At 42.7% G+C, this 69,795-nt stretch overlaps 2 protein-coding genes across 5 annotated transcripts; both read left to right on the forward strand.

The window, feature by feature from the left end:
• The first annotated feature begins 213 nt into the window (after positions 1-213).
• tgfi1 (Transforming growth factor beta-1-induced transcript 1 protein) lies at positions 214-29,385 on the forward strand. Of its 3 annotated transcripts, XM_014158489.2 has the most exons (13): positions 214-510; positions 2,995-3,045; positions 3,431-3,588; positions 4,024-4,088; positions 19,984-20,123; positions 20,323-20,422; positions 24,196-24,280; positions 24,998-25,090; positions 25,664-25,846; positions 26,183-26,356; positions 26,651-26,732; positions 27,863-28,011; positions 28,195-29,385. In XM_014158489.2, exons 1-13 carry the CDS (start codon positions 498-500, stop codon positions 28,459-28,461), a joined length of 1,560 nt encoding a protein of 519 aa, XP_014013964.1. In that variant the 5' UTR covers positions 214-497; the 3' UTR covers positions 28,462-29,385. The 3 variants fall into 3 exon arrangements, with proteins under 3 accessions (XP_014013964.1, XP_014013965.1, NP_001133443.1); XM_014158490.2 differs by lacking the exon at positions 24,998-25,090 and having other exon boundaries at positions 215-510; NM_001139971.1 differs by lacking the exon at positions 2,995-3,045 and having other exon boundaries at positions 339-510.
• A 237-nt stretch (positions 29,386-29,622) lies between these two features.
• On the forward strand, positions 29,623-49,878 carry patl2 (PAT1 homolog 2). 2 transcript variants are annotated; one of them, XM_045702591.2, is made up of 19 exons: positions 29,623-29,754; positions 29,984-30,140; positions 30,656-30,924; positions 31,100-31,165; positions 31,250-31,303; positions 31,456-31,611; positions 31,795-31,866; positions 32,021-32,163; positions 32,378-32,452; positions 34,375-34,498; positions 34,775-34,892; positions 35,028-35,125; positions 35,222-35,275; positions 43,932-44,068; positions 47,547-47,703; positions 47,957-48,103; positions 48,231-48,328; positions 48,485-48,625; positions 48,750-49,878. In XM_045702591.2, exons 1-19 carry the CDS (start codon positions 29,734-29,736, stop codon positions 48,781-48,783), a joined length of 2,121 nt encoding a protein of 706 aa, XP_045558547.1. In that variant the 5' UTR covers positions 29,623-29,733; the 3' UTR covers positions 48,784-49,878. The 2 variants fall into 2 exon arrangements, with proteins under 2 accessions (XP_045558547.1, XP_045558549.1); XM_045702593.2 differs by having other exon boundaries at positions 32,090-32,163.
• The last annotated feature ends 19,917 nt before the right edge of the window (positions 49,879-69,795 follow it).

Here is a 69,795-nt window from a genome sequence, read left to right on the forward strand (position 1 = left end):
GTATGCATTAAGGTGTCTATAATATAATAAACGTGTCAAAAACAAATGTTCACATTAATTAATGCATTTCTATTGCTTCCAAAATATGTTTAACGCCGTTAGGGGAGTGCCAAAATGGAGGCGCGGTGGCTTCAAAGCATCGCCCTCTTGTAGTCATCTAGTGTGTATATATAGCGTGTTGGTTGTAACCGCAGTAATTTAACTACGCCTTCTCCAGTCTGTGGTACCAGTAGGCATAATACAGGAAGAGAGTCGTGGAGGAAAAGAAACGGGACGCCCTTTTTTTTATACTCGCATAGTTAGTAGATAACGGAATCCAAAAAGTTATTCGGGGCCAACGCAGACAATAGCCCTGTTACAGAGATAATATATCCAGCCATACCATGGACGTTTGACGACCTAGGTTCAATAGAATAAACCATCCACTACAAGCCGATGCTGATCATATTAATCTTTTCTCACATCAAGAGGAAAAAAAGCTAATTTTAGAATTTACCATGGATGATTTGGGTATGTATTGCAAATTGACCCTCTTTGAAACATTGTAGCAACGTGCTTCGCTATCTAATGGAATTGAAGAACGATGGTTGTAGTACTGAGGCATTGAAAAAAGTAAATTTTTTGTTTTCTTGAAAGAGATCTATCTTTGCTGGAATTTGGAGCAAAAGTAAAAGGACATGGAAATGGAATAGTTTAGAAAACAATGTTTTCTCATAATCTATGATAATAGATAGGAACATGATTAGGCATAAGATATTACCTATAAATAGTACGATGTTTGAAAATGCATCTGGGGTCCTATTCCTATTAAAGAAGCAATATTTTACTTATAGCAGTTCATTTTAGACTTGAAAGAAACAGCCCTTATCCTCAAGTCTTTGTTATTGTGCCTATAGAGTTAGCTTTTGAACTTATCAGTATATCGACTACATTAGATGTAGGCCTAGCTAGTAGGTACTGTATGGGTGGTCTCTTATAATCCATGTTTATGAGAGATCGTTATCTAGTGAAAATCCGCTGGTCTCAATTGAATAACATTTTTAACCATAGAACAACTCAAACATTATCTTCCAACTCAAATCTTGCTTTCTCTACATTGTGCTCCTCTTTTGTAAGGGAGGGAATAAGATCCTGGAAAAGCTTCATTTTGTGACATTTTTGTTTTACCACTCCAGCAATGTAAAACATTATGCTCCCTTAACTCTAAGCCAGGAAAACAAGGAGTATACTAATGTAACTGTGTCCTATGTCAACATGCAGTGCTTCTAGCTCTAACCACAAATTCAATCAAAATTAGATCTTGGACATCCTCTGTAGGAGGATGTCTATAATGCTATCGATGAGTCAGAGATGGACTTTAGTGAGCTTCATAACATAATAAAGATCTCAATGTAATTCATTCAGCCATCAGGGGAAAAGAGTGTGACTATCATTAGTGTTAGTAAACTACTGGGTGGATTTAATAGTTAGAAGAGCCCCTTTCGAATGACTATTGATACAGAAGTTGAGGAATACATATATCCCTCTTTTCTTAAAAATGGTGGCAACTTTCAGAATGGAAAGCAATGTCCCAGCCCTCTACATCTAGCACTGAAATAGCCTAGGGCCTCGATGGCTCACCAAGACTCATGAAGTTCAGTGAAAATAGGAGGGTTGTGTGCTGCACCAGACCAGAGAACAAAGCATTTGCTCTTGTGGCCTACTCGCTCGAAGAGTAGTGTGTGCAACATATTTCAAAACGGAGGGATTTTATGCTTAGCAAGCACGAGGAAGAATGTCTGCATCTGGTTCAGCACATCTGGATAGGATTGCACTTCAAGGTTCAGTTGTTGCTGGGTGACTGGCGACGTGTTTCTCAAATAGGGGGACAGTGTTTATGTCAGTGTGTTTATGCTGTAGTGTTGTGTGTTATGTTGTAAGTTGATCTCTTTGGTTGGTGTGACTTGTGGGGTTTTTCAGCGAGATCACTTGTTAAGAGAGGCTATGGCCAAGTCAAACAGTCAGCAGGCAGAGCTCTAAATATGGTCATATTTCACATTGAGAGAATTTCAACTCCTTATATGAGCAGTCCAGTCTAAGTGTGTGTGTGTATAAGAGAGGGAGAGAGTGAGAAAGAATGTGTGTGTGTGTGTGTGTGTGTGTGTGTGTGTGTGTGTGTGTGTGTGTGTGTGTGTGTGTGTGTGTGTGTGTGTGTGTGTGTGTGTGTGTGCGCGAGTGAAGAACATTCTCTCCACATGTTTGTACCAGTGTGAATCATCAGTGGGAGAAATGACCACAGACAGTGATGATAAAAGGCAGTCTCACCAGTCTTATGTAGGTTTAATATGTCTAACTCTTACCAAGAAATTATGAATGTGGCGTACATATAAACACCAAATAAATACACTGACCTCAACTAAATATTACATTTTGAGAATGTAAAGCAGTCATTTTCCAAAATATCCTTATTTTGCTCTGAAATTGCTTCAAAGTTGCTCAAAAGTTGCATGAAGTGATGCTCTGTGCATCTTCCACAAATATTATTGTCAAAATAGATTTTCCTGGAAATATGGTTTGATAATTAATGTATTGTTTCAGATTCTGCATGGTTTGCAAAAGTAAACCAAGTTAGGAAAAAAGCTTGTCTAATAATCCAATAAGACACATTGTCCTGGTTTTGGCCATAAAAGGGATACATCCATTATGTCAATCATGTGTTGTTAAATGCAGAATGCCATGGAGGAATACTAAAATGGCATGTACTTCTCGTGAAAATGAGGTTTGAGTTCGATATCAGTTGACGAACACCCTTCCTCCACTGCTTCCTTATCACTTTGGCATGTCCAGAAAGGTCTACATGTGACTTTAGCTTTTTTGCACATTTGATGTCCCTTGCTTTGATTGGTCAATGTGTTATTCTCGCTCTAATTGGCCCGCCTCTCTGTGTCCTCTCTGCTGCCTGCGTCTGATTTGCATCTCTCTGATTGGTCACTGAGTCCGTCTGTCTACCCTCAGGAGATCCTGATTCACCTAACTACCCTCTCAGTCCTCGTATTGTTGTGTTTGGTACGTAACTGTCTGTATGTATGTTTGTTTGTGTGTTTCACCCTCTTTCTGTAGTGTCTCAGTGTGTCAAAATACTTTGCTTCTATGTCCTCACCTCCTCCATGTGTCCCTTTGTTATTCCATCTTTTTTTCGCTCCTATTTTCCTTCTATAATTTCCATTCCCATTCCCATTTCTCCAATTTCTTGTATTTAACCAGCATTAACCATCAACATAGGTATCAGCCAATACCTGTGTACTAACCACCCTCCGAGGCAAAATGAATGACTGCACAGTATGAATGACAACATCTTGAATTCCTCTACAAAGACTCCCATTGAAATAGAATCTCAAAAAATCGATAGATTATATTTCTATGCACACTCCCATCCTCTCTGACTCTGTAGACGCCCTCCTCGCTGACCTAGAGAGCACCAGCTCTCCCCTGGCCAGGTGCCCAGTCCTGCTTACCTCTGATCCCCCGGCGACATCTGACCCCACGCCTGCCAGCCCTCAGGACAACGCCCAGACCAGGCCACCGCCTCCAGCTTACACACCCCAGCAGGTAAGAGGTTTGAGATAGAAAACATTTTAAGAGTTTTGAGGTAGACTTAACAACTTGGATCAGATTACCTTAGCCCCAAACCTTAACCATTAGGAGGGTTGGAAATATATCCGAGCCTGAATCAGTGGTGAGGGCCAACTTCTACCTACTCTAGGTGAGGTAAAAGAAAGAAGTCAACATAGAACAGGCTGTTGGAAGTGTCTCATTCTGTAGATAATTATAAAATGCTAAAAGAGGATAGGTAGTAAGGCGGGATCAGACCCTGCTTAGAAACTCAACTTGTCAAAGTTAAATGTTTTTATAGAATAGTTATGAAGTACCATAACTCGTATTGTGTTGATGGGTGAGCATTGAGTTCAGAGCAAAAGTGAAGATTGACTTTCTGGTTGAAAAACAAGTTAATTATATTTATAATGTGCCAAACTTTTCTTTTAGACGGTGTCTGCTGCAATGAAGTCCAATGGTTCTCAGAACCCAAACCCAGACAAACAACTATACAGGTACTATTTTCCTTTATTATTAGTTACTTTACTACGTAAAACAGAGTGGTCAAAGCAGCAGCGATTAAGCTGGTTCCACCAGGCCATTATTTTACCTGCCCTATATGAAATAATGTTTATGGCCCTGGCTTTTTTTGTAAATTCTACATTCTTATGCAGTGGGGGGATATGGTCGAGGCTGGGGGGGGGGGGGGTCTCAGTTCTACATTCTTATGCAGTGGGGGGATATGGTCGAGGCTGGGGGGGGGGGGGTCTCAGTTCTACATTCTTATGCAGTGGGGGGATATGGTCGAGGCTGGGGGGGGGTCTCAGTTCCACATTCTTATGCAGTGGGGGGATATGGTCGAGGCTGGGGGGTCTCAGTTCTACATTCTTATGCAGTGGGGGGATATGGTCGAGGCTGGGGAGGGTCTCAGTTCTACATTCTTATGCAGTGGGGGGATATGGTCGAGGCTGGGGGGGGTCTCAGTTCTACATTCTTATGCAGTGGGGGGATATGGTCGAGGCTGGGGGGGGGGGTCTCAGTTCTACATTCTTATGTAGAAGGACTAAGGAGCTCAGTTCTGGACAAAAAGGACATTCTACTCCAAAATGAATGAAAATAAGTATGCTGACAGCATCTAAAATAGAATTTCCTCCTCCAGAAATTAGCCCAATAACACATTGGTAAAATCATTTGCTAAAATGATTTTAACATATTGGACCATGTACAGTATATAGCCTATGCATGGTCTATATTATCAGGTATGCTATTAGCAATAAACATGATCACCTTTAGCCCAACTGATGCAGCAAAGTGCAATTAAATAGGCTGAAGCATGGGGTTGCCTATCTGCATTTACCCTATTGGGCTAATCATTAGCCAGATCTCAAATGTGATCTTTTAATTAGATATTTTCATATCAATGAATTTTATGTCCCAAAAACACTTGCATAAACGCTGAATATAATGTAGGCCTACCTGTTAGGGTAACTTGGGGTAACTCGCCACCCGGGTTCTCACAGAAACCACTTTGTCACAATTTTTCCCCCAACACTTTCCCTGTTTATCTGTCTCATCACAATTTTTTAAGTCATTCCAAATAAACTATTTTGAGGTAGAAAGGCGTTGTACCCCAAGTCACCCTACAATTGACCGGTGTTACATTTAGTCCCACTCTCCCCTATACACTCACTGTAAATTGTGGAGCGGTAATGTGCTTTAAAACATGCTTCTGCTAAAATCCCGGGTTTAAAATGGTGCAGTTTGCGCATATTTAGGAGTTGAGAAATAAAGTAGGAATGGAAAGCTGGGATTCCCCTCTTTTCAACAAAAGCAATTAAAACTGCTGTTTTCGCGATTGCAAGAATTGTTGTGCATTGTCCTGCTCAGAATGCATGTTTCCCTCCCTATGGCACTTATAACATGAATGCGCCACGAGAGGAATACAGTGAGGGAAAAAAGTATTTGATCCCCTGGTGATTTTGTACGTTTTCCCACTGACAAAGAAATGATCAGTCTATAATTTTAATGGTAGGTTTATTTGAACAGTGAGAGACAGAATAACAACAACAAAAATCCAGAAAAACGCATGTCAAAAATGTTATAAATTGATTTGCATTTTAATGAGGGAAATAAGTATTTGACCCCCTCTCAATCATGAAGAGTTCTGGCTCCCAGGTGTCTTTTATACAGGTAACGAGCTGAGATTAGGAGCACACTCTTAAAGGGAGTGCTACTAACCGCAGCTTGTTACCTGTATAAAAGACACCTGTCCACAGAAGCAATCAATCAATCAGATTCCAAACTCTACACCATGGCCAAGACCAAAGAGCTCTCCAAGGATGTCAGGGACAAGATTGTAGACCTACACAAGGCTGGAATGGGCTACAAGACCATCGCCAAGCAGCTTGGTGAGAAGGTGACAACAGTTGATGCGATTATTCGCAAATGGAAGAAACACAAAATAACTGTCAATCTACCTCGGCCTGGGGCTCCATGCAAGATCTCACCTCGTGGAGTTGCAATGATCATGAGAACGGTGAGGAATCAGCCCAGAACTACACGGGAGGATCTTGTCAATGATCTCAAGGCAGCTGGGACCATAGTCACCAAGAAAACAATTGGTAACACACTACGCTGTGAAGGACTGAAATCCTGCAGCACCCGCAAGGTCCCCCTGCTCAAGAAAGCACATATACATGCCCGTCTGAAGTTTGCCAATGAACATCTGAATGATTCAGAGGACAACTGGGTGAAAGTGTTATGATCAGATGAGACCAAAATGGAGCTCTTTGGCATCAACTCAACTCGCCGTGTTTGGAGGAGGAGGAATGCAGCCTATGACCCCAAGAACACCATCCCCACCATCAAACATGGAGGTGGAAACATTATGCTTTGGGGGTGTTTTTCTGCTAAGGGGACAGGACAACTTCACCGCATCAAAGGGACGATGGACGGGGCATGTAGCGTCAAATCTTGGGTGAGAACCTCCTTCCCTCAGCCAGGGCATTGAAAATGGGTCGTGGATGGGTATTCCAGCATGACAATGACCCAAAACACACGGCCAAGGCAACAAAGGAGTGGCTCAAGAAGAAGCACATTAAGGTCCTGGAGTGGCCTAGTCAGTCTCCAGACCGTAATCTAATAGAAAATCTGTGGAGGGAGCTGAAGGTTCGAGTTGCCAAACGTCAGCCTCGAAACCTTAATTACTTGGAGAAGATCTGCAAAGAGGAGTGGGACAAAATCCCTCCTGAGATGTGTGCAAACCTGGTGGCCAACTACAAGAAACGTCTGACCTCTGATTGCCAACAAGGGTTTTGCCACCAAGTACTAAGTCATGTTTTGCAGAGGGGTCAAATACTTATTTCCTTCATTAAAATGCAAATCAATTTATAACATTTTTGACATGCGTTTTTAATTTTAATTTGTTTTTGTTATTCTGTCTCTCACTGTTCAAATAAACCTACCATTAAAATTATAGACTGATCATTTCTTTGTCAGTGGGCACACGTACAAAATCAGCAGGGGATCAAGTACTTTTTCCCCCCACTGTACATATGAGATGAGTATAGTAGGGTATGAAAACATATAGAGCGGCATTATTTAAGGTGGCTAGTGATACATTACATCAGGATGTTATGAAAACATTATATAAAGTGGCATTGTTTAAAGTGGCTAGTGATACATCTAATACATCAAGATGGCAAGATGCAGTAGATGGTATAGCGTACAGTATATACATATGAGATGAATAATGTAGGTTATGTAAACATTATCTAATATAAATAATATAAAGTGGCAAGTGATAAATTGATTACATCAATTTTCCAATTATTAAAGTGGCTTGAGTTGAGTCAGTATGTTGTCAGCAGCCACTCAATGTTAGTGATGGCTGTTTAACAGTCTGATGGCCTTGAGATAGAAGCTGTTTTTCAGTCTCTCGGTTCCAGCTTTGATGCACCTGTACTGACCTCGCCTTCTGGATGTTAGCGGGGTGAACAGGCAGTGGCTCGAGTGGTTGTTGTCCTTGATGATCTTTTTGGCCTTCCTGTGACATCGGGTGGTGTAGGTGTCCTGGAGGGCAGGTAGTTTGCACCCGGTGATGCGTTGTGCAGACCTCACTACCCTCTGGAGAGCCTTCCGGTTATGGGCGGAGCAGCTGCCGTACCAGGCGGTGATACAGCCCGACAGGATGCTCTCGATTGTGCATCTGTAAAAGTTTCTTCACCACGCTGTCTGTGTGGGTGGACCATTTCAGTTTGTCCGTGATGTGTACGCCGAGGAACTTAAAACTCTCCACCCTCTCCACTACTGTCCCGTCAATGTAGATAGGGGGCTGCTCCCTCTGCTGTTTCCTGAAGTCCACGATCATCTCTTTAGTTTTGTTGACATTGAGTGTGAGGTTATTTTCCTGACACCACACTCCGAGGGCCCTCACCTCCTCCCTGTAGGCCGTCTCGTCGTTGTTGGTAATCAAGCCTACCACTGTAGTGTCGTCTGCAAACTTGATGATTGAGTTGGATGCATGCATGGCCACGCAGTCGTGGGTGAACAGGGAGTACAGGAGAGGGCTGAGAACGCACCTTGTTGGCGACCCAGTGTTGAGGATCAGCGGGGTGGAGATGTTGTTACCTACCCTCACCACCTGGGGGCGGCCCGTCAGGAAGTCCAGGACCCAGTTGCACAGGGCGGGGTCGAGACCCAGGGTCTCGAGCTTAATGACGAGTTTGGAGGGTACTATGGTGTTAAATGCTGAGGTGTAATCGATGAACAGCATTCTTACATAGGTATTCCTCTTGTCCAGATGGGTTAGGGCAGTGTGCAGTGTGATGGCGATTGCGTCGTCTGTGGACCTATTGGGTCGGTAAGCAAATTGGAGTGGGTCTAGGGTGTCAGGTAGGGTGGAGGTGATATGGTCCTTGACTAGTCTCTCAAAGCACTTCATGATGACGGAAGTGAGTGCTACAGGGCGGTAGTCATTTAGCTCAGTTAGCTTTCTTGGGAATAGGAACAATGGTGGCCCTCTTGAAGCATGTGGGGACAACAGACTGGGATAAGGATTGATTGAATATGTCTGTAAACACACCAGCCAGCTGGTCTGCGCATGCTCTGAGGAAGCGGCCGGGGATGCCGTCTGGGCCTGCAGCCTTGCGAGGGTTAACACGTTTAAATGTTTTACTCACGTTGGCTGTAGTGAAGGAGAGCCCGCAGGTTTTGGTAGCGGGCCGTGTTAGTGGCACTGTATTGTCCTCAAAGCGAGCAAAAAAGTTGTTTAGTCTGTCTGGGAGCAAGGCATCGTGATCCGCGACGAGGCTGATTTTTCTTTTGTAGTCCGTGATTGACTGTAGACCCTGCCACATACCTCTCGTGTCTGAGCCGTTGAATTGCGACTCCACTTTGTCTCTGTACTGACGCTTAGCTTGTTTGATTGCCTTGTGGAGGGAATAGCTGAACTGTTTGTATTCGGTCATGTTTCTGGTCACTTTGCCCTGATTAAAAGCAGTGGTTCGCACGTTCAGTTTTGCGCGAATGCTGCCATCAATCCACGGTTTCTGGTTGGGGAATGTTTTAATATACGCTGTTGGTACGACATCACCGATGCACTTGTTAATGAACTCGCACACCGAGTCAGCGTATTCGTCAATGTTGTTGTTCGCAGCAATGCGGAACATATCCCAGTCCACATGATCGAAGCAATCTTGAAGCGTGGAATCCGATTGGTCGGACCAGCGTTGAACAGACCTGAGGGCGGGAGCCTCCTGTTTTAGTTTCTGTCTATAGGCTGGGAGCAACAAAATGGAGTCGTGGTCAGCTTTTCCAAAGGGAAGGCGGGGGAGGGCCTTATATGCATCGCGGAAGTTAGAATAACAGTGGTCTAGAGTTTTACCCGCCCTGGTAGCACAATTGATATGCTGATAGAATTTGGGGAGCCTTGTTTTCAGATTAGCCTTGTTAAAATCCCCGGCTACAATAAATGCAGCCTCGGGATATGTGGTTTCCAGTTTACATAGAGTCCAATGAAGTTCTTTCAGGGCCGTCGATGTGTCTGCTTGGGAGGGATATACACGACTGTGATTATAATTGAAGAGAATTCTCTTGGTAGATAATGCGGTCGGCATTTGATTGTGAGGAATTCTAAGTCAGGAACTTGAGTTCCTGTATGTTGTTATGATCACACCACGTCTCGTTAATCATAAGGCATACACCCCCACCCTTCTTCTTACCAGAGAGATGCTTGTTTCTGTCGGCGCGATGCGTGAAGAAACCAGGTGGCTGTACCGACTCGGATAGCGTGTCTCGAGTGAGCCATGTTTCCGTGAAACAAAGAACATTACAGTCTCGGATGTCTCTCTGAAATGCTACCCATGCTCGGATTTCGTCTACCTTGTTGTCGAGAGACTGGACATTGGCGAGTAGTATGCTCGGGAGCAGTGCGCGATGTGCCCGTCTACGGAGCCTGACCAGAAGACCGCTCCGTCTGCCCCTTCTTCTACGGCGTCATTGTTTTTGGTCGCCTGCTGGTATCCGATCCATTGTCCTGGGTGGTAGGCCAAACAGAGGATCCGCTTCGGGAAAGTCGTATTTCTGGTCATAATGTTGGTGAGTTGACATTGCTCTTATATCCAATAGTTCCTCCCTACTCTATGTAGTAAAACATAAGATTACCTGGGGTAACAATGTAAGAAATAACACATAAAAAAGCAAAATACTGCATAGTTTCCTAGGAACGCGAAGCGAGGCGGCCATCTTTGTCGGCGCCGGAAGAACATCCAAACTAACCTACTATGGGGTTGATATATTTTTCTATTATAATTACTTGTTTTGTTTGTAGAGGAAAAATACACGTGGAATGTTCTAGCATCTTCAAAATGCGCCTCAGCAGAAATATTTGTTAATGTTCCATATTTTTTGTTGTTGCGTAGGGTCAATGATTTTGCCGTGGCACACCTTGAGTGCAGCGGAAACACTGGATGTGTAACGACCGTCGCAATGAGGGGACCAAGATGCAGCGTAGCACGTGTTCATGATTATTTATTTAAATCAGAACACTTAAACAAAATAATAAACAATGGAAACGAAAGCGCACAGTTCTGTCAGGTAAAACAGAAAACAACTACCCACAAAACACAGGTGGGAAAAGGCTGCCTAAATATGGCTCACAATCAGAGACAATGATAGACAGCTGCCTCTGATTGGAAACCATACCTGGCCAAAACATAGAAATAAAATACATAGAATGCCCATCCCATATCACACCCTGACCTAACTAAACAGAGAAAAACGGCTCTCTCAGGTCAGGGAGAGAGCCCCCAAAACATTTTTGGGGGCTGCCTCTCGTGCTTCCTTCCTTGCCTCCCCGGCAGGCTTCTATGTCTGTCCAATACTTGCCCCCAAGTCCAGTCTATTCTCTCCTCCCACTCTTCCAGAGACCAGGAACCATCTCCTCCCGGGCACGCTGCTTGATCCAGTTGTGGTGGGTAGTTCTGTGACGACCATCGCAATGAGGGGACCAAGATGCAGCGTGGCACGTGTTCATGATTATTTATTTAAATCAGAACACTTAATCAAAATAATAAACAATGGAAACGAAAGCGCACAGTTCTGTCAGGTAAAACACAAAACAGAAAACAACTCCCCACAAAACACAGGTGGGAAAAGGCTGCCTAAGTATGGCTCCCAATCAGAGACAAAGATAGACAGCTGCCTCTGATTGGAAACCATACCTGGCCAAAACATAGAAATAAAATACATAGAATGCCCACCCCATATCACACCCTGACCTAACTAAACAGAGAAAAATGTCTCTCTCAGGTCAGGGCGTGACAGAATGATTTTACAAGAAAGATTGACATTAATATTGGTGATAAATTGTTGCTCTCTCAGAGTCCAAGTTGTAACAGTCAAGAGAAGAAGTTGTAACAGTCAAGAATTGAGTGAACGATATTAAATAAAACACATAATATACCAGAAAAGTCTTACTTGTAAGTAAGTAATGAAGGAATAGGAGTAGGATGCTTGCAGTGCATACTACTTTTAGATTTGTTTTGGTCTGTAGAGTCAGCATTCTTTCTTCAGTACTCTTGGTCTTTGAGAGAAATCATTGCTATTAGTTCCAGCCATACTTTACTGTAAAGAAATATCCAACTATCCCTCACTTACTGTCTTTTAAAAACATCCTTATCTGTCTTACACCACAGCTTAAATCTTAATGAATTTACTTCTGTAGATTGTTGTCAAAAAGGCTGCGGCCAAACTTTTGGTGACATACTGAGCGTGTGCCACAGCTAAAGCACTGATGGGAGTCTGAACGTTACCAATAAATATGTGTTAAAAAAAGTGGGAGCTTTCCTTAGCTCAACAGCCCATTATGTTCAATTTTTATTTTATTTGCTTTGGTGCTATTTTCACCAATAGTGTGCAGCTGCAGCCTGCAATTCTGGGCGTTCCTTCGTGTGGGCATTCCTGCAGGAACGCCCTCCGCTCCCCCTCGAGCATCCCATTGGTTCTTTCATTGTCAACAAACTACACAAAATACTGTAATGTCAAAGTGGAAGAAAGATTCTAACATTTGTAAAAAAAAAAAAGAAAAAAAAAAGATGACAAATAAAACACGAATATAGCTTGATTAGGTAAGTATTCAACCCCGTGAGTCAATACATATTAGAATCACCTTTGGCAGCGATTATAGCTGTGAGTCTTTCTGGGTAAGTCTCTAAGAGCTTTCCACACCTAGATTTTGCAACATTTGCCCATTATTCTTTTCAAAATTCTGTTGCTGATAATTTTCAGGTCTTGCCATAGATTTTCAAGTAGATTTAATTTATTTTAATTGTATTTAACCCATATACTTCAACAAAGTATTGACTCAGGGGTGTGAATACTTTTGTAAATTACTTGTTTCTGTATTTAATTTTCAATCACTTTGTAATCATTTCTCAAAAACATGTTTTCACTTTTGTCATTATGGGGTATGGCAGGGTTCCCCAACTGGTGGTTTATTTGGCCCCCAAAGTTTTCTGACCCCCCCCCCCCCCCCAAAGAAATATATCCTCTCTGGGCTAGGCGGGACGAATTTGTCCCACCTACGTAACAGCCAGTTGAATCCTGTGGCGCGATTTTCAAAACCTTTGAAATGCTATTACTTCAATTTCTCAAACATATGACTATTTTACAGCTATTTAAAGACAAGACTCTCGTTAATCTAACCACACTGTCCGATTTCAAAAAGGCTTTACAACGAAAGCAAAACATTAGATTATGTCAGCAGAGTACCAAGCCAGAAATAATCAGACACCCATTTTTCAAGCTAGCATATAATGTTACAAAAACCCAGAAGACAGCTAAATGCAGCACTAACCTTTGATGATCTTCATCAGATGACAACCCTAGGACATTATGTTATACAATACATGCATGTTTTGTTCAATCAAGTTCATATTTATATCAAAACCCAGCTTTTTACATTAGCATGTGACGTTCAGAACTAGCATACCCCCCGCAAACTTCCGGCGAATTCACTAACAATTTACTAAATTACTCACGATAAACGTTCACAAAAAGCATAACAATTATTTTAAGAATTATAGATACAGAACTCCTCTATGCACTCGATATGTCCGATTTTAAAATAGCTTTTTGGTGAAAGCACATTTTGCAATATTCTAAGTACATAGCCCAGGCATCACGGGCTAGCTATTTAGACACCCGGCAAGTTTAGCACTCACCAATATCAGATTTACTATTATAAAAGTTTGATTACCTTTTGTTGTCTTCGTCAGAATGCACTCCCAGGACTGCTACTTCAATAACAAATGTTGGTTTGGTCCAAAATAATCCATCGTTATATCCGAATAGCGGCGTTTTGTTTGTGCGTCCCAGACACTATCTGAAATGGTAAATCAGGGTCGTGCGCATGGCGCAATTCGTGACAAAAAAAATCTAAATATTCCATTACCGTACTTCGAAGCATGTCAACCGCTGTTTAAAATCCATTTTTATGCCATTTTTCTCGTAAAAAAGCGATAATATTCCGACCGGGAATGTCCATTTAGCTAAACAGAGGAAAGTAAACAAAGCTTTCGGTCGACGCGGGCACGAGCCTGAGTCTCACAGTACTGTAACCAGCCACTACCCAAACGCGCTACTTTTTTTCAGCCAGAGCCTGCAAAGCCACGATTCAGCTTTTTACCGCCTTCTGAGACCCTATGGCAGCCGTAGGAAGTGTCACGGGACAGCTAAGATCCTCACTCTTCAATAAACAGAGACAAGAAGAACGACACCTTGTCAGACAGGCCACTTCCTGCATGAAACCTTCTCAGTTTTTTGCCTGCCAAATGAGTTCTGTTATACTCACATACACCATTCAAACAGTTTTAGAAACTTTAGCGTGTTTTCTATCCATATGTAATAAGTATATGCATATTCTAGTTACTGGGTAGGAGTGGTAACCAGATTAAATCGGGTACGTTTTTTATCCGGCGGTGTAAATACTGCCCCCTAGCCCTAACAGGATATACAGTACCAGTCAAAACCAGACACACCTACTCATTCCAGGGTTTTTCTTTATTTTTTACTATTTTGTGAAGACATCAAAACTATGAAATAGCACATATGGAATCATGTAGTAACCAAAAAAGTGTTAAAACAAATCAAAATATATTTTGTATTTAAGATTCTTCAAAGTATCCACAATTTGCCTTGATGACAGCTTTGCACACTCTTGGCATTAATTCAACCAGCTTCATGAGGTAGTCACCTGGAATGCATTTCAATTAACGGGTGTGCCAATCAGTTGTGTTGTGACAAGGTAGGGTTGGTATACAGAGATAGCCCTATTTGGTAAAAGACCAAGTCCATGTTATGTCAAGAACAGCTCAAATAAGCAAAGAGAAACGACAGTCCATCATTACAATTACAATTACAATCCGGAAAATTTCAAGAACTTTGAAAGTTTCTTCAAGTGCAGTCGCAAAAGCCATCAAGCGCAATGATGAAACTGGCTATCATGACGACCACCATAGGAAAGGAAGACCCAGAGGTACCTCTGCTGCAGAGGAAAAGTTAGAGTTATCAGCCTCAGAAATTGTAGCCCAAATAAATGCTTCACAGAATTCAAGTAACAGACACATCGCAACATCAACTTTTCAGAGGAGACTGCATGAATCAGGCCTTCATGGTCGAAGAAACCACTACTAAAGGACACCAATGAGAAGAAGAGACTTGCTTAGGCCAAGAAATAAAAGCAATGGACATTAGACTGGTAGAAATCTGTCCTTTGGTCTGAAGAGTCCAAATTTGAGATTTTTGGTTCCAACCGCCATGTCTTTGTGAGATGCAGAGTAGGTGAACGGATGAGCTCCGCATGTGTGGTTCCCACCAGGAAGCATGGAGAAGGAGGAGTTGATGGTGTGGGGATGGTTTGCTGGTGAGACTGTCTGTGATTTATTTAGAATTCAAGGCACACTTAACCAGCGTGGCTACCACAGCATTCTGCAGCGATACACCACCCCATCTGGTTTGCGCTTAGTGGGACTATCATTTGTTTTTCAACAGGACAATGACCCAACACACCTCCAGGCTGTGTAAGGGCTATTTGATCAAGAAGGAGAGTGATGGAGTGCTGCATCAGATGACCTGGCCTCCACAATCACCGACCTCAACCCAATTGAGATGGTTTGGGATGAGTTGGACTGCAGAGTGAAGAAAAAGCAGCCTACAAGTGCTCAGCATATGTGGGAACTCCTTCAAGACTGTTGTAAAGCATTCCAGTTGAAGCTTGTTAAGAGAATGCAAAGAGTATTTAAAGCTGTTATCAACGCAAAGGGTGGCTTCTTTGAAGAATATATTATGATTTGTTTAACACTTTTTTGGTTATTACATATGTGTTGTTTCATAGTTTTGATGTCTTCACTAGTATTCTACAATAAATAAAGAAAAACCCTTGAATGAGTAGGTGTGTCCAAACCTTTGACTGGTACTGTATATATTTTTTTGTATTTTTGTAAAATGTTGTTGTTGGGCATAAAAGAGTGTAAAAACACCAGGAAATCAGGTCCAAGTGATTTTAATTTAAGAGAACTGTTACCAAGTATTCCCACACGTAATATAGAGACACGTGATCGTATACAAATGTAAGTAAGTTTTGAAATGATTATGTTTTAGTCAAACATTATATCTGTTTGGGCTTCTTGAGGTCAATTTGCAGTCTACAAATTATTTCTAATTATGTTCCAGCCCTTGACCATCCACTCAAGAAAAAATATTCTGGCGGCTGAATCTAGTTGATGATCTCTGGGGTATTGTGTGTTGATGGGTGAGAAAAAATATAAACTCAAGATTTAACACTTTCAAATATTTTACTGAGTTACAGTTCATATACGGAAATCATTAAATAAATAAATTAGGCCCTAATCTATGCATTCCACATGACTGGGCACTGGTGTAACCATGGGTGAGCCAGGCCCAGCCAATCAGAATGAGTTTTTCCCCACAAAAGGGCTTCATTACAGACAGAAATACTCTCTCAGACAATCCCACAGGTGAAGAAGCCGAATGTGGAGGTCCTGGGCTGGCGTGGTTACACGTGGTCAGCGGTTGTGAGGCCGGTTGGACGTACAGCCAAATTCTATAAAACGACGTTAGAGGCAGCTTATGGTTGAGAAATTAACATTAAATTCTCTGGCAACTGCTCTGGTGGACATTCCTGTAGTGCGCATGACAATTGCACGCTCCCTCAAAACTCAAAACAATTGCACTGTGGCATTGTGTTTTGTTACAAAAAGTGGTCTTTTATTGTCCCCAGCATAAAGTGGCCTTTTATTGTCCCCAACATAAGGTGCACCTGTGTAATGATCATGCTGTTTCTTGATATGCCACACCTGTCAGGTGGATGGATTAACTTGGCAAAGGAGAAATGCTCACTAATAAGGATATAAAACATTTGTGCACAAGATTTGAGAGAAATAAGCTTTTTGTGCATAAGAAACATTTCTAGTTTTTTTTATTTCAGCTCATGAAACATGGGACCAACACTACATATTTTGTTTATATTTTTGTTCAGTGTTCTTTCTGAAGGCACTGTAGGTGCACTGTAATCAAATGAAATAAATGAAATAATTGAAAGAAACAAGGTTTAAAATAAATAAATAAATAAATAATGTTTATTAGCAGGCACTAGTTTGGTTCAAGCCTGTCTTGAGCATTTGGGCGTAGGTTCTCATCGACGTCACAGTAAATGTCCTCATTGTTCATGCATCTGGAGAAAAAACTTTTGGCATGGAGAATCCAAGCCTGACACAGTAAGTCGGGATTGATGTCATTGCATGCCTCATCCATGGCCTGAAGGAGGTTGGCACACTCATGGGGACCTTCTACCTGTATTGTATTTTAGAGTATTGTATTGTACTTACGTATTGTAGTGGTCCTGTGTGGCTCAGTTAGTAGGAGCGTGGCACTAGCAACACCAGAGTTGTGGTTTCGATTCCCACTAGGGTCACATACAAAAATGTGTGGATTCACTGTTGTCACTGGATAAAAGCGCCTGTTACGTAAATGGCACATATTATTGTATTTGAGTACTGCGTTGCCCAACGCAATTTTAGTACATCAGTGTGGACCCCCCCCCCCCATCAAAAAGATGCTGGTAACTTCATTTTGGATACATGTTTACTGTAATGGGGTTTGCCTTTGTGACATACATCTCTAATCTTGTCAATATCAGATTTTTTAAAAACTTAATGTGAAATAAGATCATAATAGTCGTCATCATAATAGTACATTACCCTGTTTAAACCATAACTTGTTTTTACTGTAACTTACTGGCAGCCGTTACCTGTAGGTTACTGTAAAAACGTTACAGTATGTTGCTGTAAATTCCAAAGAAACTTGGTTTAACAGTATATTACTGTAAAAATGTGCATTCTTAACTGGTCAAAGGGCCTCCAGACATAGCTCCACCTCATTGTTTGTTGGTGGAAGGGTCTCTAGCTGGTGGTCCACCTTGTTCTTCGCTGGTGGAAGAGCCTCCAGGCAGAGCTCCACCTCATTCATTGCTGGTGCAAGGGCCTCCAGCCGGAGCTCCACCTCGCTGTTGGTCGGAGGAAGGGTGACCAGCTGGACACATTTTTTATTTCCAGGGGGTATTGAGTTGATGATTCTGTGGTGGTTGCTTCACTGTCAGTCCAAAATTGCCAAACTGTGTGGTTACATGTAACAAAGCATCATTTTACTATTATCATTGGGCTACTGCCGCTTTCTTCAAATGTTACTTTTGGTAAGCTTTGGCCTTTTGGTGGTCTGCCCTGTCTGACGCAGTAGGATACATAACCTACGATTGGCAACAGTTGGATAGAAGCATGCAATGAAGCAACCAACACACAATCCTCAACTCAATAGCCCTTGCAAATAAAACATGTCCCTTCAGTTTTTTGGTCTCTGGATATGCTGCTAATATTCTCAAATCTGGATCATTTGAGATCCTGCCAACCCTATCTCTCTTGAAAATGTATTTGCTTCGATAGGCCTTGCATGAACCCATGTTATCCACAAATTATAATAATCCATTTAGGTTCACATGGGTATGATATCAGATTAGATAGACAGCATTGCATGATTTCCCCCGAACTTGATTGAATTACTTGGATTGATGGTCTTTTGTTGATGTGAAAAACCAGCCAAAGACTTGCTTCCGAATATTGGTTTTGCAGTGTCCCAATGTAAATACTACATTGTGGAGTTTACACTTTATACATGATAGGGTTATTTTTCAGTAGTTTTACCCTAAGAGGGTTTGCAAACAGGGCCCGGATTATTCGGGTGCCAAGAATGTACATTCCTGTAACAAACCAGCAGGGCATCAGGTACATTTTTATATACACTATATTTATGAATGTTAGTTTGGGGTCACTAAGAAATGTCCTTGTTTTTTAAAGAAAAGCACATTTTGGTCCATTAAAATAACAACAAATTGATCAGAAATACAGTGTAGACATTGTTAATGTAGTAAATGACTATTGTAGCTGGAAACGGCCGATTTTTTTTGTAAATGGAATATCTACATAGGCGCACAGAGGCCCATTATCAGCAACCATCACTCCTGTGTTCCAATGGCACGTTGTGTTAGCTAATCCAAGTGTATCATTTTAAAAAGCTAATTGATCATTAGAAAACCCTTTTCCAATTATGTTAGCACAGCTGAAAACTGTTGTTCTGATTAAGGAAGCAATAAAACTGGCCTTCTTTAGACTAGTTGAGTATCTAGAGCATCAGCATTTGTGGGTTCGATTACAGGCTTAAAATGGCCAGAAACAAAGAACTTTCTTCTGAAACTCATCAGTCTATTCTTGTTCTGAGAAATGAAGGCTATTCCATGTGAGAAATTGCCAAGAAACTGAAGATCTCGTACAACACTGTGTACTACTCCCTTCACAGAACAGCGCAAACTGGCTCTAACCAGAATAGAAGAGGAGTGGGAGGCCCCAGTGCACAACTGAGCAAGAGGACAAGTACATTAGAGTGTCTAGTTTGAGAAACAGATGCCTCACAAGTCCTCAACTGGCAGCTTCATTAAATAGTACACGCAAAACACCAGTCTCAACGTCAACAATGAAGAGGCAACTGCGGAATGCTGACTTTCTAGGCAGAGTTGCAAAGAAAAAGCCATATCTCAGACTGGCCAATAAAAAGAAAAGATTAAGATGTGCAAAAGAACACAGACAGTGGACAGAGGAAGATTGGAAAAAAGTGTTATGGACAGTGAAATCTAAGTTTGAGGTGTTCGGATCACAAAGAAGAACATTTGTGAGACATAGAAGAAATAAAAAAATGCTGGAGGAGTGCTTGACACCATCATGGTGGAGGCAATGTGATGGTCTGGGGGTGCATTGGGGGTGGTAAAGTGGGAGATTTGTACAGGGTAAAAGCGATCTTGGAAGGCTATCTCTCCATTTTGCAATGCCATGCCATACCCTGTATGCCAATTTCCTCCTATAACAGGACAATGACCCAAAGCACAGCTCCAAACTATGCAAGAACTATTTAGGCAAGAAGCAGTCAGCTGGTATTCTGTCTATAATGGAGTGACAAGCACAGTCACCGGATCTCAACCCTATTGAGCTGTTGTGGGAGCAGCTTGACCGTATGGTACGTAAGAAGTGCCCATCAAGCCAATCCAATTCGTGGGAGGTGCTTTAGGAAGCATGGGGTGAAATCTCTTCAGATTACCTCAACAAATTTACAACTAGAATGCCAAAGGTCTGCAAGGCTGTAATTTCTGCAAATGGAGGATTCTTTGACCAAAGCAAAGTTTGAAGGACACAATTATTATTTTGAGTTATAACATTCTTTCCCCATCTCTCTCTCTCTCCTTTTCACTCTCTTTTTCTCTCACCCTCTCTCTCCCTATCTCCCCTCCAGCACAGTGAATAAGCCTCGCTCCCCCCGCACGGCGGACCCTCCCCCTCCGGCCTTCTCCTCCTCCTCTGTGTTAGGAGGGGGTCTCAGCGAACTGGACCACCTTCTGCAGGAGCTCAACGCTACCCAGTTCAACATCACAGGTCAGTATAGGCTTGCCCTCACAAGCCTCCACTGGACAGTGTTTGCTAAAGGTCATCTTCATACTATGTGTGTGTGTGTGTGTGTGTGTGTGTGGTGCGTGCGTGCGTGCGTGCGTGCGTGTGCGTGTGTGTGCGAGCAACATTTTCTCAATATGTGGTATTCATGCTTTGTGTGCTCATCTTTGTCTTTGGTTGGTAGATGAGATTCTGGCCCAGTTTCCCACCACTAAAAAGGATGAGAGGGACAAGATAAAAGAGTTCCAGGGGTCCAAGGACAAGGTCACAACACCCTACCCCAGGTACTCATATACACCCTCCAGATACCCTAAAGCAGTGATCATCAACTAGATTCAGCCGCAGGCCAATTTTTTTCCTGAACGGATGGTCGGGGGGCCGGAATATAATTTGTAGACTGCAAATTGACCGCAAGATTCTCAAACAGATATAATGTTTGACTAAAACGATCATTTCGGACCTTGCTACCATTTGTATATGATCATGTCTCTCTATTATGCATTCAATACTTGAGAACAGATTTTCATAATTAAAATTACTGGTAGTTGAATTTCGGGTGTTTTTAGAGTATTTTATGATATTAAAAAAATATACAGTACCAGTCAAAAGTTTGGACACACCTACTCATTCTAGGGCATTTTTTTGTTTTTATGATTTTCTACAATGTAGAATAATAGTGAAGACATCAAAACTATGAAATAACACATATGGAATCATGTAGTAACCAAAAAAGTGTTAAACAAATCAAAATATATTTTATATTTGAGATTCTTCAAAGTAGCCACCCTTTGTTTTGATGACAGCTTTGCACACTCTTGGCATTCTCTCAACCAGCTTCATGAGGTAGTCACCTGGAATGCATTTCAATTAACACGTGTGCCTTGTTAAAAGTAAATCTGTGGAATTTCTTTCCTTATTAATGCATTTGAGCCAATCAGTTGTGTTGTGACAAGGTAGGGGTGGTATACAGAAGATAGCCCTATTTTGTAAAAGACCAAGTCCATATTATGGAAAGAACAGCTCAAATAAGAAAAGAGAAATGACAGTCCATTATTACTTTAAGACATGAAGGTCGGTTTCTTCAAGTGCAGTCCCAAAAGCCATCAAGTGCTTTGATGAAACTAGCTCTCAACATCAACTGTTCAGAGGAGACTGCGTGAATCAGGCCTTCGTGGTCGAATTGCTGCAAAGAAACCACTACTAAAGGACACAAATAAGAAGAAGAGACTTGCTTGGGCCAAGAAACACGAGCAATGTACATTAGACCGGTGGAAATCTGTCCTTTGGTCTGATAAATCCAAATTTGAGGTTTTTGGTCTTTATGAGATGCACAGTAGGTGAACGGATGATCTCCACATGTGTGGTTCCCACTGTGAAGCATGGAGGGGCAGGTATGATGGTGTGGGGGTGCTTAGCTGGTGACAATGTCTGTGATTTATTTAGAATTCAAGGCACACTTAACCAGCATGGCTACCACAGTATTCTGCATCGATACACCATCCCATCTGGTTTGTGCTTAGTGGGAATATAATTTGTTTTTCAATGGGACAACTTACCCCCAGGCTGTGTAGGGGCTATTTGACCAAGAAAGAGAGTGATGGAGTGCTACATCAGATGAAATGGCCTCCACAATCACCCGACCTCAACCCAATTGAGATGGTTTGGAATGAGTTGGACCTCAAAGTGAAGGAAAAGCAGCCAACAAGTGCTCAGCATATGTGGGAACTCCTTCAAGACTGTTGGAAAAGCATTCTTCATGATGCTGGTTGAGAGAATGCTGTCATCAAGGCAAAGGGTGGCTACTTTGAACAATCTAAAATCTAAAATATATTATTCCATATGTGTTATTTCATAGTTTTGATGTCTTCACTATTATCCTACAATGTAGAAAATAGTAAAAATAAAGAAAAACCCTTGAATAAGTAGGTTTGTCCAAACTTTTGACTGGTACTGTATACAGTGCCTTGCAGAAGTATTCATCCCCCTTGGTGTTTTTTATATTTTGTTGCATTACAACCTGTAATTTAAATTGATTTTTATTTGGATTTCATGTAATCGACATACACAAAATAGGTGAAATGAAAATAGTCCAAGTGAAACGAAAAAAATAACATTTTTCAAAAAATTGTGTGCAAGGAGAGCATTAATCAGAGAGGCAACAAAGAGACCAAAGATAACCCTGAAGGAGCTTGAAAGCTCCACAGCAGAGATTGGAGTATCTGTCCATAGGACCCCTTTAAGCCATATACTCCACAGAGCTGGGCTTTACGGAAGAGTGGCCAGGAAAAAGCCATTGCATAAAAAAAGAAAGAATCAAACACGTTTGGTGTTCGTCCAAAAGACATGTGGAAGCCTCCACAAACATATGGAAGAAGGTACTCTGGTCAGATGAGACTAAAATTTTGCTTTTTGGCCATTAAGAAAAACGCTATGTCTGGCGCAAATCCAACACCTCTCATCACCCCGAGAACGCCATCCCCACAGTGAAGCATGGTTTGTGGCAGCATCATGCTGTGGGGATGTTTTTCATCGACAGGGACTGGGAAACTGGTCAGAATTGAAGGAATGATGGATGGCGCTAAATATGTACATTCTTGAGGGAAACCTGTTTCAGTCTTCCAGAGATTAGAGACTGGGACGGAGGTTCACCTTCCAGCAGGACAATGACCCTAAGCATACTGCTAAAGCAACACTTGAGTGGTTTAAGAGGAAACATTTAAATGTCTTGGAATGACCTAGTCAAAGCCCAGACCTCAATCCAATTGAGAATCTGTGGTATGACTTAAAGATTGCTGTACACCAGCGGAACCCATCCAACTGGAGCAGTTTTGCCTTGAAGAATGGGCAAAATCCCAGTGGCTAGATGTGCCAAGCTTATTGAGACATACCCCAAGAGACTTGCAGCTGTAATTGCTGCAAAAGGTGGCTCTACAAAGTATTGACTTTGGAGGGGTGAATAGTTATGCACACTCAAGTTTTCTGTTTATTTGTCTTATTTTTTGTTTGTTTCACAATAAAATATATTTTGCATCTTCAATGTGTTGTGTTGTGTAAATCCAATGATACAACCCCCCCCAAAAATGAATTACAGTTTGTAAGGCAACAAAATAGGAAAAATGCCAAGGAGGGTGAATACTTTCGCACGCCACTGTATATATATAAAAGTGTTCATAAAACTTGGGGGACCAAATAAAATCTCCCGCGGGCCGCCAGTTGGTGAACCCTGCCCTAAAGGCATAAACACTGTGGTGTGTCCCAAATGACACTCTATTCCCTTTATAGTACATTGCTTTTGACCAGGGACCCTAGGGCTCTTGTAAAAAGTAGTGCACTATATAGGGAATAGGGTGCCATTTGGAATGCATTCTATTTTGTCCAGAATACTGTCTTTTTAGTGCTCCTACTATAGTTGAAGTGTGTTTACTGCTATGTGTTCAGTTAAACGACCAATCAGCAGTTGAACCAATAACAAAGTTTTGGTAAAAAGCTGAAGGATGGGCCTGGAGAAATGTAATCACTCTTAAATTCTTAGACTGAGCTATAGATGCAATCACTGACCATCCAAGATATAAAAATGATAGTTTTAAGCATGTTTTGAAACTCTATAGTATTTGTTTACATTTACAGTGTTTTCAAACATTGGAGTAACACAAGCTTATATTGTGGGTACTAATGGGGTACAACAGTTGAAATAAGCTCATGAGGCATTAATAAATTAGATTCTCTTCAAGAATCAATGGGTATATATGATTAATGTATAAGTGCAAATATGGATGTAGCAACTGCCGATTGCCCCTTTAACTCCTCCCAAAGTTGTGCTCATTAGGGAATGCTTTTACAAATGTTTTGCAATGGAAAATGAATGTTTATTATTTTCTTAAGTCAAGGTAGTCTCTCCCTGTTTCAGTCCATTTTTTTCCATTTGACTAATGAACACGATCCTGTACTCTAGATGTGCTCATCCTTTATCATTTTTTATGTCTGAAATGTTGTCTCTCCAACTGGAAATGCTTAACCTGTGTTTTAAATGATAAAATAAATGTATTAATTCATTCAGTTCGGTGAAGCCGTCAGCCACCTCAGCTACACTTGAGCTGGACAAACTCATGGCCTCTCTGTCTGACTTCAGAGTCCAGAGCACAGTAAGAGTCCCACTACCAACCTGTACACTTCACATTAAACACTACAGCCTGTACGCTACTGCACAGTTTAGTTCACTACGGGCAACATTTTTGTGACGCAAAAGAGCACAGATTTGTGCAAAAATACTTTAAACCTCATTATAATCTGGCAGTGTAATTGAACTTTGAACTTTCTTTCAACAAAGTGTGTGATAAGGTGACATCTCTTCATGCATTGGGGGGAAAGGGGGGTACCTAGTCAGTTGTACAACTGAATGCCTTCAACTGAAATATGTCTTCCGCATTTAACCCAACCCCTCTGAATCAGAGAGGTGCGGGGGCTGCCTTAATCGACATCCACATCTTCGGCGCCCGGGGGACAGTGGGTTAACTGCCTTGCTCAGGGGCAGAACGACAGATTTTTACCTTGTTAGCTCGGGGATTCGATCCAGCAACCTTTCGGTTACTGTCCCAACGCTCTAACCACTAGGCTACCGCTCAGTTTGCTGAACACACATTGTTGTAGAAAAGTAAAAAATGAAATCCCGCTGCCAGATTATAATGATGTTTACTGTATTTTTTTTCATAGATCTATGCTCTTTTGCACCACGAAAATATTGCAGATCATCTTATAATACTGTATATACAGTACAATGTTCTTGATGCATTGCATTTATATATAGTCCTCTTTCTCTCTCTGCTTGTCTATCGTTATCCACTCATGCTCTACGCATTAAGAACGCTACAGAGTTCAAAACTGTGGAGCCGCAGAGCCATGCGGTCTATTGTGACGTACGTCGCCCGCGACTTGATAACAGCCAGTTAAATGAGGTTCGTAAATGGGCCGCGCGGACTGTCGCGTCTCTGCGGCTGTGCACTCTGAATTGAGCTTTACTCTCTGTTTACAATTATATGCTTGTCTGTCTCTGTCCTTCCCTGTCTGCTTGCCAGTGTCAACGGTTGTGTTCCAGGTCGTCTTTATTGCAGTCGATGAGTCGGAATGACTCAGAAGATTGCCATATCATATTGATTTAGTTCCCTGAGATGTTACTCACAAAGCTTCCCAGAGTAGAAGTGCTGATCTAGGATCAGATCCCCCCTCTTATTCATTTTTATTTAAAAGGCAAAACCGATCAGAGATCAGCACTCATACTCTGAGATGCTATGTGAATATGGGTTCAGATCTCACAATGCCTGATGACTTCACCAGGTATTGTGAGATCTAATAATCAGTGCAGTGCGACTGCAACATAGACGACTCGGAACGCCCGTTCAGTTCAACTAATTCAAAAGCATGACAAGAATCACCGTGCACTCTCTGGTCCTAATGCATCCTAATCACATTGACATTTGTGTCACAGGTGTTCATTGGTATGTTATGTAACTCTCCTTCTCTCTTATTAGCCAGCTCCAGCTGTCACACCAGTGATCACAGTACCACAGCATCCGGTCCCGCCCCCACAAGCCTCTTCCGGCGGCTCATTGGACAGCATGCTGGGGCTCCTCCAATCGGATTTAACCAGGCAGGGAGTCCCCACATCCTCCAAGGGTAGCTGCTCGGCCTGTCAGAAACCGGTTGTAGGACAGGTGATCGCTCAACACTGTCCCATTGTGGAGATTCTTCCTGTACCTTGTAGAACATAACCATTTTTACTAAGAAAGTTCTTAACTTTGTTCTGTTTCACATGAAATGCACCACATTTGTGCTTAATCTATGGGCAAGCCAGTACCCTTTTCACACTTGTGCCAACCCAAACCCCACTGTGCTGGCTCGAATGTTTTCTTTTAATACTGTGCAACATGGTTCCAGTAACTATGGTGGATGCGTAACCAGGCCAGCTCAGTACAGTTTGGCTTGGCTCGATTCGGTTCAGTAGTGCGAAAAGCCATTAAATGACTGACCTTTCACCTTTGACCCTCCAGGTGGTGACTGCTCTGGGGCGGGTATGGCACCCGGAACACTTTGTGTGCTCGGAGTGTGAGACAGAACTGGGCAGCCGGAACTTCTTCGAAAAGGACGGTCAGCCGTACTGCGAATCGGACTACTTTACCCTCTACTCTCCCCACTGCGCACACTGCAACAAGCCCATACTCAATGTAAAAGCTCCACCTGACACTGTGTGTGTGTTTGTTTGTGTGTGTGCAGGAGTGTGTGTGTGCGTGCATGTGTGTGTATACTGTCTACTTCACCACAAATGTCTATGTACTTACATAAAACGGTGTCACAATTAATACATTGTGTTTACCTACTGTATATATCTAATTTCCTCCATTACACTCCTTCTCATTTTCATTAACATGTCCAGTGATATTAGCCTTAGTTATATAGCCCTTACAACGTGTGTATGCCACCTGAAGCCATAAAAAATGTTTTCTGTGTTGCCTGTGTAGAAAATGGTCACCGCCCTGGACAAGAATTGGCACCCGGAGTGTTTCTGTTGCGTCAAGTGCAGCCGGGCATTCGGAGAGGAAGGTAATAAACCCACGCTTCCTGCCAAGGGCCACACTGGGATGTAGACAATAATGAACTATCGGTTGTTTTGTTCCATGGTCCTCAGCAATACAACACCAGAAAATACAATTACTTTGATGTTCCAAGAATAGAGTGCCTTTTGCAGCCCTTTGATATTTGAAAAAGAAATTGTGCACCAATATTGAATTTTAAAAGCCTGTTGTATTAAATGAAGTGTCTTTTAATAATATAAATATATTTTCCTGTTTTTCTGACTTCAAGGAAGATTTTAACCCACTTAGCCCCTATATTTCCCCAAGTATTCACCATCTTCTTTTGTTCTCATCTTTTTTTTGCCCTAGTTCTTTTGTTGCTTTGACAAAGTAATTTTTTAAGATTATTATTTATTTTATATGATAAGTGATTCATTTACATTTGTCCCTCATTTTAAGGTCAATCCTGTTTCGTGAACTGAACTCTCATTTTAATATAGGGAAACCATTCCTTTTAAAATAAATATTCAAAAGAAACTTTGAACAGGTAAGAGTCAAATCATAGTGTTAAAGCAGGTGAGCTGGTTCTACTCTTTTTGGCCATTTGCGTTGAGCATAACACGTCAAACCTATTACCCATTGATAGATGGGATAGAAATGTTTGAACAACTTTTGTATTTTTGTTAAGCTTGCTTTCTATCACTATAATGGGAACGAGAAAGCATGTGCATGCTCCCATACGGAAAACTATCGCTCAAGTCCAACAAAATGGAATATAACATTACGGATAAAGTTCGGAATGACACAATTTCATGTGTACAACATCTAAAGACCTGCATCACTATACAGAGAGCGTTGCCGTTTCTAAAATTATGTATTTGGGTGTTTGGGTATTTGGTTAGTGTTTTTTTATGAAGTTTACCATTTTTATAACAATATGTTAAAATTACGTGAAGGCCCTCTTTTCATGGAATGACCCTACTACTGAGGCTTACACACACGTATTACTTCATTACTTCCAATTTGGCATGTATTTTGGCATATATTTCAATGAGTGAATGTAAATGTACTACCATGTATTTGGAATACATTTTCTATATGTTTCTTGATTTGTTTTACGTAATACTTAACCGCCTGTGTCTCCTCCCCTCTCTGTAGGTTTCCATGACCGCGAGGGTCAGCAGTACTGCCAGCAGTGCTTCTTGTCCCTCTTCGCCTCCCGTTGCCAAGGATGCACCCAGCCAATCCTGGAGAACTACATCTCTGCCCTCAACTCCCTGTGGCACCCGCAGTGCTTTGTGTGCAGGGTAAGTGTGTGTGTGTGTCGGGGGTGGGGTCTGTGTCTTTATGTCAATAAGGACAAAGATTGGCCTAACAAGGACACTTGTTACGAATGTGAATTGAACACCACACAAACCACGCACCACACTTTTTTTTTATCACATGTTCATCTCCAACTCAACTCCATTTGCCTTTTGTCGTGTCTGCAGGAGTGCTACTGCCCCTTCGTCAACGGCAGCTTCTTCGAGCACGAGGGCCAGCCGCTGTGCGAGGCCCACTACCACCAGTCGCGCGGCAGCATGTGCCAGGCATGCCAACAGCCCATCCTGGGCCGCTGCGTCACCGCCATGGGTGCCAAATTTCACCCGCACCACCTGGTGTGCCACTTCTGCCTCAAGCCCCTCAGCAAGGGCTGTTTCAAAGAGCAGGAGAACAAGCCCTACTGCCACCCCTGCTTCATCAAACTCTTTGGCTGAGCACCGAGAAGGACGCTGCCCATCCTATGTTTTCTTCTTCCATAACTCCCATACCAGGTGTATGTCGTGTTCATTAGGGCACATAACAATTTAAAATGTTTTGCAACAGAAAACGTAAATGAGCATTTCTTATTGGACAAGTGCAAGTCCGTCCCTGTTTCAATGCGTTTGGTGCCTAATGAATACGACCCAGCTCTTTTCTAGTTGCGAAGTTGAACAAATATCTGTCAGCCATTTTGTTTTGTCGCAGAGAATGAGAGAGAGATCAGAGCTGGACTCTTTCTGGGTTATAAGACAACATTGGCGACTAGAAAGAGAAAGGGAGAGAGAGAAAAGGCTAAGACAATCCAATTCTCTATTAGACTTGTACTATGCAGGCAAAACTGGTTGAAATTATGTCATAATGAACATTTCAACTAGTTTTGTCCGCAAGGTACACAGAAATCTAAGCGTGACAGAGGCCAACAAAAATATTTGAGTGAGAAGGGAGCATAGATCTCCAAGACACATAGATGACCAATGCAGAAGCCATAGCTAAACGTTTGAGGAAGTTTTCCAAAGAGAAAATAATTGAAAGTTGTTATCACATGGTGTATGTAAATCCATGACCTATCAAATGGAATATTGACCACTGAATTATTTGAAATTTACATTTTTGATGGTATCGAATGGAACCTTTTTATGAACATTTTGATTAAGGATTTTTAATAAAAACCCATTTAATATATTTGCTTTACATTGCAAAGTATAATTATCACTGCTATTGCATTTCTATATTGATATATTGTCTATTTTAAATTTGAGGCTACCATGTATCGGGGTTGTAGAGCCAAAGATTTTACAATGTTTTTTCACCATTGTGCTATGCAATTATGTATAAAGAATACCAAAGAGTAAAATAAACACAATTTTGTTCTGCCCTGACTTTGGTGTTGAGGGTATTTATTCTGTTTCAAGAAATAAACATCCATTCTAATTTGCACGTAGAAACAAGCAATGGACGTGATTGTCATTTTGTTCTGACTGTTGTTTAACATCCTTATTACCAGTAATATTTTAGACTGCACCATAATTACGGATCTTGCATGCAAACATGCATTTTGTAATCCACAGAGGGAATGCGCATGTATAGTTTTTTTTCCAGAGGCCCCCGCCCCCGACAGGTGTGGTCATTTAAAACGCTAATGACCATACAAAGATGTCCAAAAAGAGAAAGGTAGCAGAAAGGTAAACCGACGCATAGAAGTGTAATATTGTCCGAAAAATATTCAAATGAGTGACTCAGAACAACAAGTAAGTTGACCGTTTTTGCGCTTCTTCGTGTGCAAAGCTGAGATACACAAGTATTGTTTTAAGTACATTCTCAAAACAACTCGCCTACACGTTGCTGCATCACATGCGTCGAAGTTGTAGTAGCCGCCGAGTCTAGTTCATTCTGAATTGTATCTTAAGTTATTCAATGGCGGTAGCATCGACAGCAGATGTCACCCTTGTATTTTCCTCCCTCCGTACTTTCTTTCAGGAGACTGAAACCGCAGTCTCTCAACCTCAGTGGCCAGAGAACGGAGGCCAATGGAGCGATGAAGAAGGGGGGGCAGGCATGGACGAGTGTGGATTGGCAGAGATGGCAGAGGAGGATGAGGAAATAGATATCTACAACAATGAGACGTTTGGAATGGGTATGTTTTAAAAAAATATATTAGTAGTATATTTTTTATTATTGTTTAATGATGCACCCATGCATCATTATAAGTCACACAAAACATCCCCATCAATCTGTCAATTTAAGCTATATATATATATATATATATATATATATATATATATATATATAATATTTTTTATGGGCTGCGTCTCAAACCTCCGCATCCGCCCATGTCGGCCTTCCGCATGTGCGGTGGCTGTGTGTGTCAGACCATGAGACATCTTGAAAATCTGTCTTCTCACGAAAAACGTCTGTAGCGTCCAAAGGGGAGACTCTCACGAACACGGTGCTCTATGACCCCCACAAGTGTCACGGGACTCCTCTGAATGTTACCCATACAAATGAATGGAAGTATGGAGCTAGATTTGTGCCAACAAATGGGTTAAATATGTGGCCAAATAAATTTCCTGATATTGCCAAGAATAAAACTAAATGGGTTCAGCTATGATGTAAATTATTATATTTAAATGTTTTACAATGGGCCTCTAGATATAGATACAGAGGTGGGGGACACGGAAGGGGATCCCACCAACCCTCTGTTCCAATTTGGAGAGAAACCACCTGCCCCACCTGCCTTGCCTGCCTTGCCATCCCTCTCCCCCAGCTCCCCCTCCTTCTCTCCCAGGGCCCGGCCACAACTCCGGGTCCAGGGCCCTCCGGGCCGACGAGGAAGGGGACAGAGGGGCGGTCAGGCCATGGCGCAGATGTTTGAAGACCCAGCTGTGGTGAGGACTGTGGAGGGGCGACCAAGTTTGCAGGTGATTACTACTCTTGAGAGGTCAGTTGTATCCAGTAGGAAGAAAATGTTTTGAAACTGGATGTAATACCTGAACTTGTCCAATAAAACACGTTTTCTATTGCAAAACATGTCCTCATTCAACCATTTTAGTCTACGTTCTCTAGTTTACACATTACCATTTGTTATTTCCTCAGAGCTTGGACAGCGCTATAGTGGACGTTGGGAGCGTCTCCTACTGGGATGATCTAGATCCAGATGCTGTGAGTCATTTGTCACAACCCCATTCTGATGACAAAATATATTTACTGTCATTTGACCTACTCTGCTCCTCTTTTCTCTCACAGTGGATGTTGTCATCTTATGAGAGAACCAGACACGCCTCTGGATCAGTATTGCAGGTAGTGGGTGTTACATGTGGAGGACTACCAACACAGGATAATATCACTTTTTCAAAAGAATCTGATACTGAAAATGAAGGGGATTATGCCATGTTTAGTAGCATTAGACCCTAATGGTTGGTTTGGCACATTTGGGTGATCTCTTTCGACAGGACCCGGCCATTGTGTGTGTGATGGACAGTCATGCCCCTGGCAGAGGACCAAACTACCTGGACTCTCACTACCCATTCTCCAACTCAAGTGGGAGGAAAGGGGGCCTAAGAGGGTCATACTCAAATAGACCATTTGGGCAAAGATGCCCATCTCAGGTAATTGACTGGTGGAGTAGTTGTCTGAAGGACTAGGGCACAAGGGAGAGATGGCCAAAGATGGTCTATTGCTGGGTAGTTGACCTGAATCTTTGGTAAATATTTTTTTAAAGACTATGTAACACACTGCCCAGTCTATGGCCGATGGCAAATTTACTTGTATTTGTTTAACTTCTCTTGCAGATTAATACCATGTTGCCCAGCTCTCCCATCGTCTCCCGGCGACCTTTCACCACACAACAGCCATATAACCAGGTTCCTGCCTTCCCATCAATTGTGTACATTTAAAGTCATCTGCTCACAATTTGTATGAATTTGTTAATGTATCTGCATACCAGAAGCATGTAGGGAGATGTAATTCTCTAGTTCTGTTGGTGTGAGTTGTAATGGAGATGTTCTGTTCACTGAGGCGGGGTGCTTCCCCTCGCCACGTCCCTGCCCCTCCACCCATCAACCTCTGACCCCGAAAATGATGCAGCTTCGCTTTGGTGCAAACTCCCCAAGACCCTCTCCCTTCTACAGCCCCTCGTCAAATCGTGTGCAGCGATTCAGGTCTGTGTCGTAATTAGACTTTTTTCCCGTATCTTTCTGAGTGAAGAACCTACAAGGACAAGAGTTGGACACCTGCTCTGGTTCTTTTGTCTCTGACCACAATCTGTTGAGAGAATGTATCTCACTATTCTATAAAATGGCTTCTAATTGTACTGCATATTCTTAGAGATGAATAGGGTTTGACCTATAGTTATCACTTATCTCTCCCCCACAGGTTCCCTGGTCCAGTGACACAGCTTCATCCCCAACACAGACGGCTGTTGAGTCAAAGGCAACAGAGATCCCAAAGGTTTGGCACGTGCTTCTACTTTAAGTTGACTTATATTTGATATTATTACCCTATGTCTACAATGTGGTTGCTTGACCAGTCCTAGAGTGAGTTATGTCCAGAGATCAAAGAATCTCTTATCATATTCAACATGGTTGCGCTTAATATTTCTGCAAATGTGTTGCTTCTTGGATGCATTAGTTTAAACACTAACCTATTTCCCAGACCCTATTCCTGGAATAAAGCGCTTTCAATGGAGATTCTCTATTGTACTAGCTTTTTAGGACAGGATATGCTTGAGCCCTATTCGGACGGTGTTCATTTTACTGGGGGAGGTCGGGTAATTATGTGCATGAGCATAAAACGGCACATTTTAATTTCAATCCCGTGCAAATCTGCCATGTCAGTCATTTTTACATGGCGGAATAGAAACAAGTCCAGCCAGAATAACCTACTGTTTTTCGTTGAACTCAAGTCCTCTGATAATACTAGGCCTGTGCGCATCAACATCCCTGTGTTTTCTGAGGCATTTGAGTTTGACAGGTGCTGCTAGCAGTTTGAGCAAGAAAATAAGAACTGATTTGATAAATTGATTCTTAAAACAAAGTGCTGCGCGTATATTTCATATGAATGGCATGCATTATCAACTTGCACTGTGAATACTTTTGTTTAAACGTTTTGTGCCAATGTATTGAAATTCAACATCGCCAAATGCGTCAGTTTAGTAAGGCCTAAATGTGCAATAAAAAAGTATTGTGCCCATGCCTATTTAATGAAACCCTGGCTGTTGATGTAGGCAATGGATCGCAAAGCAGGGCATCCCTGACTCACCACTGAGAAACATTTTGGAAATAGCAATTTCTCTTTCATCCTTAAATGCGTCTCGTTTGCTTCTGAACAGTGAATTTGCACATCAGCAGGATGGAGGGATTTTTTATTATGAGGGACTACCATGGATCGCTAAAATGGCCCTAATGATTATGATCACAAAATGTAAATATTATGGACACCTTTACATTTGACAGCCAAGCACAAGTTATCAGTGTAGCCCATTATCGTCTAGACACAGCTAGAATAAGAACCTCCAGGCTTCCGTCTTTATTCAAAATAAAAAAATTACAGGGGGAAGTTTGGAAAAACAAGTCCTGTGTGAATCGTCCTCTGGAATAACGCGCATGCTGGAGTAACAATACTAGTCCTGTCCAAATGGGGCTTTAGTTTGTCAGGATTGCGGTCAATTCGGAACTTAATTAAATTCCATGCATGAATTTAAATTCGAATTGGACACACCGCACAGGAAGCAGAATTAATTAAATTCTACATCATTCTAATTAAAACTGCGACATGATTCATGAGTCTCATTCCTTTGACAATTATTTTACCAAAAGCATCTGTCCCTTAATGCAAAGAATACAGATAGCACTTCAAATATATTAGCTTGATTGCAACTCGGATGTCACTGTATTTGTTTGTATTTTTGTCACGATATTAGGTTTGATGCATTCTGGGAATAGTTTTTTTTCCTTCATATTTAACATGTAAGTGAATTATTATTTATCATTATAGAGATCTTAGAATATTTCCAGACTACTGTAATGATTTAATTTAAGGAGAATGTCTATAAATAAAATGTATTACATAGTATTGGTCACCAAATGTCAAAATACAAATGTTTTTAGTGATGTATTGAAAAAATTGGCCTGTTTGAATTTCATTGAATTAAATTCTACCTCCTTTAATTCCAATTCTGCTTCCTGTGGGGTGTGGTAAATTTGAGAATTGAATCCGAATTAGAGCTATTTGCTACTTTAATTCATGATTGGCCTAAACCCTGCTCGCTCCCATAAACCTGCCCCAAAGGAATTCGAAGGTACTGTATTTTATTTTTATATATAAAAGCTTTGCTTTGATAATTGAAGCTTATGACTTGTTGATCTCTCTAGAAAACCAGACAGCTGGGACCCCTACTCTAACCTCATGTCGGCTAAAGAGAAAGAGTGGATCATTAGACTACAGATGATTCAGCTCCAGAGCGAGAATCCCCACCTGGACGACTACTACTACCAGGTACTGTAGGTTGGCTGGCACTTCTCACTCCTCTCATTCTTTGTTGTCTTTAACCTTCAATCCTCCGAAATAGGATTTTAGTTCCCCACATATTCCTCCAATGGCATTTTAGTTCCACATTCTCCTCCAATAACTTGGTACCCAATTCTCTACTAAAACCCCCACAGCAATCTTTCTGCATGTTCTTTCTTTTTATACCATAACCACAGTTTACTTTTGGAATAATTTCCAGAAAGGGCTGTTGCATGATGGCTCTCCTCTCACATTGTGCTGTAGGAGTACTATCGGCGAATGGAGGCCAAGCTGGCAGAGGAGGAGTTGGGCATGCGAGGCAAGAGGGAGCCACCCAAACTCACCACCCCCTACGTCACCAAGATGGACTCTTACACCCCAGGTTTCTCCATATATCCCACATGCACTTGTCTTTATCTGTGCATGGTGCTGAAGTGTACTTTGGAAGGGGTCATTGTTTGTATACGGCTGAATGTTTGCATTTTCTTTAACCTGAGTGATGCTGTTGCTATTTCAGTGGTGCACATCGAGGGTTCCCTAGGCCAGGTTGCCGTGTCGACGTGTTTCTCTCCTCGACGAGCGATCAATGCAGTTGCAGCCCACTGTCCACACGAGGTGAGGACATGCTTTGGGCACTTTTTGAAACCCTTTTTGAAGAATGTATAACAGTTAAACTGAACTGTACGTTCTCTGAATGCTCTCTTCCCGCAGGAACTAAAAGACATCAGGCAACAGCGATTGGACGTCCTAAAGAAAATAGAAAAGGTAAAATACAGAAAATGGCATGTTAAAGGAGTGTTCCACTTTATTTTCATCCCAAAAATGTATGTATACACCACCGTTCAAAAGTTTGCAGTCACTTAGAAATGTCCTTGTTTTTGAAAGAAAAGCACTTTTTTTTTTGTCCATTTTAAAATAACTTGAAATACAGTGTAGACATTAATGTTGTAACTGACTATTGTAGCTGGAAAGGCAGGTTTATTTTAATGGAATATCTACATAGGCGTACAGAGGCCCATTATCAGTAACCATCATTCCTGTGTTCCAATGGAACTTTGTGTTAGCTAATCCAAGTTTATCATTTTTAAAAGGCTACTTGATCATTAGAAAACCCTTTTGCGATTATGTTAGCTCAGCTGATAACTGTTGTTATGATTAAAGAAGCAATAAAACTGGCCGCCTTCAGACTAGTTGAATGTCTGGAGCATCAGCATTTGTGGGTTTGATTACAGGCTCAAAATGACCAGAAAAAATCTTTCTTCTGAAACTCATCAGTCTATTCTTGTTCTGAGAAATGAAGGCTATTCCATGCGAGAAATTGCCAAGAAACTGAAGATCTTGTACAATGCTGTGTACTACTCCCTTGACAGAACTGCGCAAACTGGCTCTTCCCAGAATAGAAGAAGAGTGGGAGTCCCCGGTGCACAACTGAGCAAGAGGACAAGTACATTAGCTTGTCTAGTTTGAGAAACAAACGCCTCACAAGTCCTCAACTGGCAGCTTCATTAAATAGTACCCGCAAAACACAGTCTCAACGTCAACAATGAAGAGGTGACTCTGGGATGCTGGCCTTGAGCCTCTTCACTGTTGACGTTGAGACTGGTGTTTTGCGGGTACTATTTAATGAAGCTGCCAGTTGAGGACTTAAAGCGTCTGTTTCTCAATCCAGGTAGTCACTCCCGGTTTAAGTAAAATTTATTCCGTTGGTGCCTAATGAACATCACCCAAGACAAGCGTCATTATGATTCCACTATTTATAAGGTAACTCCTATATGTGTCGTTAACACCATACCTGCTATAGTTCCTGAGTATTATCACTATCATCCAAAAACTTAATTTCGTAATGGAAATAAATCAAGTAGATTAGGATAAATTTCACTCTCCTCATTCATACATTGGCAGTGTACATTTATATTAACTTACAGTATACTTATCCTATAATTCCAGTATTAACTTATAATGATTGATTATAATTGCAGATCAGTTTCTCAATGAACTCTTAATCTAAATTACTATAAATTTCACAGTGTAGACCTCTACAGTCAACCTGATACCCCAAAATGAAAAAGGCAATCAATTTTGGGCACAGTTGAACCCCCCCTCCCCCTTTCAGGCACTGATTGTCCTGGCGTCTTCATTGTCTTCTTCAGATAGCTTTACAGTTCAAAGTGGATGGCCCATGATAATGTGCCACCGGTTGTCTTGTCCATTCATCAACCAGTATACCAGCAACATCTCTCTTAGGAGTGTGACAGGAGTCCACGTGGAGTGAGCATGGGGAGAGAAGACATGAGAGAAGAAACTGTTGATAGTTTAGATTGGATGCTGTAAACGGTTGCTGGCTCGGTCTCGGTAGAAGTGGTGCGGACAGGGCCATATTGAACGCCTTTGTCGCTTTTCTTCAGCAAGTTACACGGGGTTTTGCGGTTCACGCACTGTTCTCGTGGTCAAATTATCCCTTCCATGCATTAAGACACCAACTGTGACCTCGAGAGGAAAGATCAGAATAAGAGTTCAGTTCCGATTCAGGAAATCCAGACAAGCATTGACTTTAAATGATTACGTTTACCAATTATTCTTAATACCAATGTCTAAACATATGTCAAAGAGAATAACACATGCTATTGAAACAATTTTTTTCAAATGGGCTTATCCTCACAATCACACTGTTATTAACTTCATCACAGAGCCACAGGATCAGGAAGTTAGACCTCTAACCCGTCGGGAGAAATCCCAGCAGTCCTAATCTGGTAAGATTTGTATAAAAACAGAATAAGCAACACGACAATATACTCCTTCACATATCTCTCAATACATTCCTTACATTTCACACAAGGTGTGTGAACTTCAATCCAAAACTTGTACCTCCCCCATTTGACACATGACTCCCAATGTGAGTAATGTATAAAGAAAATATGGGGGAAAATCGACTACTCGTCAAAATAGAACAATAAACACTACCCTCAATAATTCCATTAAAAAAAAAATTGAGTTGCAAAATATACATCCACTTAGGTTGGAGTCATTAACTCGTTTTTCAACCACTCCACAAATGTCTTGTTAAAACCTCTTGCATCTAGACGTTCCGCTAGCGGAACGCCTCGCCAAATATCCAATGGAAGAACGTGGCGCGAAATAAAAATGCCTCAAATGCAATAATTTACATTTTTCAACCATACGACTATTTTACACCATTTGAAAGATAAGACGCTCGTTAATCCAACCACATTGTCCGATTTCAAAAAGGCTTTACAGCAAAAGCAAAACATTAGATTATGTCAGGAGAGTACACAGCCAAAAATAATCACACAGCCATTTTCAAAGCAAGCATATATGTCACAAAAACCCAGAACACAGCTAAATGCAGCACTAACCTTTGATCTTCATCAGATGACACTCCTAGGACATTATGTTATACAATACATGCATGTTTTGTTCAATTAAGTTCATTTTTGTATCAAAAAACAGCTTTTTACATTAGCATGTGATGTTCAGAACTAGCATTCCCACCCAAAACTTCCGGTGAATTTACTAAATTACTCATCATAAACATTGACAAAATACATAATTATTTTAAGAATTATAGATACAGAACTCCTTTATGCAATCGCTATGTCAGATTTTAAAATAGCTTTTCGGCGAAAGCACATTTTGCATTATTCTGAGTACATAGCTCAGCCATCACAGGCTAGCTATTGACTGAAGCGTGCTAGCTCAACTGAGTTTTTATGGATATAAAGGAGGACATTATTGAACAAAAGGACTATTTGTGATGTAACTGGGACCTTTTGGAGTGCCAAGAAGAAGACCATCAAAGGTAAGACATTTATTATATCGCTATTTCTGACTTTTGTGTCGCACCTGCCTGGTTGAAATATGTTTTGTATGCAGATAATCGCATGGTGTGCTTTTGCCGTAAAGCCTTTTTGAAATCTGACTGGATTAACAAGAAGTTAAGCTTTATTTTGATGTATTACACTTGTGATTTTATGAAAGTGAAATATTTATAATTCTGTAGTTTGAATTTCGCGCTCTGCAATTTCACTGGATGTTGGTCAGGTGGGACGCTGCCGTTAAAGTTAACTATTTTCCAAGGTGGAGCTACCACTTCCCCGGAGAATAGTTATGGTATTTGTGCCCATTAATTGGTCACCTTGTATTAGAATCAATACTATAGCATCTGCAAATGTTTTACTGGAGAATACGGAAGACCTAATCTTATTCCAGTGTTGTTCCTCAAATATCACTGACACGCGTTACCAAAATTATTCACACTTGTCTTCCTATATCCATATAATCCCCAATAGGGCATAAACCAACCTCTCTCCTTATTGCTACTTTCTTTTAACCATGAATATAGCTTTCCTTCAGAATTGATAAGCAACTGTCTATTTTAAGATTAACCTGTAATGTGCCACATGTAGACAACACAGCCAATTCTTAAAATACATTTGTGGGCACAATACTACAGCCATTTTCTACCCACGACTTTGATTATAGCCAAGTTTATTCATGCAATAATTAATAACCATGTTTAGTTATCAATTATGATCATAGAGCTGTGACAATCACAATTACCTATCCACTTATTAGATTTAGGTAACTGTCTCATCTGATCACACTACAGGTAATTAAACAATACTTGTTGTTGACAAGCATATTCAATTCATAGCCATATTATTCATATTTGATTGAGTTATTTAAATACGACACCATTCTGTTATTCCAGCAGACCATTTTGGCAACAAAGCGTATTGCCTCAAAATAGCCCCGCCATTCATGTTGAATAACTTAGCCTTTTTAATTCAAACTAAGCAAGCTGATAAAATGTTGAGTTTATATCTTAAACAAAACTGTCGGCAGTATCTGTCTAGGCAAAACATACCAATACTTGAATAACAATCAGAAACCCATATTTTAGTCAATACTATAGAGCCAATGCTACTGAAATGACGAAGAAATCCTGCTATTAACCCAATTACAATGGTTTGTAATCTTAACATCTGGCACATAATGACACAATTACCAGAAAATAGCCTTAGTTCCACGCGTTTCACCGCAGAGATTCTCCCATGCGCAAAAGGAATAGATTTAAATCGACATTCATTGATTTAAAACCAGATCTTGCGCCTTGTAATAAAAGTGACATATTTAAATTATTTTACTACGTCACATTAGCTCCGTAATGTTGAGTAGTTTGATGGCGACCCTAATTTGGCATTGCACGATGTTACATATTATGTAGAGATTCCACCTTAATTCGCTCTAACTTGATGGAAAAACTCCTCATGCGGGGAAAAAAAGGCCTTAAGGGCAGTTTTATTTCAAATGTTGTACCCGGACTGAGGAAATCCAATAAGCGTTACATCGTAAGGGTAAGTTAACCAAAAGTGGACACACCAATCAGTTTGAGACAATTTCCCAGACTTAGTCGACAGTTTAATAATGCTTAAACCTCATATTTATCAAATGATCCATTAAAGGGACCAACTCAATCTATGTACGTCTACATATGGGTTGTTTAAGTTACATCTCATTATATTCCCAGTATTACTTTATCAAATCTCTAGTAATCAATTATATACACACAATTCATAATTTTCATATCGTCACAGAATCCATATAGAACGTTAGGTATTCACAGCAACCAAATCCATCGGCTCAGCAAACATTCTCCCAGCAGAAAACTGAAGTTTCCCGGACACTGCCCTGCGGGTTATAGGATCCTAAATGGTTCTCTATCCTCCCAGAAACTATAGACTTGCTGATAACGTCCCGCTCTCAATACCACCCTGAGATATTCTATGATGGGTAGTTACGGAACCCCAAGAGAACATATCAACACTTATTATCCAAATTTCAATCATTTTATTATGCAAATATCTATCTTATTTCCACACTCGCACAACTCTCATCACATTCACACAGTACTGTTCCCAAACACACTTCAATCAATAATTTTATCACCTGCAGGAATATTTTCGTACATGGGTGGATTTTGTTTATAGCTTTCACATATGTACCTAACTATTTTAAACCACTGCATATCATTAACTGATCTACTAATCATTATTTCTCAGGATCACACACAACCTTAATGATCACCCACACAGGATTGATCAAATGCTCACACAGAATTGGTCAGATGTCCACACAGAACATCATTGAAAAGGTTAACCACAGAGTCAACCTACCGCGCCCACACAAAGCTTCTACAAAGATTACCCACAGGATTTCAAACCATGTCTATATGAACAGGGAAACCCATAACATTTATCAAAATATTACCTAATTAGTGGTCCCAAAACAACTCCTAATAGTAACCCAGGTCATACCTGTTTACCTCATTTATCAAAACATTACGTTATAATTTGAACTTCACTAAGCCAAATGCCCTCGCAAGGCGTCACCTGCACTCTCGTTCCTGGTTCAATACGTCAACCTCACCAGTCCTACTGTGATCAACCCAGTACCACAGATCTGGACTTTTGGTAGCCCGCAACTGGCTAATTAACAATCATTTCCAAGGATACCTCACTTAAGAACACTCTTATTAACTCAACTCAGTCCTGCTAGTTACCCCAGCTGTGTCCCTCTTCAGGAAGACCTCGCTCTGAGCATACCCTCAACAGGGGCATTTATGGCTTTTGTTTTTTTTCTTAGCACTTATTGATTGTCCAATTAGTACTATCAATTCTGTGCACTTTCAAGTTCAATTATTGAAAGAAACCAGTCTCACCCTTAATCCAATTCTGTTAGAAATTATTAATCCATTCAGCTGACGCTCTCAGCCAGATGGGGATCCGATCATCTCCGAAAAGGGGAGTGTGGCTTTCTCCAGCTGCATCTAATGCAACTCCATGTGCACTGTTAACCTGAATTTCACTGGGAACAATCAGAAAAATGAAGTTCATTATCCCATCCTCGTTGCCAAAATTGTCGTGGAATTATTGTAATCAAAATACATTTTTAAATTTCTTCAAAACAAACTTTATTATTTAATTACTGCAGTAATGGAGCTGGTCAACGACTCTCCCATAGGTGATTCATTGAGCCCAAGGAGTGGATTTGAGCCACAGCATTTCATAGCAAAGTGGATGTTCATGACAAACGGATGTATGGAATGGGTCACAAGGTTAGGATTCGTATGAAAGATGCTAATAATTCACACTAAACAGTATGTTGTGTAAAGACTGTTCTCGTTGTGTAGAGACCAGGGTCTGGTCCTCAACTCTATACTGGAGCCATCTCCCCCTGGTACCCCAGTACAGAAACATTAACTCATGCTATGGAATGCGGTCTTTTTAGGCTTATCACAACAAAGACATCGTAAATCTCCTGTCAGAATGAAGCAACATTTTATTTTCGTGTCAAATTGGCAACCCATCCCTTATGGGATTAATTGACACATAAACAAACATTATGTGTTCGCTGCATTGCGCATCACATAAAGAGTGGAAAAAAATACAAAATTATACATAATAGTAAATAGGGTTATCCAAACAATAATTCATCCCTGGAGCAGTAAAATAATATATGTATATAAATTCAGCCAAAAAAGATGTCCTCTCGCTGTCAACTGCGTTTATTTTCAGCAAACTTAACGTGTAAATATTTGGATGAACATAACGAGATTCAACAGACATAAACTGAACAAGTTCCACAGACGTGACTAACAGAAATGGAATAATGTGTCCCTGAACAAAAGGGGGGGTCAAAATCAAAACTAAGTCAGTGTCTGGTGTGGCCACCAGCTGCATTAAGTACTGCAGTGCATCTCCTGGACTGCACCAGATTTGCCAGTTCTTGCTGTGAGATGTTACCCCACTCTTCCACCAAGGCACCTGCAAGTTCCCGGACATTTCTGGGGGGTAATGGCCCTAGCTCTCACCCTCCGATCCAACAGGTCCCAGATGTGCTCAATGGGATTGATATCCGGGCTCTTCGCTGGCCATGGCAGAACACTGACATTTCTGTCTTGCAGGAAATGCTGGAGGGTCATGTCAGGATGAGCCTGCAGGAAAGGTACCACATGAGGGAGGAGGATGTCTTCCCTGTAACGCACAGCGTTGAGATTGCCTGAAATGACAAGCTCAGTCCGAGGATGCTGTGACACACCGCCCCAGACCATGACGGACAGGCCTCGGGTGTAACGCACATTCCTTCGACGATAAACGCAAATCCGACCATCACCCCTGGTGAGACAAAACCGCGACTCGTCTGTGAAGAGCACTTTCTTGCCATCCTGTCTGGTCCAGCGACGGTGGGTTTGTGCCCATAGGCGACGTTGTTGCCGCTGATCTCACAGTACGGACGTTGCAATTTATTGCCCTGTCCACATCTTCAGTCGTCATGCCTCCTTGTAGCATGCCTAAGGCAGGTTCATACAGATGAGCAGGGACCCTGGGCCCCTTTCTTTTGGTGTTTTTCAGAGTCAGTTGAAAGGCCTCTTTAGTGTCCTAGTTTTCATAACTGTGACCTTAATTGCCTACCGTCTGTAAGCTGTTAGTGTCTTAATGACCGTTCCACAGGTGCATGTTCATTAATTGTTTATGGTTCATTGAACAAGCATGGGAAACAGTGTAAACCCTTTTACACTGAAGATCTGTGAAGTTATTTGGCTTTTTACGAATTACCTGAAAAAGGGACGTTTCTTTTTTTGCTGAGTTTACATGCACTGTGTGTGCGCAGAAAGAAATAGTCACTTGAACCCAGTCTGACAGATTCATATGGTAGACAAGCATATACACACCATTAACCACATAGAAGCTACAATTGTTTTACTATTATAGGTAGACCTTTTTTCTTTTATTCCAGGCTTTATCTAAATATTCCGCAAATGGAAATACACAATATACAAAAACATTTCAATTTCTCATCACTCAGCCACATAAGAGCAAGCGTTTATCGTGGTAGAAAGAGCAATGTAGGTTTAAATGAGTTTCGTTCTCTATTTCTTCGAAGTCATAATTTCGTTTCACCACAATACCGACCTGTTTCAATACGCAATAATCCCTGATCTTACCTGTGCACATAGTGATCTCTTTTTAGGTAGGTTATACGTAATGTATATCTCACAAACGAATTCGCCCTTAAACAAACAAAAGGTTCTCAATTTATTTGTGCTAAATCTCCGAGGCCCACTTTCATTCACACAGAGTGAAGAACCCTCTATTCTGTTGCATAAAACAACCATTTGATGCAATTACAGTATTATAACATAGTTGTGCAATTTTCTCCATAACTTCTATAACACCCTTTTACATAAAGGTTAAAAAAAAAAGTGAACCACTCATTTAATTTCAATATGCCATCTTGTTGGATATGGTGGTTCCCAAAGTGTATCATGTTGAAATGGGGGGGGGGGGAGAAGAAGAAAGTGACTGTTTGTGGGACATTACCCCCCCCCCGTCTCCTGTAGTTGTTCATGGTGCTGCTGGAGGTAGAAGAGCAGCAGAGGATGAAGGCACAGGTGCTGGGGGAGGATGAAAAGGGGCTGATGGAGAGAACTGAGATAAAAGTGGAGTACATCTACTCCCAGCTACAGCATCCTGACCTGTGAGTCCTGCTCTGCCGGTTGTATCAAGTCACCTTGAGCGAAAGTTCATTCAAAGTATTCATACCTCTTGACTTATTCCACATTTTGTTACAGCCTGAATTATGGATTAAATAGAATTCTACCCCATCTACACACAATACCCCATAATGACAAAGTGAAAAAAAACATGTTTTCAGCATTTAATTTTCAATAAATCTAATTTACATAAGTATTTACACCCCTGGGTGAGTACTTTGTAGAATCACCTTTGGAAGAGTACAGATTTGAGTTGTCTTGGGTATGTGTCTTCCACCTTTGCACATCTGGATTTGGGTATTTTATCATTCTTCCTTGAACAGCAATCAAGTCTTTCCACAGATTTTCAATGGGATTCAAGTCTGAGCTTTGGCTGTGCCACTCATGGACTGTCATGTTCTTTTTCTAAAGCCAATCCACTGATTTGGCTGTATGCTTGGGGTCATTGTGCTGTTGGAGTGTAAATCTTCGCCCAGGTCTGTCATTTGCACTCTGAAGCAGGTTCTCATCAAGGATTTGGTTCCATTCATTGTTCCTTCTATCCTTACCAGGCTCTCAGTCCCTGCTGCTGAAAAGCATCCCTGTAGCATGATGCTGCCACCACCATGCTTCATGGTAGGGATGGTGTTAGATGGGTGATGAGCTATGCCTGATTTCTCTCCAGACATGGCGCTTTGCAGTCAAGCCAAAGAGTAAGTTTTGTCTCATCAGACCACAGTCGTTTGACTTATCTCTCTCACGTGCCTTTTGTGAACTCCAGGTGAATTGGCATGTGCCTTTTTTTCTCAGGATTGGCTTCAGTCTGGCCACTCTCCCGTAAAGCCCAGATTGGTGAAGTGCTGTAGAGACTGCTGCCCTTCTGGCAGGTTTTCTGATCTCAGCCAAGGAACTCTGTTCTGTCATTGTGTTCTTGGTCACCTTCTTGACCAAGGTCCTTGCCTGGTTGCTCAGTTTGGTCAGACAGCCAGCTCTAGGCAGAGTCTGGGTAGTTCCACTTTTTTTTTTTTTCAATTTCCCTTTGCTGGAGACCACTGTGCTCTTGGAAACTTTCAACACTCAAGAAATTGTTTTATACCCTTCCCCAGATATACACTACAAGTCAGAAGTTTTAAAACACCTTCTCATTCAAGGGTTTTTCTTTTTACTCTTTTCTACATTGTAGAATAATAGTGAAGACATCAAAACTATGAAATAACACATATGGAATCGTATAGTAAACAAAGTGTTAAACAAATAAAAATATATTTGAGATTCAAAGTAGCCACCCTTTGCCTTGATAGCTTTGTACACTCTTGGCATTCTCTCAACCAGCTTCACCAAGAATGCTTTTCCAACAATCTTGAAGGAATTCCCACATATGCTGTGTGCTTGTTGGCTGTTTTTCCTTCACTCTGCTCTCTAACTCATCCCAAACCATCTCAATTTGGTTGAGGTCGGGTGATTGTGGAGGCCAGGTCATCTGATGCCGCACTCCACTTCTTGGTCAAATACCCCTTACACAGCCTGGAGCTGTGTTGGGTCATTGTCCTGTTGAAAAACAAAGGATAGTCCCACTAATCGCAAACCAGATGGGATGGTGTATCGCTGTAGAATGCTGTGGTAGCCATGCTGGTTAAGTGTGCCTTGAATTCTAAATAAATCAGTGTCACCAGCAAAGTTCCCCCACACCATAACACCTCCATGCTTTACTGTGTGAAATACACATGCGGCGATCATCCGATCACCCACACCGCGTCTCAAAGACACGGCGGTTGGAGCCAACAATCTAATTTGGACTCCAGATCAAAGGACACATTTCCACAGGTCTAATGTCCATTGCTTGTATTTCTTGGCCCGGGTAAGTCTTCTTATTGGTGTCCTTTTAGAAGTGGTTTCTTTGCAGCTATTTGACTATGAAGGCCTGATTTCACGCAGTCTCTGAACAGTTGATGTTGAGATGTGTCTGTTACTTGAACTCTGAAGCATTTATTTGGAATGCAAATTCTGAGCCTGGTAATTCTAATGAACTCTGCAGCAGAGGTAACTCTGGGTCTTCCATTCCTGTGGCGGTTCTCATGCATGAGAGCCAGTTTCATAATAGCGCTTGATGGTTTTTGCGACTGCACTTAAACTTTCAAAGTTCTTGAAGTTATTTTTCTGGATTGACTGACCTTCATGCATTAAAGTAATGGACTGTTTCTCTTTGCTTATTTGAGCTGTTCTTCCCATAATATGGACTTGGTCTTTTACCAAATAGCCCTATCTTCTGTATATCACCCCTACCTTCTCACAAAACAAATGATTGGCTCAAATGCATTAAGAAGGAAAGAAATTCCACAAATTAACTTTTAACAAGGCACACCTGTTAATTTAAATGCATTCCAGGTGACTACCTCATGAAGCTGGTTGAGAGAATGCCAAGCGTGCAAAGCTGTCAAGGTAAAGGGTGGCTATTTTGAAGAATCTCAAATATAAAATGTGGCGTTTTTAAAGCTTTTTTTTGGTTACTACATGATTCCATCTGTTATTTCATAGTTTTGATGTCTTCTATTTTACAATGTAGAAAATAGTAAAAAAATAAACCGTTGAATGAGTAGGTGTTCAAAAGTTTTAGAACGGTAGTATATGCCTCGTCATTTCTCGGAGATCTATGGCGATATAGTTATGGTAATGTTTCTGATCTGACATGCACTGTCAACTGTGACCTTATACACTGATTGTATAGAACACCTGCTCTCTTTATGACCTAGACTGACCAGGTGAAAGGTACAGTATAATCCTTTATTGTCACTTGTTAAATCCACTTCAATCAGTTTAGATGAAGGGGAGGAGACAAGTTGAAGGATGTTTTAAGCCTTTAGACATGGCTTGTATGTCTGCCATTCAGAGGGTGAATGGGCAAGACAAAAGATTGTCCGTTCAAGTGCCTTTGAACGTGGTATGGTAGTAGGTGCCAGGCAGTTTGTCAAGAACTGCAACGCTGCTGGGATTTTCACGCTCAACAGCGTGGTCCACCACCCAAAGGACATCCAGCCGACTTGATTCAACTGTGGGAAGCGTTGGCGTCAACATGAACCAGCGTCCTTGTAGACTCCATGCCCTGATGAATTTAGGCTGTTCTGATGGCAGGGAGTCCAACTGTGGCCAATTGTTTGGACATGATTTAGAAACACCTGTCTATACAGTGTACAAAACATTAAGAACACCTTAATATTGAGTTGCACCCCACCTCCCCCTTCTGAAAACTTTTCCATTGAGTTTTCACCCACACCCATCTATTTTAATCTGTTTTGAATTCATGCTCGAACACAACAAAATGTGGAATAAGTCCAGGTGTATGAACACTTTCTGAAGGCACTGGTCTAATTTAAACACCAAATTCAACAAGTAATCCCTGCATCCATTTTAGAGATTCTTAACTTTCAGATTTTACAACATTATTATGTTGTACAGTGATTCAGCCCTTGTCATATTTCACCCTAGAGAGGCAGGGGAAGAATTTCTGCCATGTCTCCTGGTGTCCAAAGGAAAGCAGCTACTTGCTCGACTCCTCCCCTTCCTGTCCCATGACGCCGCATTGAAAGTCTTAAGCATGGTGACATCTCACCTGCCTGTACTCATGAGCAGAGACGCAGATGAGGTCAGTTAAAAAATAAAATGTAAAAGTAATGTTCTGGTGTATCGCACCGTGTTACTTAGGGTTGTGGAACGTTTAAATATATTGTGTAGAACAAACATGCCTCTGACTTGTAGAGTAAGGAATCAAGTCGGTTATTTTAGTTTTGCCTACTGAACATGGCACTGTTGATTTGTATGAAGTGCTGCCTGCTTGACTGAAGAATAATCCATACTCTCACTTCCACACAACCGTGGCGTTCCACACATCCCTGCAGTCTCTTCCGGTTTTGTACCCATCTCTTCGAATTGTGATCGGAGGCATGACCTTCAGTCAGCTTATTGGGGTCCTTAAAGACTTTACGGCATCACTTCCCGACTCCAGCGATGGCAGCATGTGCCTCTCACTTGTCTGCCAAAGCAAGGTTTGTTACACTTTTCACTTTCTCACATACAAAGAATGGTATGCTAGGCTGCAATATTTGACTATCCAATATTTGACTATTGTGTGTTGCGCTGCCCTGTTCGTCATGCTCCCGTTTTACCTTTCAGTTTGGGCTCTCCTTACTCTACGCCCTGCTGTCCCAAGGAGAGAAGCTACTGTCCTCTGATGTTCCTCTGGAGCCCAGCATTGGTGACTTTGAGACCTGGTACAACTGCCTTCATTCCTAGCAATGTCTTTGTCCACATGCAACACTGTCCCTAAGTTGTAAATGGACATACTCGTAGGCTACAGTTAAATGTGTCTGTACATGGTCCTTGCCCCTTGTTGTTCATATTGACCATTTTGTCATTCTTATCTCCAGGACAGACACAGTCTTCCTGGTGGCATCGCAGCTATCCCAGAGTGCTCTGGTGGAGCCCCTTATCCTACCCTCGAACCTTCTCACACTCTTCTGCCGCTACCTGGACAAGCGTACCATCCACCAGCTGAAGAGCAATATGGAGTGAGTGTCAGAATTGACAGCACTTTCTTTTTTTAAATTGATGTTCTATGCATACATTGCAAAAACAATCGTTCATCGTAACCAATCCCAAGGTGTGTTCAATCAAAAACATTCTCTCATCTAGATCTGCGACTGGATACCTGGCTCTTCCGTCATAGTAGGCAAGGACATCTGAAGCAGAGACTGTGTTTTGGCTAATGTACAGAATGTAATGAGCACCAAAATGAAAACGAGTGGGCATGCATACCCTGAGGTATTCCCTCGGCCTAGACGTACCACAGTATGGATGCGTTTATACACACAGCCCAATTCTGACTCTTTTTTTTTTTTTTTAATTATTATTTTTTTTTCAATAATTGGTCTTTTGACTAATCAGATCAGCACTGAAAAATATTTGATGTGAAAAGATCTGTGATTTGTCAAAAGACCAATTAGTGGAAAAAATCAGAATTGGCCTGCCTGAGTAAACGCAGCCTATGCTACCCATGCATTGTTCTCCTTGTATGCAAAATGTGTTGTTTTAGAACACATGAATGCCATTCTTCTTATTCCTTCCTTCTTTTCTTCCCTCATTCCCTCACTTTCTTTGCACCATTCTGTTGTCTCGATCTGTTTCCTTTATCTGCTCCTTTTTATTTCCTACTTTCCTCCTTAGTCTCCAGTCCAGCAATTCAGATTTGCTCTCTAGTCACCAAAATTCTCTTAATTTTTAACCTCTATAATCCAGTCCATAGTTTTAACTGCTACAGTACCATAGTACCACAATGTGGTGTAATGGACATAAGTTAGTCCTATGATGTAACACAGCCAGTAGATGGGGCTGAGCGATTGATACGTCAGCTCTCTCTCCAGCTAACCTGCCTAATATTCAAGTCAAAATGAAAATATCAATTGATGTGTAATATCATTTCGGGAAGAGTAAGCTGTCATTTATCATTTTCATGATTTAAACGGTCTTCTCCAAAGAAATTGGTGTCTGAATCATGGAGGATTGTGCAGTTGCACTTTGTTAGTAGGTGTGTAGGTTACATTTTGTCATGGAAAAAATGTGTTTTCGGAAAATCAAATTGACTTCAAAAAACTATTTGGAAGTTTGGTTTCTTTCTAAAAGATAAATGTATATGGTTTTCCAAAGTGTACCCTCTATGCATATGTGCCATATGCTTTCTTCAATATTTATTTGAATATTTAAGTTGTAACTTGATCAAATTTAATCAGTTTAGTTGGAAACAGAATAATCACTCTTGTATAGCACTTGCAAAATAAGAAATAAAATTCTTTAAAAATAATTTGTCTTTAGTTTGAACAGTGTACACACCCCAACCTGCTCTGCAAGAGTAGACTTGGGTTGATGATCCTTGTGTTGTCTGTTAGATATGGATCTCTTTGTGTAGGCTACTGGACAATTTTCTGTAAATATATTTTCAACGTGTGTGTGTGTGTATACCCCAACAAATGAGTGGCTTTGGCTATTTCAGCCACACCTATTGCTGACAGGTGTGTAAAATCTAGCACACCGCCATGCAATCTCCATAGACAGACACTGTCAGTAGAATAGCTGTACTGAAGAGCTCTTTCCATGTGGCACTGTCATAAGATGCCACCTTTCCAACAAGTCAGTGTCAAATTTCTGCCCTGCTAGAGCTGCCTCTCAACTAAGTGCTGTTAGTGTGAAGGGAAACCTAGGAGCAACAACTGCTCAGCCGTGAAGGGGTAGGCCACACAAGCTCAGAGCGGGACCACAGAATGCTGTTGCGTGTAAAAATGGTCTGTTCTTAGTTGCAACACTCACTACAGTTCCAAACTGCATCTGGAAGCAACATCGGCTCAAACTGTTCATCGGGAGCTTCATGAAATGAGTTTCCGTGGTCGAGCAGCCTAAGATCATGTGCAATGCCAAGCGTCAGCTGGAGTGGTGTAAAGCAGTGGAAATGGGTTCTCTAGCGTGATGAATCACGCTTCACCGTTTGGCAGATGCCAGGAGAACGCTACCTGCATAGTTTGGTGAAGGAATAATTGTCATCATGGTTCTGGCTAGTCCCCTTAGCTCCAGTGAAGGGAATATTAATGCTACAGCATAAAATTACAATCTAGACTGTTCCAACTTTAAGGCAACAGTTTGGGGAAGGCCCGCCCTTGTTTCAGTGTGACAATGCCCCCATGCACAAAGCGAGGTCCATACAGAAATGGTTTGTCGATCGGTGTGGAAGAACTTGACTGGCCTGCACAGAGCCCTGACTTTAACTCCATTGAACACAGTCAAACTGCCAGGTCCTCTGGTTGCTTTTGACAAGCACAACCTTTTTACTGTTTTCTCACGCCCCTCAGGTGAACATCATGGACACATACTCTTAGGTACTTTCACTGACGCCATATTGGTGTTGAACCAGTGCAATGAGGAGTTGACAAGTATTACAAAGCTACTTTCAGAATGTCCGCTGATGGATGTTGAAGGACACATTGGCAAGTTATGACAATATTCAAGACTAGATATACAGTGAAAGCGAAGACTTTACATGAGGACATTTCAATCTGTTAAGCCCTTCAAAGTATTAATTTGAGAAATAACCCATTGCATACTTCCTTTCTGTGTAGTTCTTGGTAAATTCCTTGTGAAGATGTTTTATATATAAACTCAGCAAAAAAAGAAACAGCCCTTTTTCAGGACCCTGTCTTTCAAAGATAATTTGGAAAAATCCAAATAACTAAACAGATTCATTGTAAAGTGTTTAAACACTGTTTCCCATGCTTGTTCAATGAACCATAAACAATTAATGAACATGCACCTGTGGAACGGTCGTTAAGACATTAACAGCTTACAGAGGGTAGGCAATTAAGGTCACAGTTATGAACACTTAGGACACTAAAGAGGCCTTTCTACTGACTCTGAAAAACACCACAAGAAGGATTCCCAGGGTCCCTGCTCATGTGTGAACATGCCTTAGGTATGCTGCAAGGAGACATGAGGACTGCAGATGTGGCCAGGGCAATAAATTGCAATGTCCGTACTGTGAGATGCCTAAGACAGGACGGACAGCTGATCGTCCTAGCAGTGGCAGACCACGTGTTACAACACCTGCACAGGATCGGTACATCCGAACATCACACCTGCGGGACAGGTACAGGATGGCAACAACAACTGCCTGAGTTACACCAGGAACGCACAATCCCTCCATCAGTGCTCAGACTGTCCGCAATAGGCTGAGAGAGGCTGGACTGAGGGCTTGTAGGCCTGTTGTAAGGTAGGTCCTCACCAGACATCACCAGCAACAACGTCGCCTATGGGTACAAACCCACCGTCGCTGGATCAGACAGGACTGGCAAAAAGTGCTCTTCACTGACAAGTCGCGGTTTTGTCTCACCAGGGGTGATGGTCGGATATGCGTTTATCGTCAAAGGAATGAGCGTTACACCCGAGGCCTGTACTCTGGAGCGGGATCGATTTGGAGGTGGAGGGTCCGTCATGGTCTGGGGCGGTGTGTCACAGCATCCTCGGACTGAGCTTGTCATTTCAGGCAATCTCAACGCTGTGCGTTACAGGGAAGACATCCTCCTCCCTCATGTGGTACCCTTCCTGCAGGCTCATCCTGACATGACCCTCCAGCATTTCCTGCAAGACAGAAATGTCAGTGTTCTGCCATGGCCAGCGAAGAGCCCGGATATCAATCCCATTGAGCACATCTGGGACCTGTTGGATCGGAGGGTGAGAGCTAGGGCCATTACCCCCCCAGAAATGTCCGGGAACTTGCAGGTGCCTTGGTGGAAGAGTGGGGTAACATCTCACAGCGAGAACTTGCATATCTGGTGCACTCCATGAGGAGGAAATGCACTGCAGTACTTAATGCAGCTGGTGGCCACACCAGATACTGACAGTTACTTTTGATTTTGAACCCCCCCTTTGTTCAGGGACACATTATTCAATTTCTGTTAGTCACATGTCTGTGGAACTTGTTCACTTCCTGTCTGTTGTTGAATCTTATGTTTATACAAAAATGTACATATGTTAAGTTTGCTGAAAATAAACGCAGTTGACAGTGAGGACATTTCTTTTTTTGCTGAGTTTTTATACACTGCGCAAAAAAATAAAGGGAACACTTAAACAACACAATGTAACTCCAAGTCAATCACACTTCTGTGAAATCAAACTGTCCACTTAGGAAGCAGCACTGATTGACAATACATTTCACATGCTGTTGTGCAAATGGAATAGACAACAGGTGGAAATTATAGGCAATTAGCAAGACACCCCCGATAAAGGAGTGGTTCTGCAGGTGGGGACCACAGACCACTTCTCAGTTCCTATGCTTCCTGGCTGATGTTTTGGTCACTTTTGAATGCTGGCGGTGCTTTCACTCTAGTGGTAGCATGAGACGGAGTCTACAACCCACACAAGTGGCTCAGGTAGTGCAGCTCATCCAGGATGGCACATCAATGCGAGCTGTGGCAAGAAGGTTTGCTGTGTCTGTCAGCGTAGTGTCCAGAGCATGGAGGCGCTACCAGGAGACAGGCCAGCACATCAGGAGACGTGGAGGAGGCCGTAGGAGGGCAACAACGCAGCAGCAGGACCGCTACCTCCGCCTTTGTGCAAGGAGGAATAGGAGGAGCACTGCCAGAGCCCTGCAAAATGACCTCCAGCAGGCCACAAATGTGCATGTGTCTGCTCAAACGGTCAGAAACAGACTCCATGAGGGTGGTATGAGGGCCCGATGTCCACAGGTGGGGGTTGTGCTTACAGCCCAACACCGTGCAGGACGTTTGGCATTTGCCAGAGAACACCAAGATTGGCAAATTTGCCACTGGCGCCCTGTGCTCTTCACAGATGAAAGCAGGTTCACACTGAGCACATGTGACAGACGTGACAGAGTCTGGAGACGCCGTGGAGAACGTTCAGCTGCCTGCAACATCCTCCAGCATGACCGGTTTGGCGGTGGGTCAGTCATGATGTGGGGTGGCATTTCTTTGGGGGGCCACACAGCCCTCCATGTGCTTGCCAGAGGTAGCCTGTCTGCCATTAGGTACCGAGAGGAGATCCTCAGACCCCTTGTGAGACCATATGCTGGTGCGGTTGGCCCTGGGTTCCTCCTAATGCAAGACAATGCTAGACCTCATGTGGCTGGAGTGTGACAGCAGTTCCTGCAAGAGGAAGGCATTGATGCTATGGACTGGCCCGCCCGTTCCCCAGACCTGAATCCAATTGAGCACATCTGGGACATCATGTCTCGCTCCATCCACCAACGCCACGTTGCACCACAGACTGTCCAGGAGTTGGCAGATGCTTTAGTCCAGGTCTGGAAGGAGATCCCTCAGGAGACCATCCGCCACCTCATCAGGAGCATGCCCAGGCGTTGTAGGGAGGTCATACAGGCACGTGGAGGCCACACACACTACTGAGCCTCATTTTGACTTGTTTCAAGGACATTACATCAAAGTTGGATCAGCCTGTAGTGTGGTTTTCCACTTGAGTGTGACTCCAAATCCAGACCTCCATGGGTTGATAAATTGGATTTCCATTGATTATTGTTGTGTGATTTTGTTGTCAGCACATTCAACTATGTAAAGAAAAAATTATTTAATAAGATTATTTCATTCATTCAGATCTAGGATGTGTTATTTTAGTGTTCCCTTTATTTTTTTTGAGCAGTGTATATATATATATACACACACACACACACACACAGTTGAAGTCGGAAGTTACATACACTTAGGTTTGCGTCTTTAAAACTCGTTTTTCAGCCACTCCACAAATTTCTTGATAACAAACTATAGTTTTGGCAAGTCGGTTAGGACATCTACTTTGTGCATGACACAAGTAATTTTTCCAACAATTGTTTAGACAGATTATTTCACTTAATTCACTGCATCACAATTCCAGCGGGTCAGAGGTTTACATACACTAATTTGACTGTACCTTTAAACAGCTTGGAAAATTCCAGAAAAGGATGTCATGGTTTTAAAAGCTTCTTATAGGCTAATTGTGATCATTTGAGTCAATTGGAGGTGTACCTGTGGATGTATTTCAAGGCCTACCTTCAAACTCAGTGCCTCTTTGTTTGACATCATGGGAAAATCAAAAAAAATCAGCCGAGACCTCAGGAAAAAAATTGTAGACCTCTACAAGTCTGGTTCATCCTTGGGAGCAATTTACAAACGCCTGACGGTAACACGTTCATCTGTACAAACAATAGAACACAAGTATAAACACCATGGGACCACACAGAAGTCATACCGCTCAGGAAGGAGACGCGTTGTGTCTCCTAGAGATTAACGTACTTTGGTGCGAAAAGTGCAAATCAATGCCAGAACAACAGCAAAGGACCTTGTGAAGATGCTGGAGGAAACAGGTACAAAAGTTTCTGTATCCACAGTAAAACGAGTCCTATATCGACATAACCTGAAAGGCCGCTCAGCAAGGAAGAAGCCACTGCTCCAAACCCATCATAAAAAAGCCAGACTATGGTTTGCAACTGCACATGGGGACAAAGATAGTACTTTTTGGAGAAATGTCCTCTGGTCTGATGAAACAAAAATAGAACTATTTTGCCATAATGACCATCGTTATGTCTGGAGGAAAAAGGGGGATGCTTGCAAGCCGAAGAACACCATCCCAACCGTGAATCACGGGGGTGGCAGCATCATGTTGTGGAGGTGCTTTGCTGCAGGAGGGACTGGTGCACTTCACAAAATAGATGGCATCATGAGGATGGAAAAGTAGGTGGATATATTGAAGCAACATCTCAAGACATCAGTCAGGAAGTTAAAACTTGGTCATAAATGGGTCTTCCAAATGGACAATGGCCCCAAGCATACTTCCAAAGTTGTGGCAAAATGGCTTAAGGACAACAGTCAAGGTATTGGAGCAGCCATCACAAAGCCCTGACCTCAATCCTATATAAAATTTGTGGGCAGAACTGAAAAAGCATGTGAGAGCAAGGAGGCCTTCATACCTGACTCAGTTACACCGGCTCTGCCAGGAGGAATGGGCCAAAATTCACCCAATTTATCGTGGGAAGCTTGTGGAAGGCTACCTGAAACGTTTGACCCAAGTTAAACAATTTAAGTGTATGTAAACTTCTGAAAACTGTACATTTTTACTAGGATTACATGTCAGGAATTGTGAGAAACTGAGTTTAAATGTATTTGGCTAAGGTGTTTCACAATTCCTGACATTTAATTCCAGTAAAAAATTCCCTGTTTTAGGTCAGTTAGGATCACCACTTTATTTTAATATTGTGAAATATCAGAATAATAGTTGAGAGAATGATTTATTTCAGCTTTTATTTCTTTCATCACATTCTCAGTTGGACAGACGTTTACATACACTCAATGTGTATTTGGTAGCATTGCCTTTAAATTATTTAACTTGGGTCAAGCACACAGTTTGAGCTTCCCTGAGGCGGTTTCTGACAGTTTGTGCAGAAATTCTTCGGTTGTGCAAACCAACAGTTTCATCAACATTTTAGAGTGGCCTTTTATTGTCCCCAGCACAAGGTCCACCTGCTTAATGATCATGCTGTTTAATCAGCTTCTTGATATGCCACACCAGTCAGGTGGATGGATTATCTTGCCAAAGGAGGAATGCTCACTATCAGAGATGTAAACACATTTGTGCCATTAGCTTTTTGTGCGAATGGAACATTTCTGGGATTTCAGATCATGAAAATGGGACCAACACTATAAAAGTTGCATTTAGATTTTTGTTCAGTGTGTGTGTACATATATATATATATATATATATATATATATATATATATATATATATATATATTACACACACACACAGTGCACATGAGTGTTTTGTACGTCAGACCATTTGGACCACTACCGCCATGAAACTACTGCTTGTGTCTTCTGTCAAGAACAACATTTTAAACAGGGCTCCGCTTGACTCCCCTGACCCCTATAAAATGAATTGTTTGTTTTTGAGGGGAAGCGAGAGAGGAGTTAAAGGCTATATATGGCACTAGGTAAAATATCCCCTCTATGCTCATGTTCGAACTATAACATTCCGTTTGTTTTGGCATGATGCGCTAGTCCTCTATCACCACTGTAACACATTGACGTGGTTAGGTCATGTGTAACGCGCGGTCAGTCATTAACCTTCTTCCCATCTTTACAAGGAAAGCTCAACTTGTTCCCCTCTTTAACTTGGTCCGCAAGCAGTTTTTCTGTAAACCATTAGTGACAGAATAATCACATGCTTGGAGTGAATCTCATCAACTCAATGCTGTCTTGTGCCCTACAAGTCCTCAGTCACTCTTTCTCTTGCTTTTGGCAGAGAGGGTCACTAGGGGGGGGGGGGGGGGGGGGGCTAACCAATATGATAAGCCTGCACTGTGCAGAAACGCCACGGTGTGAAATTCCTACTGGGGGAAGTGGTGATTGGCAGGACATGATGTTGCCCTAGGATGGGATATGAAAGGGCCAGGGTGATCCATGGGAAAGATGTGTAGACTGAAGTAGGTACATGGCAGTTTTTTATTGGCCACATGGTTGAGCCATGCCTGTTCAGTGAAGTAGGCTACTGTGTTAACACACTCCTAGCTTTTCTTGTAAGATATACCCGTTGAGATTGCTCAGGACATAAGAATGTACATAGTGTCTCTCCCATTTTGGTGTGTGTGTGTTACATCTACAGACAGTCTAGATCAATTCCAAAGTTGGCAGACAGAGACAATATTGTCCCATTGTCTGGAAATGAGTTGGAATGTGGGACCGGGGGACAAACTGTGTGGGTATCTGTGTGGAATGTTTAAATTGAACAGATGGGAGAAACTGGAATGCTGGGGGATAGGCAGGTACAGCAGAGTGTCAATGAACATGACATATCCTGCAGTCCATTTCAAGATATCACATTTTTGATATTCTCTTAATCCCTGCTCTGCCATGATTGAAAAGTATTGTGTGTTTGCTGTTGTCCAGATTTCTCTTGTAGATGCACAAAGTCTTTTCTAACAGTTATCACGGGAACATATCGTGTTCATACCAAATGTTTGACAGATGCATAGCGTGAGGTTTGAGGTGCTAGCGGTTGACACGCTCACAAACACAAGTTGCTCTGGGTTCGAGCATTTGCCATTTTTGTCATTTAGCAGAAACGTATCTAAAGTTACATAGTGACTTCATCATAAGGTAGCTAGATGAGACAACCACATTTAGCATCTGCTAAATGGTTAAAATGTCATATGTACAGTATGCTTGGCCTTCATGGCATTCTGGTCACTGGTCTTTGATGTAAGAACTTCCCTATCAATCTATTGTATTTATTGACCAGAGCTATCAATCATGGCTGCTCTCACCCCTGGATCTCTGTGTTTTAGCTAGCTATCCCATCATCTCACACCACCCTGTCTGGACGATCCTATAGGATTGTTTGTTCATGGAGGCCCTCTGGCCCCAAATATGACCCTTCACTGAAAAGGGCACTCTGGGTGAGTGACAATGGATGGTGCTTTTGTGGCCTTCCAGACAAATAGTTGGGCCTATATCACCAACTTGACATGACTGTACTGTAATGGATCGAGATACCCAAGCTCTGGTCTTTTTTAAGCAAGGTTTAGACAAAATGAACAAATGTCTTTTAAAATATGATATGTGAATCTGCGTAAGGGACGATGAAATGTAAAGTTTGTACAAGAAAAAGGATTCCTTTACATGATTTGTTGAGCAAGTAAGTTGCAGGGATAACATGATCTGAACTTCTTTTGTACTTCTCAAAGCACGTCCTCTGATCATCTGTGTAACAGAACTTCAAGGTATAGTCAGCGATGCATAAACAACAATATTGGGCTTGACTTCTGCAACAACTAAAAATGAATCGCCAGGCTAAACTTCTCTGCCGTTTTTGGGCCTGCAGCTATCACATTGTAGCTGCGTGACACACACCCGTGCACATGCAGTGATATTTGTTAACGATTGCAATGTCTTGCATCGTGCTCATCTGCAATATCTGCTGTTCATCCTGCTGCTTGCGCCAATGTCATAACGCTGAGTCGTTTGTCTATTGACGCACCCGTTCTACAATTTAAGTAACATAATCAAAAAAATCCCCATCAAAATCTGTCAGTTTAAGCTAGAAATGTTTTTTTTGCATGGGCTGCGTCTTCATCCACTGCATCCCTCTATGTCAGCCTTCCGCATCTGCGGTGGACGGTGGCCGAGCTACAGCAGTGTTTGTCAGACCATGACACATCCCGAAAATCTGTCATCTCACGAAAATGTCTGTACGGTTTGGTCTAAAAACTAATACCACGCTATGGAATGATGAGATTCTTGCGAACATGATGGTGTTCTCCGATTTTCTCTATGACCCCTACAAGCCCCATGGACTCGTCTGAAGTCGGTAAAGCTGATGTGCCAACTTATGTCTGTAGCTTCCAAACCGTTTGAACGACAAACTAATATGACCCCATTGTGGAAAGGGGAGACTCACGAACACGATAGTGTTCTCCATTGCTCTAGGACCCCCACAAGTGTTACGGGACTTGTCTGAAGGTAACCCATAAAAATGAATGGACATATGGAGGTAGTTTTGCGCTAACAAAAATAAGGGGTTAAATGTGTCCAAAAATATTTATAACCCTGAGCTTTCTTATACAGCATCTCTTAGATATAGGACAGATACTTCAAAACATTATTCCTTATAATGAACTGTTTGACTGTTTATTTTTTTGCATTTATGAATGTGTTGTTGGCCTTGTAAAGGCCAAATTCAATATTTTATCCCCTATTTTTTTTTTTTTTTATGTATACCTAAATATACCTAAATTGAAAATAAAATACCTAAATTAAAAATAAAAATGCTAAATGATCCATGGTATGACCATCTTACCAAGGTTCACTTTTAGGGGAAATACCATGGAAGCCGTACTGACTTTGTTTCCAAATGCTTGCCAAATCTCCTATGGCGCTTTCAAAGCCATTCCTGCAGGCTTGTTTGCAATGAATTTTAAAGGATCTCAGGCTAGTTCAACTGATTCTGCGATGCCATTTAGCGTCAGTCTCAAAGAGCTGGCAGACTGGACTGGCCCAGAACCAAATGGTTCTGGGATCAGAGCTTAGTCGGCAGCCCCACCACCAGTGCCATACAAGCCCTACACCTGGCTTTATATACAGAGCGAAGAGACCGAAGTGATGAGTTGGCGAATCCCTTTCCAAACTATGGTAACATTGTGTTCTCTGGACCAATTTTTTTGGTACGATACACAGAGCGATACATTAACATCCTGTCACCCACAGCCTCAACCCACCACACACTGTAGTTCAGTGCAGAGAGGGTATGTCAGGGAGAAGGAATTTGGCTATAATTATTTGTCTTTACTGTGCCTGAAAAGTTTCCATAGTGACAACACGTGTGTCTGAGGTCTGCATAAATGTCCATGATATGTTTATGTATATGCATACCTTATTGGAGATGTATGTATGCAACCTGTATTCAGTGGTAGACGTAACATAGTAACGGTAAATCCGAGATACTCCAATTAGTATGATATGTTACGTTTCGTATGGTGTGTTAATTTATTTTTTATGTGTTACGAATTGCAATTCTCAAAAGGAGATAATTCAGGGAGGATTTCAGGCCGTCAATGGAAGAATGAAGTTCAGCCAATTTCTTGTCAATTTTCAGTGAAAGACCTTTTTACATCTTGAATTTCTAGGAGGAGAGTAACACGCATGACTCGGAAGAGGCTGCTGAGAGGAACAGTGTGGAACTGTCATCTGAGTTATCAGGGCTAATGCTAATCTTGCTAGCTGTGGCGTTATCATTATCTTGGGATTCAACAAAGTTTTGGTCATCCTTCTTGCCTCTCGGCCGGAGGTCCATGGCTCTTTGGGAAGGTAAGTACTTATCAGTTTATGAGCCAATGTTAGAATATTGTGTCAACGTTGTTATTTAGGATAATATATATATATATATATATATATATATATATATATATATATATATATATATATATATATATATATATATATATATATACACTGTACCAGTCAAATGTTTGGACACACCTACTCATGCAACGGTTTTTCTTTATTTTTTACATTGTAGAATAATAGTGAAGACATTGAAACTATGAAATAACACATATGGAATCATGTAGTAAGCAGAAAAGTATTAAACAAATCAAAATATATTTTATATTTGAGATTCTTCAAAGTAGCCACCCTTTGCCTTGATGACAGCTTTGAACACTCTTGGCATTCTCTCAACCAGCTTCATGAGGTAGTCATCTGGAATGCATTTCTATTAACAGGTGTGCCTTATTGAAAGTTAACTTGTGGAATTTATTTTCTTCTTAAAGCGTTTGAGCTAATCAGTTGTGTTGTGATAAGGTCGGGGTGATTTACAGAAGATAGCCTTATTTGGTCAAATACCAAGTCCATATTATAGCAAGAACAGCACAAATAAGCAAAGAGAAACGACAGTCCATCATTACTTTAAGACATGAAGGTCAGTCAATCCGGAAAACTTCAATAACTTTGAAAGTTTCTTCAAGTGCAGTCGCAAAAACCATCAAGCGCAATGATGAAACTGGCTCTCACGAGGACCAACACAGGAAAGGAAGACCCAGAGTTACCTCTGCTGGAGAGGATAAGTTCATTAGAGTTAACTGCACCTCAGATTGCAGCCCAAATAAATACTTCACAGAGTTCAAGTAACAGACACATCTCAACATTAACTGTTCAGAGGGTTTTGCGTGAATCGGGTATTCATGGTCGAATTGCTGCAAAGAAACTACTACTAAAGGACACCAATAATAAGAGACTTGCTTGGGCCAAGAAACACGAGCAATGGATATTAGACCGGTGGAAATCTGTCTTTTGGTCTGATGAGTCCAAATTTGAGAGTTTTGGTTCCAACTGCCGTGTCTTTGTGAGACGCAGAGTACGTGAACGGATGATCTCAGTGTGTGTGGTTCCCACCGTGAAGCATGAAGGAGGTGTGATGGGGTGGGGGTGCTTTGCTGGTGACACTGTCGTGATTTATTTCGAATTCAAGGCACACTTTTAAACAGCATGGCTACCACAGCATTCTGCAGCGATACGCCATTCCATCTGGTTTGCGCTTAGGGGGACTATCACACCTCCAGGCTGTGTAAGGGCTATTTGACCAAGAAGGAGAGTGATGGAGTGCTTCATCAGATGACCTGGCCTCCACAATCACCCGACCTCAACCCAATTCCAAATCAAATTTGATTTGTCACATGCGCTGAACAAAACAGGTGTAGACCTGACAGTGAAATGCTTACTTACAAGCCCTTAACCAACAATGCAGTTAAGAAAAGTACCTGAAAAGAAAGGAAAGTAACAAATAATTAAAGAGCAGCAGTAAAATAACAATAGAGAGGCTATATACAGGGGGTACCTGTACAGAGTTGAGGTAATTGTTATTAAAGTGACTGCATAGCTAATAACAGATAGTAGTAGCAGTGTAAAAGGGGTAGCCCTTTGATTAGATGTTCAGGAGTCTTATGGCTTGGGGGTAGAAGCCTTTAGAAGCCTCTTGGACCTAGACTTGGCGCTCCGGTACCGCTTGCCGTGCGGTAGCAGAGAGAACAGTCTATGACTAGTGTGGCTGGAGTCTTTGACAATTTTTAGGGCCTTCCTCTGACACCGCCTGGTATAGAGGTCCTGGATCGCAGGAAGCTTATGTTGGGAATTCCAATGTGACTAACGTTAGCTAGGTGGCTAAAGCTAAAATTCGCTAGGTGGCTAACATTAGCTGGGCTAGGGTTAGGAGTTAGGTTAAAGGGTTAGCTAACATGCTAAGTAGTTGCAAAGTAGTTGCAAAGTAGCTCATTAGCTAAAATGCTAAAGTTGTCCATGATGAGATTCAACTCATGTAACCATACCAAACGTAACAGACTAATTTAAGTGTCCTGGATTTACATTTACTATGAGGGGCTCCCGAGTCGCGCAGTGGTCTAAGACACTGCATCTCAGCGCAAGAGGCATCACTACAGTCTGTGGTTCGAATCCAGGCTGAATCACATCCGGCTGTGATTGTGAGTCCCATAGGACGGTGCACAATTGGCCCAGCGTCGTCCAGGTTTGGCTGGGGTAGGCCGTCATTGTAAATAAGAATTTGTTCTTAACTGACTTGCCTAGTTAAATAATGGTTAAATATAATAATAATGTTACGTCTGGTCTTTGAGACCAGGCTGATATATGAACATGTGAATGGCTCTTAGTTTGAAGGACAATGTTTTTTCAAACCCTCAACATTTTGGCATATATTCATTTGACCAAACTGTCATTGTAGGACTACTTTGTCTAAAAATCCTATTTGTTATGTTAATCTTTAATTTAACTGTACACAGGATTAACTTTAATGTCTTCAAGGTGAAAATGGTATTAGATACACAGTACAGTAGTCTTCAGAGTTGGGCTGTGAAAGACAAGATTGTCAGATACACAGAGCCAGGAAAAGCCAGACAGGCCTTCTCCAGGACACCAATAAAAAAGGACCAACACTCCCAGCAGCAGGTATGTGACAGACTTGGTTTTTGTCGGACATACAGTATTTCGAGAGTCGAGTGGAGACCAACTGATTCAGTTCAGTCAGTCGTCCTGATGAGCACTTCCCAGCTAACTTGTTTATGCATGTGGCTAGAAACTTTATTGAGAATTTTAAATTTGTCTGCCGATGCTGGGACATGGGAGATTGTTTAGGATCATTCAGTTGGAATTGTTTATTTTTTTTTAATGGAGACGTTAATGTCGTAGTTGTACATTTTCGGTGAAAATAACTATAATAAATATGCATTAGCGGTCACCCTGGCCTGATATTGCCTATCTAGTTACTTCCCTCTCCTTACTCTGGCAACTGGGAGCGAAGGACACTGTGCCCGGTGTTGTTGTGTTGCCGGCTTGCAGCGCAAACTCTCTCCATTGAGCAGTAGACTGTATCACGGTGACATCCAGGTGGTTAATACCAATATTACAAAATATGTATTGTGTAGGCTTCTATCCTACTCAACTGGGATAGAACAAAATTACATTGGTACCACTGTGTCTTGAATAACAACAGTGTAAGCAACAATAGTGGAATCGACAGTTCACCTTCAAAATAAAAGTCCCCAATTTGAAACCTATTCAAAAGGATAGAAATTGTCGAATCATGCCACAATTGGACTATATAATGCTAAACAAGTTTGGAATGTTCAACAGAAGACACTTTAGTTAATTTGACAAAAACAAAGCTGAAATGGCACTGTGGATATATTAGACTTCAGAATTACATTGGGGGCATACCTGTATTCACTGTACCGCCTTACTTATGGATCTTGGGTCCACAAAATGGGGTATAAGCCTACTTTGTGACACCCCCTGATTACAATTCTGAAGAGTTTACACAAATATGGCCGTCGTAGCTCTTATTGCAGGACTTCAACTGTGGGAAATCGCCTAACTATTCAGATAAAATTGAAAATGAATTTGGCAGTCAGCCTTACCCCATTTCATGGACCCAAGATCCATAGGTATCAGCCTACTAAGTGACACCCACATTTCATGGACCCAATATCCGTAGGTATGGCTGTACAGTGCATTTCAGTATGCCCCCAATGCAATTCTGAAGTCTAGTACATCCACAGTGTGATTTCAGCTGATTTGTACCTTTTTGTGTCAAATTAACTAATTATTGTATTTTGTTGAATTTATATAGCATTCTAAACTTGTTTAGCATTATATATTCCAATTGTGGCATGATTCCACTATTTTTTTTATCCGTTTGCATGTTTCAATTGGGGACCTTTATTTTGAAGGCACACCTTCGATTCCACACACATCAAATTGGCCACGTTAGCTACAGCCGGCGACGGGATAGCTTCCAGCTGCGCAGTGGGAAGCGAGACACAACATCGGCAAGCACCTAGCACCAGCTTGTTATGTTAGCTAAAATTGGCATGTCACGGTGACATCTCGATGGTGACCAATACTAAGTTATTTCTCCCACGCCCGTCGAAATATGAACATTACTTTCTTTTAAAAGTTTTAACTAGCGCTATGCTGTTGTTGATGCGTTTCCCAAATCCACACATGTAAATCACTTTCCACAAATGTAAATCACCAATCCACACATGTAAATCACCAATCCACAAATGTAAATACCAATCCACAAATGTAAACATCAATCCACAAATGGAAATCACCAATCCACAAATGTAAATCGCTATCCACAAACAAACACCCTTTGATTTGTATTTGTAAATCGATATATTGCATTCGTTTTTTTTATAACTGCAGATATGCCGGTCATTTCCAAGGGCCTTAAGTAAAATGACTGCCATAAAGATTAGCATATAGGAGAGATATGGCAAACCTGCAACTCCATATTTGGAAGCGCTTAGGTCACCTGACTTTTGGCAGTGATTTGATGACAAGAAAAAGACAAGATCTGTGTTCGAATACCCACACTAACATACTGTATACTGCATACTTAATGAGTACATACTGTAATGACCCGGCTGGGTCATAAAGGAAAAAGAGACGGACTCTAGGTGTGCAGGTCAGAACACAGGTTTATTCCTAAACTGGGCTATTGTTCAGGCCACAGCCCACGCCGCTAAATGCCGAACGTACACAATTATACCAAGTCTAATTAAGGGTTACTCCCATAGGAACAGAGCAAGGCCCCGAACAGAAAGAAAGAGAAGATGAGACAGTAATCCCTATTTATGCATTTCCAAATCCCGCGGGATTACCCATCATACCCCCCCAACCTTTCCCTCTGTCCTGACATATTTAACCCCTGCTAGTAGCCATGAGAACCATAACACACCCACAAACACAGAACACAATACCGGGTCGTTACATAGCCCCCCCTTTCTAAACCCTAGCCCCTAGGGTTACACAACAAAATCCTTAAAACGACCCGGAGGTCGCATTAGTCTCTTGGGCCTCCCCGTGGCTCTCACCGGTGAACCCCCAGAACACTCATCTGCCCCAATGTCATTTCCAGCGCCCTCCGAAGAAGCAGCCCCCATCCCAGGCTCAGGTTGCGCTAGAGTCTCCTCGTTAGACTGTTCCCGTGGGCTCACATCAGAGACCTCACTCCCATTTCCTACTGTTTTCCTCCCTCTGTAGGGTGCCAATCGGTCCCGGTGGACCACCACCTTCCTGCTCTGTGGGGGGACCTCCACCCGGTACGTCACCTCCCCCACTCTCTCTATCACCAGACATGGCCCCACCCATGCACTGTCCAGCTTTGGGCACCGCCCCTTCTTGCGCGTGGGGTTGTGAAGCCACACACATTCTCCCGCTCCAAAGTGCCTCCCCCTAGCGCGCGAGTCGTAGTGGCGCTTTTGGCGCACCCCTGCGTTCTCGAGTTGCTCTCTTGCGAAGGTGTGAGCCGCTTCTAACCGGTTCTGCAGACGACACACATAGTTCGGGCCAGGCAAAACCCCGTCGTCATTATCAGGAGGGTGGCCAAACGTCAGTTCGGCTGGGGTGCGCAACTCACGACCTAACATTAGTAGCGCTGGGGAGCACGCAGTCGACTCTTGAACAGCCGACCTACATGCCATAAGAATAAACGGTAAGTGGGTGTCCCAATCTCTCTGGTGTTTTGAGGTAACGATGGCCAGCTGCTGTGCTAACGTTCTGTTAAATCTTTCCACCAGCCCATCACTCTGGGGGTGAAGCGGAGTAGTGCGCGTCTTCTCCGCGCCTAACCGTCTACACAACTCTGAGAACACCCGTGACTCGAAGTTTCTCCCCTGGTCGCTGTGAATAGACTGTGGCACCCCAAACCGACTGATTATTCCCCCCACCAACGCATCAGCTACTGTCTCTGCCTCCTGGTCTGGGAGAGCGTAAGCCTCCGGCCACTTGGTGAAGTAGTCCATAGCGGTTAGAATCCACCTGTTACCTTTGTCTGTGGTTGGAAACGGCCCCACTATGTCTACTCCCAGTCTCTCCATGGGCTCCCCTACTGGGAATTGTTGTAGGAGGGCGTGTGACTGACCTGGAGGTCCTTTTTTAGCAGCACACTCGTCGCACTGCCTACAAAAGTCCTCAACATCCCTCCTGTGCCTGGCCCAATAGAAGCCTTTACGCACGCGCTTTAACGTTTTGGAGACCCCAAAATTCCCTGCGCCAACTCCCCCATGAAGCTGCTGTAACACGCTCCCCTGCAGCCTTTTGGGCACCACTACCTGCCACGTAATTTCTCCAGTCGCTGGCTTTTTCCACCCCCTCTGGAGCACTCCCTCAGCCACTCTAAGGACTGTGAATTTAGCCCACAGTCCCTTGGTGACTGGTGATAGAGGGGCTACTTCCCCCCACGGCGGTCGTCTTCTCTCTTCCACCCACCGCAGCACAGGACGCAGCTCTGCGTCCTCCTCCTGGCGACGCCTCCACTCCCCAACGTCCACAGCCTCAAGCTCCCGGCACTCTGTCACACTCAGCTGACTCACCGTGGCGGTGACTCCCTCCTCCCTGCACAGTTCTCTCTCTCGCTCCACCCGTTTGGCGCAGTACCCACAGCCATCCTCAGCACACGGGCGGCGGGACAAGGCGTCTGCATTGCTGTGGCGAAGGCTGGCTCTGTGCTCCACCTGGAAGTCGTAGGGTTGTAGCTCCTCCAGCCAGCGGGCAATCTGACCCTCTGGCTCCTTGAAGGAGAGAAGCCACTGCAGGGCGGAGTGATCCGTCCGGACCACAAACGGCAGGCCCCCCAGGTAGTACTTGAAATGGCGTACTGCTGCCACGACAGCCAAAAGCTCTCTCCTTGTCACGCAGTAGCGTTTCTCAGCCTTATCAAAAGTCCTGCTGTAATAAGCTACTACGTGTTCCCCATCAGGACCACGCTGAGCCAGCACAGCCCCCAAACCCTCATTGCTTGCGTCGGTGTCCAGGATGAACGGACGGTTCGGGTCTGGTGAGGCCAGGACAGGGGCCTCCATCAGGGCACGTTTGAGAGCCTCAAACGCCCGCTGGTGCTCTTCGGTCCACTGAAAAACAGTGTCCTCCTTGAGAAGGTGGTTCAAAGGAGCCGCTACCCCTGCAAACCCCTTCACAAACCTACGATAGTAGGATGCCAGCCCCAGGAAGCTCTTAACCTCTTTTTTTCCCCCTGGAACTGGCCACCCCCTCACAGCCTCTACTTTGTCTGGCATCGTGCTGATGCCCTCACCACCCAGCTGATGCCCCAGGAACGCCACCTCCCTTTGCATGAAATGGCACTTTCCCGGATGTAATTTTAGCCCCGCCCCCGAGATCCTCTCCAACACTCGCCTAAGTGCCCCCAGTGCCCCCTCAAACGATGTGCCGTGCACCAATATGTCGTCTAGGTACACAACACACTCGTCTCTCGGAACCCCCGCCAGCACTCTGTCCATGAGCCTCTCAAAGGTGGCAGGAGCATTACAGAGCCCGAAGCACAGCACCTTGAACTGCCAATGGCCCCTATCTGTGGAGAAGGCCGTTTTTTCACGTGCCCCTGGCGAGAGGGGCACCTGCCAGTAGTCACTGCGCAGATCAAGGGAGGAGAACCACGAGGACCCTCTCACGTGGTCTAGCGACTCATCAATCCTCGGTAGGGGATAAGAGTCTTTAGTGGTGACAGAATTTAGGCCCCTGTAGTCAACACAAAACCTAAGTTTACCCCCTTTCTTAGGCACCATGACGACCGGCGCGGACCAATGGCTATCTGATGGCTCAATGAAATCAGCCCGCAACATGTCAACAATAGCTGTGTCTGCTGCTTCCCTCCTGGCAAGGGGAATACGACGGGGCCGAATTTTAATGGGTCGGGCGTCCCCAGTGTCTATTTCGTGGTGAACTAGGTGCGTTTGTCCTACCTCATCTTCCCCCCAAGCGAAGCTATCTTTAAAGTCCAACAGCAGCTGCTTTAACTGTCTCTGTTGTCTCTCATCCAGACCCTGACAGTTCTTCAGCCACACAGCCTCGACGGCGTCGATAGCTTCCTCCTTCCCCCCGTCGGGCTGATGGGGTGAAGGAGCCAGTGTGTTTTGGGCTACTGAGCTGCCTGTGCTTGCACCATGATGGGGAGTGAAGGCCGTCGCCGCCGGAGACAGCTGCTGGAATGGCACAACGACCAAGGGAGCAGCCGGGATGACCAGTGGAGTTTCTGCAAGCTTGGAGGAAGACGGAGGGACAGCCCTGCCCCCTGCTGGCTCTCCCGAAGGCGACATTCCCACTGTGGGCCCCCCCGACAGCCTCAAAGTGCCCGACGCTAAGTCCAACTGAGCCCCACAGTTTTTCAAAAAGTCCATTCCCAGTATACAGGGGTCCTGCACCGCTGCTACCCACGCCAGACACCCCACAGTTCTCCCCCCCACAGTCACAGATAGCTGACACTTCCCTAACATGGGGGCTAGCTCCCCCGTGACAGTCTGTAGCTGGACAAGGGTCGGCTCCACCCGCACCCCAACAGGTAGTATGTCTGGTCTCACCAGGGTTACTGTAGAGCCCGTGTCGACCAGGGCCAAACATTCCACCCCCTCTACCTTGACGATGACATTGCAGAAGTCCCCAACGGTGGTACGTCCCACCACAACTACCGGACTAGGAAACACGGCGGCAGCTACACCCTGGGGGAGCAGGTCCCCACCCTCTTGTCTGCGCTGCTGGGTACCTCTTTTGCTTACAGTGGGTTCGGGGGCGGGGGGGGTGGGTCCGCGCTGCCCCCTGCGCGAGAACCCGCCGTCGTTTCCCTGGTGACGGGGGAATCTGCCACACTCCCGCTGAATGTGGCCAGGCTGGCCACAACCCCAGCAGACAATAGGAGTTGAGCTGACACTGCGACGCTGCCTGGAGCCCCTCTCCATGACAAGTGAAGCAGTCTTGACTAGCCCGCCCAACTCGTCGACCCACTCTGGTTTCGTGACCCCTGGCACCCCAGCCACCACTGCTCTCACCTCTGGTTGACTGGCGACATCCACTCTCACTCCCTCACCCCAGATCAGCTCCCTCTTCCTGGCTATCTCCACTGCAGCCCGCAGAGATGGTGGGTCTGCCATCTGAACATGCTTACCCAGTTCGGTGGAAGAGAGCGCTCTAATAAAACTGTCCCGTGCCAGCTCGTCTTGCACCCCAATCGGCATAGTTGCATAAGCCCGCCTGGTCAGGCTCAGAATACCACTTGCCAACGCCTTTAATGATTCCCCCTGAAGTCTCTTTTTGTTACTCAGTTCAATCCGCAGCAT

Source organism: Salmo salar, chromosome 19, assembly GCF_965601325.2.
Source record: "Salmo salar chromosome 19, fSalSal1, whole genome shotgun sequence".
Classification (NCBI taxonomy): domain Eukaryota; kingdom Metazoa; phylum Chordata; class Actinopteri; order Salmoniformes; family Salmonidae; genus Salmo; species Salmo salar.

Excerpts from the sequence above, each read along its gene's own strand:
- tgfi1 (XM_014158489.2), top strand. Across the intron at positions 25,091-25,663 it reads ATAACAGCCAGTTAAATGAG|CCAGCTCCAGCTGTCACACC; the intron begins GTTCGTAAATGG and ends CTCTCTTATTAG. Across the intron at positions 25,847-26,182 it reads AGAAACCGGTTGTAGGACAG|GTGGTGACTGCTCTGGGGCG; the intron begins GTGATCGCTCAA and ends TTGACCCTCCAG.
- patl2 (XM_045702591.2), top strand. The coding sequence starts at position 29,734 with ATGAGTGACTCAGAACAACAA. Across the intron at positions 30,141-30,655 it reads CAATGAGACGTTTGGAATGG|ATATAGATACAGAGGTGGGG; the intron begins GTATGTTTTAAA and ends ATGGGCCTCTAG. Across the intron at positions 34,499-34,774 it reads TGGACGACTACTACTACCAG|GAGTACTATCGGCGAATGGA; the intron begins GTACTGTAGGTT and ends ATTGTGCTGTAG.